The 70,502-nt window shown below is 40.1% G+C and overlaps 6 protein-coding genes across 13 annotated transcripts; 2 read left to right on the top strand and 4 right to left on the bottom strand.

Annotated features, from left to right (window-relative positions):
* Positions 1-4,754: 4,754 nt before the first annotated feature.
* Positions 4,755-6,722, top strand: LOC134883176 (leptin-like). The gene is made up of 3 exons (XM_063911401.1): positions 4,755-4,766; positions 5,306-5,505; positions 5,589-6,722. The coding sequence occupies exons 2-3, from the start codon at positions 5,356-5,358 to the stop codon at positions 5,913-5,915; spliced, it is 477 nt and encodes a 158-aa protein (XP_063767471.1). The 5' UTR covers positions 4,755-4,766; positions 5,306-5,355; the 3' UTR covers positions 5,916-6,722.
* On the bottom strand, positions 6,718-13,097 carry rbm28 (RNA binding motif protein 28). The gene is made up of 20 exons (XM_063911390.1): positions 12,726-13,097; positions 12,189-12,335; positions 11,989-12,095; positions 11,780-11,855; positions 11,581-11,673; positions 11,383-11,454; positions 11,112-11,211; positions 10,774-11,024; positions 10,606-10,672; positions 10,394-10,503; positions 10,225-10,298; positions 9,968-10,103; positions 9,708-9,772; positions 9,406-9,564; positions 9,047-9,196; positions 8,830-8,904; positions 8,595-8,724; positions 8,352-8,481; positions 7,949-8,063; positions 6,718-7,192 (listed from the first exon to the last, which is right to left on the bottom strand). Exons 1-20 carry the CDS (start codon positions 12,841-12,843, stop codon positions 7,052-7,054), a joined length of 2,316 nt encoding a protein of 771 aa, XP_063767460.1. The 5' UTR covers positions 12,844-13,097; the 3' UTR covers positions 6,718-7,051.
* Positions 13,098-14,731: 1,634 nt separating this feature from the next.
* On the bottom strand, positions 14,732-19,563 carry si:dkey-5i3.5 (uncharacterized protein LOC565091 homolog). The gene is made up of 4 exons (XM_063912550.1): positions 19,311-19,563; positions 17,607-17,888; positions 16,395-16,641; positions 14,732-16,231 (listed from the first exon to the last, which is right to left on the bottom strand). The coding sequence occupies exons 2-4, from the start codon at positions 17,865-17,867 to the stop codon at positions 15,870-15,872; spliced, it is 870 nt and encodes a 289-aa protein (XP_063768620.1). The 5' UTR covers positions 17,868-17,888; positions 19,311-19,563; the 3' UTR covers positions 14,732-15,869.
* A 3,277-nt stretch (positions 19,564-22,840) lies between these two features.
* On the top strand, positions 22,841-28,475 carry LOC134883486 (proline-rich transmembrane protein 4-like). Of its 2 annotated transcripts, XM_063911873.1 has the most exons (4): positions 22,841-23,129; positions 23,389-23,958; positions 24,079-24,294; positions 25,756-28,475. In XM_063911873.1, exons 2-4 carry the CDS (start codon positions 23,508-23,510, stop codon positions 27,825-27,827), a joined length of 2,739 nt encoding a protein of 912 aa, XP_063767943.1. In that variant the 5' UTR covers positions 22,841-23,129; positions 23,389-23,507; the 3' UTR covers positions 27,828-28,475. The 2 variants fall into 2 exon arrangements, with proteins under 2 accessions (XP_063767943.1, XP_063767936.1); XM_063911866.1 differs by having other exon boundaries at positions 23,389-24,294.
* A 417-nt stretch (positions 28,476-28,892) lies between these two features.
* On the bottom strand, positions 28,893-37,103 carry impdh1a (IMP (inosine 5'-monophosphate) dehydrogenase 1a). 4 transcript variants are annotated; one of them, XM_063873936.1, is made up of 16 exons: positions 35,534-37,101; positions 34,797-34,895; positions 34,155-34,203; positions 33,445-33,546; positions 33,206-33,280; positions 32,854-33,060; positions 32,628-32,715; positions 32,306-32,505; positions 31,985-32,075; positions 31,772-31,867; positions 31,531-31,674; positions 31,244-31,385; positions 31,001-31,144; positions 30,840-30,923; positions 30,594-30,610; positions 28,893-30,453 (listed from the first exon to the last, which is right to left on the bottom strand). In XM_063873936.1, the coding sequence occupies exons 1-16, from the start codon at positions 35,767-35,769 to the stop codon at positions 30,350-30,352; spliced, it is 1,878 nt and encodes a 625-aa protein (XP_063730006.1). In that variant the 5' UTR covers positions 35,770-37,101; the 3' UTR covers positions 28,893-30,349. The 4 variants fall into 4 exon arrangements, with proteins under 4 accessions (XP_063730006.1, XP_063730014.1, XP_063730022.1 ...); XM_063873944.1 differs by lacking the exon at positions 33,206-33,280 and having other exon boundaries at positions 35,534-37,103; XM_063873952.1 differs by lacking the exon at positions 30,594-30,610.
* A 173-nt stretch (positions 37,104-37,276) lies between these two features.
* Positions 37,277-43,139, bottom strand: LOC134882996 (ankyrin repeat and protein kinase domain-containing protein 1-like). 4 transcript variants are annotated; one of them, XM_063911097.1, is made up of 12 exons: positions 43,014-43,139; positions 42,593-42,774; positions 40,040-40,355; positions 39,867-39,952; positions 39,377-39,426; positions 39,007-39,162; positions 38,751-38,833; positions 38,528-38,624; positions 38,390-38,454; positions 38,001-38,040; positions 37,579-37,824; positions 37,277-37,494 (listed from the first exon to the last, which is right to left on the bottom strand). In XM_063911097.1, exons 2-12 carry the CDS (start codon positions 42,739-42,741, stop codon positions 37,481-37,483), a joined length of 1,302 nt encoding a protein of 433 aa, XP_063767167.1. In that variant the 5' UTR covers positions 42,742-42,774; positions 43,014-43,139; the 3' UTR covers positions 37,277-37,480. The 4 variants fall into 4 exon arrangements, with proteins under 4 accessions (XP_063767167.1, XP_063767160.1, XP_063767143.1 ...); XM_063911090.1 differs by having other exon boundaries at positions 38,561-38,624; positions 39,801-39,952; XM_063911073.1 differs by having other exon boundaries at positions 39,801-39,952.
* Between the last annotated feature and the right edge of the window lie 27,363 nt (positions 43,140-70,502).

Raw genomic sequence — 70,502 nt, forward strand, 5'->3', positions numbered from 1 at the left:
TTGTGTGTTATATAGCATGGCATATGTTAATAAAATACTGTATTTTGTTTTGTTAAAAAACTAATACAACCCAGTTTTAAAATGTGTATTCCTTTTTTTGACTATATAGGAGTCGAATACATATTTTTTTTAAATCTGGAAGCATGGATTGGTCCATGAAGTAAATGAGCATGTCTCTGCCTGACCTTTAGCTGCTTAATCATCAATGCATTGGTGAATCAAGTAAATTATGGGAACATGACTTGACCCAATAAACTATTTCTTCCCATGTGTCATTTCCCTTATAACTCATTTCTGCAACAATCAATCTTTCCTTTCTTCCATGACGTTCTTTTGTTGATAGAACGTAAGTACAATCAGTTGTAAGCGGATTGATTCACTATTTCTTTAAAACATTGATGCAAATGCTTGCAGTGAGACAGACCACAACAATTTATAAAAACAACCATCATCCTTTGATCCACCTTTCTGTCAGTATGAAAACCTTTTCCTTTAAACTCTTGTTTGTGTGTTTTCCGATCCCCTCACTGTGTGTCATAAACAGTGAGGGCTGGCCAGGTCTTGCGCCTTGTACCAGAGAAACCTCAAGCAAAGAATATACTTTCTAAAAAAAGAGTTCTGCAAGATTCCCCTCCAGTTCTTTCTATTGTTTAAATGTCTTTATTTGGGATAAAATAGTTAACAGACCTTTCAAATTCAAAGTGTTGTTGGGAAAAAAGTTGAAACATAATTCAGATAAACCCCCCTCTTTATTTTTATTTTCAGTCCCCTTCCACTGACCATCACAAGAGCTAGGACAATGTTAACGGTAAAAGCCCAAACCCCCAAATGAACTCTCCCTAACAATTTGCTAATAACAAAACAATAAAAAATAAAATAAAAACCCGTTCAAGTGAATATGCACAGCAGGGTTTTAATCAAATCTTTACTTTTTAATGAGTAAGCTTCTGTTTACCTCAGTGTCAAGGTCTGAGTTTTTGTATGTTTTTACACAAGTGTTTTTCCCCGTGCAGGACTTAATTGATTTCAGAACAAACAGAAGGTACAGTGCTACAAACTGCTAACCTGTAATGTTTCAATATACTTTCTATTCTCTCTGCAGTGGACATTTGGAAATAAATGATTAGTTGCAAAAAGTTCACAGTATTTCATAGCACAACGATGGTCTTGAATAAATACAACATTTATAGCATTCCTTCAAAATAGATAGAAGTTAAACAACAGTTGTAATGTAAGTTATCTCAGGTAATGGTCTCTACTCAATAAGTTTGGTACACTAGTTGTGTAATTATAAACATCTACTTCCACAGAAACAAAATCCTAAGACCGAAAGAACATATTTTCTCAGTGACTTTGCCAAAACTTTTACTCTGCCGGGAGATAATTGGCTAACACAGGAATTACTGTAAGTGTCTCCTGATGTTTTATTCAACATCCACACAAATGGTGGGAAATCTCATCAGCCAGATGAGCCCTTAAATATATTGGAACTTGCATAACAGGCCAGTAGTTGTAGTCTTCATGAATGTGTTTTAACTCATTTTAGTTTCCAAGTCCTTTGTAATGTGTTGCTTTTGGAAAATAAAACCAGCCTGTGGCTGGACTTCTTCATAGCTCCGACCTTGAAGCACCTTCTCAATAAAAAGCTGATTCAGGATCTTTTCAGACCAGTTTTATTGTGTTAACGTCACTGGGCACCTGGGGGTGAAAACATTACGTCTTGGGGAATTGCAGCACATGCCCTGGGTCTGAGTTACCATCATTCCTGTGAGTCATTCAGCCTGGTCCTGCTGAGTGGAATTCCTGGTTTCCATGCTACATCTGGACAAGTAATCTGATACTGTGTAAAGCCAATGACCATGGCCAGCCTACTGAGGGAGCAGGACAGTCACACTTTGTTAACCTTCACGTCTATATAATACTCTACGTCATTTACTGTTAAAGTGATTACAGCCCCACTCTTAACCTTAACGGGTGAATGCATACAGTGCATGCAGTATTTCTGTCTGCAATAGTTTGATTAAAGACGGGCACATAATTCTTCTGAGGATGTGACTCATATGCTCTCATAAATCATGTGACAAAAAGTGCTCATGAATTATTAATGCAGCCTTGCAGTATCCCTCTGTCATACTCCAGGAGGTGACTTCTAGTCCTGCAGGGATGCAGCGTGATTGATCCTCCACGATACCAGGGATGAGTGATATCCACAGATAATGCTCTCTCACAAAGCTGTTTGCTGCCCTTGTGGTTTCTAATAAAGCCACAAAATGTGTAACTTTTCGGTTCAAAACAAGATAAAGTGGGCTTATAACCGTTGCCTAACAACTGTGTCAGCCAAAGAGGAAATACACTGGACAAGTATTTTTATGAGCAATGTTTAGCAAAATTAACTGTTTAAGAAAATGTTTGGTACAACTTTGAGTTTAAATGGGGAACACAGATACAGAAGATCCATCTAGAATATAAAAAAGCCCCATTTTGTTCCCAGATAAGCAACCAAGAACTAATACTGTGCACTGCTGGGTAAAATGAAAATAATATTAAACGCAATTCATCGCCGAGTCAAGACTGACGCTCTACATCATGGTGAAATGTTTCCTATGAACTGATGTGTCACATATTGACGAATACAATCCTGTCTTTATGCTCATTTTAGCAACAGCAGCTTTCAATTATCCCAAATGTTTTGTGCATGCGATAAAACCTTGACAACAAGGAACAGCTTAAAAGAAACTTTAAAGTAAACAACAGAGGGGGGGGACATTTGAGCTATCCATCCAATGATATAATTTACCTCACTCTTGCACGTTTTACATCATCAATAATACACAGTTCCAAAAAATAAAATACAAAACTTTCATCCGTTTGCTTTCCTTCCCAGAAAAATGTGTCTTGGCCTTTATTTTGCAATGAAGTGTCGCAATGACCAGTTATTAATAGTTTTAATGGACCTCAACATGTGTGTTTGTGAATTGATCAGATGACACATAACAGTTAACAGGATTTACTGTAAGTTTCTTTTAGAGATAAGTCAAATGACCATTATGATTTTGTTCCCTGTGGATGCTGGCTTCCTTCACACGCAGGTTCTTGCCCTCTCTGACTTTAAGTTTCAGAGAAACAGAGACCTGCTCAGAACTGAGAGTCTCATCCTCCCAGAGGAGTAACACCAGACATCTGCTTCCAAAGATATCCACTATAAGTCTAAAAAGACTTGTCTCAAAAGGGGCATTACATTTGAGCTAATTTAGAAGAAATCAGTGGGGAAATATGTTCCTGCAATGTAACTGCAACATCTATAAAAACAGGAGGTTTACATTAGAAACATCTGGCATCTATATAGTCTAATACCCCATACGTATGCTATTTTTGTCCACTGGAACATTACATTTTGCAGAACTTCATTGAGTACAATCAAATAACATGTGTATGCGTATCAGTATGTTTTATTGTCTTTTGAGGAAACAAAACTCTATTCAAGCAATTTCGTGAGTCCCAAGGCTGAAAATATGTTTTCGTGCAGCAGATAATGGACGAATATCACTGATATTTCAGAATCCTTGGTAGTGTGCCTTAATACTGTGAGACAACTACTTTGTGCATATCGAAATGTATAATACAGTATAGCCTAATATAATATTATTTTAGTAATTAACATTCCCTTTTGGTAGTCTATTACATACAAAATATGTAATTTTGCTTAATACATTTGGAAACAATTTAATTGTGATTGTGCGATATTTTACTTTGCAAAATTGAGCTATTATTGGTGTTGTAAACACATAAACATGTTCTGTTGCCTCTATATTAATAAAAAATCCACAGTGTGCATAGATTATATGTGTGTAGAGAAATGACGCAGGTACTTAACTAGTAGTTTGAAGTCACAAAATGATCAGTATATAAGTACTATTTCAACTTTCTCTGATATTTGTTACCAAGTGAAACAAATAGAGTGCACTCTGTGTGCAGGGAAAACAGGATTAAAATAACTGTTTAAAACATTAACAATAAAAGAAATGATAAGGATATGAAAGATACATTTTTAACATTTAGATAAAATATATAACAATTCATTAATTAGGCCAGAAAATCTCAGTTTATGAGATACATGTTTTGTGATATTTAAATATGAATAAACATGAGATCACTTAGGAGAGAAAGCATGTCAATACCTATTATATCACCTGTTTTGTATTTACTGTTCTAGTTATTTATTCACTGCCACTGTACTTGGATGTGTATCATGCAGCATTAGGACATTTTAAGACCAGTGAAGATAATTCAGTAAAACATATGTTGCATTTTGATCAGTCAGTCTGCAAGGTTTGTCTGCAGTCAAAGAATTACAGAACATATATAATTATAGTGTATTGTTAAATGTTATTACAAGTCATCATATATTTAATTATAACTAGAAAAGTAGTCATTGTAAACTATGGGATATCAGTACAGTATAAGGTTTACTCAGGAACATAGGCACAGTGACTTTTGCACCTGATAAGTTTGATAAATTGGTTTATGTAAATGTTTACCCAGTGACTCAAATTTGTTAAAGCATAGTCTGCCAAAAAGTGAACTTCCTACTTGTGTCCCGTATCATGCAGTACCAGGGGGAGGCAGGGGTTTGACATGCAGAGAGATGTAAGTGAGGGGAAACCAGGGGTTTGACGAGAGGTGAGTAAGAGATGAGTCAACATCCCCCCACTATAAGATGTCCTGATGGAGCCTTACAGTGGTAAACGCTTAGACAGCCAGCAGAGGTAAGGTCAATACTCCTTTCCATCTCCTTCTCCATCTCCTTCCCCTCTCCTTTACTCCTGATTCAACTCTGCCATCTTTGTTTCGCTGTCTGTAATCACAGTCACACTTGATCATTCACCAGTTAATTTTTGTAACATTTTACAGCTTTGTAAGTATGTTTATGGCTGGATTTATTTGTAAAAGGTTCAGTTGAGGTATTGTTTATAGAAAAAAGTAATTATATTTGCATTAATTCTTGTGTGAGGTTTCTTCTTCACACAGCATGTAGTAGATGTTTAAAAAGTAGGAGATAGAGAATTATAATGCTTGCCAAAGTCAGTGATTGTGCCTGTTGTGTATTTTTTTTTTAATACTAAGAGGTATTCATGCTATTATCTTACATGTTGAGTAAATTACTCGGAGGTAAAGGTGTTTGATGATACAAGTTTGATGATAAAAGGGTGCCTGCTGTCTTAGTGAGACAACACAACAGTGACAGCAAGTGATGGAGAGATACACATTATTAGGAAAAATAACCTGTATCATCTTCTTCACCTAGGAACACCAGTGCTATTCCACTTTTGGTACATCCAGAAAAAATCTACAAATATGGACAACACTTTGGCCCTCCTGTTTTCTCTGCTGTTCATCTTTAGTGTGGGTACAGCTGCTCCTCTGCCAATGGACGTAGTAAATATGAAATCGAGAGTGAAAGTGATTTCTGAAACGTTGCTTAGCAGGCTGAAAAAAGGCTTCCAGGTAACATCTGTTTGCAATGACAACAAATCAAGCAAAGTCGGATGTGTTATTTTGACTGAATCGTGTTTTGCCTTTTGCTGCAGGATCCACCTGGTCTGACTCCTGCTGATGATCTGGATGGACTTTCCTCCACAGTGTACGTCTTGGAGGGTTATAGAAGCCTGATAAATGACTCCGTCAATGGGGCAAAACAGGTCAGGACTGACATCTCTTCACTGACAGGCCACCTCAGACTGTGGATGGAGGAGCAATGCAGTGAGCAGCAGCACAAAGGTGTAGAGTCACAGACGCTGAAACTGCTGCAGAGTCGACAGGGGTTCACCCTCAGTGTGAGCCTCGAGGCTGTCATGAGAGTGAAGGAGTTCCTCAATCTGCTGCTAAAACGACTGGATAATCTTGAATCTTGCTGAAAGATAAAAAAACACGGGCCAAATATATGTAAGTCGCCGGCCGCATTTTTGGGAAAAAATTGCCCACATCTGGCAAAGTTGAACTTTTGCAATGTGTTTTAAAGGAAATGTATTCTTGCACTTGTGTTTTTTAAAACATATGTATTTATTTATATACTTAAAATATGTTGTTTTGTATTCAAACTAGGATTTCTTATTTATCCACACATTTCAATGCAAACCGATCAATGCTTAGAAAAGATAAATACTTGCTGTGTTATGACACCACTGTTGTATCAACAAAGCGCTCTGTGAAAACGGTGGACCTTTGCAATAATTCATTCATGAAGCTGAATCAGGCTGGCTGTAGCAGAGGTAGTGTCACAAAGGTCAGTGATGTCATCCCTAAAATTGTTGTTTGTTTGAGAACTAAAAGCACAGGATGGGCAAAGGGCAACTTTCATTGAAATGCAATGTCATATAATATTATAGACTTGTTATTTAAATCTATAGAGGATGATTTTTGTCCAGACATTTTGTATTAAAACTGAATAAATATTTACAGAAAGTCGTTTTGGGGATATGCATGTTTGTCAGCGTGGTGCAATCAGAATGAATGTAACAAGGAATGTAGGCCAAGTAAATACACAAAGTGGTTTGTGGGTGTTTGGTCTCTACCTACTCTTGTATTCCAAGTATTCCAAGGAGGAGTTAGTATTAACAACAGGGACTGTTATTTTAAACAAACATGACTTGTATTTAAATGACTTGTGAATGTGACAAATAGGGATTTCATATAAAAAATAAAAGATGATAATAAAACACCAATTCAAGGATTTTTAATATTTTTTTCATAAAAAGCCAAGTATATGAAAATTAACCATTTGTAGATTACCAGTTGGTTTTCGAAGAACAGTCTGGTTTACAGAAATGCAGGAATAGACTGAATGAAGTTAAGTTATACAAAGATTTCACAGACTGGCATCATAAACTGTGAAATTTCACACAAAACTAAATTATGATAACCATTGTACTTATTTTAAAACATCAGTATGTTGAATGTAGAGGACCTCTCTTGTGTTAGCCTTAAACACTTAAGATTCAAAGACATTCTCCCTCTCACACACTCATTCAGACACAGACATACAGACACTGCATTAGCTATTAAACCACTTGTTTCTTCTGACGTTGGTGTTCCCGTCTCCGCTACCCATCAGTTTCTTCTTGTACTGCTCCACCAGGCTGTCAAAACGGTCCCCGTCCCTTCTCTTAAATTGCTTCTTTCCCATATTAGCCTTCTGAAAAAACACAAAATGACAGTAATTAAGAGACTACACAACAACAACAAAAATCAGTTAAATTATATTCAAAGACTAAATTACATTGAATTTTAGTTGGCGCTTTTATCCAAAGCAACTTACAAATGTGCAATAAACCAAAATGATTCAAACTAAAGACAATAAGAAAGGTGCTGACCAATTTACGTCAAACAAGCAATATCATTGCAAGTGCTGGTGCATAAGTAAAACTCTTAAGTTATTTGCCAAGGTATAAGCAAAACAGGAGGGTTCCAGTTTGCGATGGAAGATATGTAGACCCTCTGCTGTCCCGATATCGGGGGAGCTCGTTCCACACCATTAGGGAAAGTTTAATATTCTGCAGACAATTTGTTTTGTTAATTTTGACGGCAAAAAAACATGCCAAGCAATAAAATAATGAGTGTAGCTCGGCGGTCATAGACTGTCTTGGACATCAATGTCACACTCGGTTTGCTCCACCAAACAACTTCAGGTTTATTACACAATGTTTTGTTCCCTTTATAAGGGGGGTTAAAATACTAAAGAAGAGGTAAGTCGATGTTTAACCATTAATTGATTCCATTTAGTTTGGTCCTCGGTGTAAGAGCTTTTAAGAGGTTTAAATTAGAAGTGAACCAGCTACTGTTTCAGCATTTTGTGATGAAAGAGCACCTCAGTAGCAATTCTTTAAGTTAACATGTTTGTGATCCTGACCCGAGATTACAAACAGGAATATAACATTTATTATGTACAAACCTGGTTTCTGGGCTGTGTGGGCTTTTCGATCTGTTGTCTTTGACGATCTTTCCTGTTGGATCCGGGACGTGCTTTCTTGGGTGGTGGGGCCTGCGGCTTTCCTTTGTCACGCATCCTGCAAAGACAGCACAGTTCACAAACTGCAACCTTAGCATGAGGGTCACTGCTGAGTCATATTCACTCTCGACATTCCTCTACCCTTTTTAAAGGGTCGTTTGTTCTGGATCCTGAGAATACAAATAATGACTTTGTGGAAGCTACTGGGGATCCAATAAATGGCAAAATGGCCAAGAACAAGATATTTTTTACACCCTGGTATTGCTCTGTTCTAGATTTTTTATGCATATCCTGAAAACACAGTGCATTGTAAACAAGCGACCAGTAAAGGTAGTGAGAACTGTACCTGATCTTAGGCCCCCGATGGGATGGGAAGGCTAGAACCTTTTTTCGTTTCTTCCCATTTTGCAAATCCATATGTTCGACCTCCGGTTTGGTCTGGAAGCCCGAAAACTTTATGGCCTTTTCAAGAGGAGCTGATAAACAAAAAAGTGGAAGAGATAAAATCAAAAGTTTAGTTGAGTTTAATTGAGTGTTCAAAAGTCCTCTAAGTTAAAGGATAATAAATACAGAAATGAAATCAAGTTACATTTCTCGTCTCCCGTCTGTCCTGATGAGGACGCTGCTTTATTTCCGACATTACTGGCTCCTTTTCCATCTGCCGATGTCTGGGACTGAGGTTTCCCTCCTCCTTTTTGCAGCCGATTTTGTAAGAATTCCTGCAAAGTCATCGACTTGGGGTTATTTTGATATTCATAAAAATGAAATTGAACATTGATTCTTAGTTGTAACCATGACATGAAATTAATTAAAAACAAACGCACCTTGTTCCTTTGTTGACGTATTTCTTTTATTTTAAGTTTCCTTGTATCCTCCAGGGAGAACTCAACGATAGGTCTCTGCAGGATGACATCAAATTATAATCCGGTGTGCCAAATAAAATAATCACCACAGAGCTAAATAAATACAGTGGCGACAAAGCAAAAATGTAGCTCATAATAAAACCGATATTAGATATCAGCAAAGTCCTCAAAAACTCACCTTGTGTGAGCCGAAGAGGTCCGGGTTGTTGTTGAGGTAACGAATTGTGCTGAGAGCATGCTCATGCTCTTGAAACTGGACGAAGCCATAGCCTAACGATTGTCCCATCGCCTGACCTTTCTGTGGCTTCTTGTCATACATCACCCGACACTGAATGAGAAACAGAGGTAGACAGAGACAGCATGAACAAGAATGACAACACCACTCCCTAGTGGACACACAGCAGTAGTGTTTTAGACTATATGATGAACAACATTCATAAACACTACTTGCACAAAATGATGTCCAGGAAGGTTTTTAAAAGGCTGCAAACTAATGAAAACTGCTACAAAAATAATACTACCAGTAGCGTTTCTCACCTCTGTGATGCGTACTCCCTTGCTTCCTTTTACTGCTTGGAGGCAGAGAGCTTTGAGTTTTTTGTCGTCCACTGACTTGGGTAGGTTATGGACACACAGACGATTCTTTGAAACAAAGACATTTACGCTGCGAAGCTTGGTCTTCTTTATTTCTTCAAACTACGGAAAATAAACAACAGCAGAAATATCCTTCAATATAAAAGCAATCTGAGACATGATGAAGGGAAAATAAACTATTGTGCATAAGATAAATCATTCAGAAAGTAAAATGGTGTTAAATGGTTTATGGAAGATGAACTCACTCTGGTTCTTTTGGCCATGTCTGCTTCAGGGACACCCTCTGCAGCCTTGGTTCCAGCACGGATCACTGGGTATGGAATCAAACGAGAACATCAGAAAGTATAGGAACAGATTTAAAGGCAATTTCAAAAAGATGTGTGCCTATTTTTATACCTCACTAGGGACCATGCAGGGCTTTCTAAAATGGTGTTTATCTCACTAATAGAGGGAGACAACTGATAATGTGCAAAGGAAAAAAAAAAGCATGAAAGAGTGTACTCACATCCCTCTCTTGCCAGGTAGAGGTTTCTGGTGCCTGTTTCTACTTTCACTTTGTCCACTTTCAGCTTGGAAGCATCCTCTCTGGTCACCGCTGCAACAATCATCAGCTTTCTGCCATCCAAACGGATACCAGCGCTCTGCAAAAGGTAACCCAATGTTACAACAAGGCAGCAATTGCAACTCGCACAGAACTGGACAACAAATGTCTCCACAACATAAAAAAGGGAATAATTTAGTTAATAAATCAGAATGTATTACCTGAGCCTCCTCCTGTGCAGCAGCTATGCATTTGTCTGCAGCCTCTTTATTCTTAAACTGAGCAAATGCACAACCTGGAAGAAAAAGCAAAAGCAAAATAAGTCCATCAACCAGTTTTTTGCAAACAATAATGTTTTTATTTTATTTAATCGAAGCACTGGAAACTGACCTTTTGAATGTCCAGTGTCTGGGTGGAGAACAACCTTTATGTAATTAAGCTCTCCATACTTTAAAAGTACTTCCTCCAGACCCTCTTCCTCTGTGTCAAACGACAGATTCCTAACACAGCCAGAAGGAAGATAAACAAAGATGGCAGTAAATAATAAGCGAGGAAGAATTTGCAGCTATTATGGAAGAATGTTTAAGAGAGAACGTGCAAACCTGATGAATATTGTTCTGCCCTCTTTTACATCTGAAGGGAGAAGTTTCTTGGATTTTTTCTTTTTGGCTAGAGATAAAAGTACTAATGTCAAAACATCATTTTCATTGACATGTTTATTAACATTACATGAAAAAATATGGGATATAAGATAAGCAGATAATTGATACCTGATTCTTCCTCTTTATCATCATCATCATCCTCATCGTCCTCACTCTCATCTTGATCATCATCTGAATCAAGGCTACTCTTATCCTCATCATCATCCTCCTGGGACACATCATCATCTTCTTTCTCATCGTCCTTGTCGTCCTCGTCCTCCTCATCGTCCTCGTCGTCCTCCTCCTCCTCACTGTCTTGTTCCTCGCTATCATCTTCCTCTCCCGATTGGACATCCTCCACTTCAGGTTTGGTAGTGACTCTGAAAATGTTTAAAAGGAATAACCGGGTAAAGTAAACCAGTTTTAACCTGTTCACATTAACACAGCTTTACATGTGAGGTTCACACTTTTTCTTTGCAGGTGCTGCTTGTGGCTTTTCCTCTTCCTCGTCTTCACTGTCACTCTTTGAGTCTAACAGTTTTGCTGATGCCTCAGTATTTTTAGTTCCTATTAAGTAAAAAAAAAAAAACAGTGTTATGAATATGAATACACTTATTTTAATGTAGACATGTCTTCTAATGAATATAAGAAGAAACAAGGCGTTTTTCACTTTTTTCTGTGTTGTGCTAATTAAACTAGAGTGGTTTATCATTGCAGATTAGTGTTTTGAAATATTACCTGCAATTGAGGAAGACTGTGTGGCAATAAACTTGTCCTTCGGCACAGCCCAGTCAATTGCTACCTGCCGACCTGTGAATGAAACAATGACATTTAAAAACACAGTCACATGACAAGGACTAATTCATATTTTCCAAAATAATATGCCAAGAATGAAGAGTGTTTCTCCCACAACAGTAATTTGTCTTCCTCTCTTACCTTTTATTTCCTTCAGGTTCATAGCAGTTAGTGCTTTTGCTGCCTCAGACACATTTTTAAATTGGATAAATGCAAATCCTCGCATCTTTCCATCTGCAGAAAAACATCAAATAAGGAAACAATCAGCAAGTTTAAGGGGAGCACAATGATTTAACATATTGTTTGGATTATGTATTCATCAAATTAGAAATATTTTTACCTGGTTTGAGGGCAATTTTAGCCTCGCGGACTGTTCCAAACTTGGAAAATACTTCTTTGAGATCATCTTCCGAGCACTGCAACACAACAATTGTGACAGATCTAAGCAACTAGTGTCCTACCTTAACAACATGTATGTTACTGAAGTTCAGAAGATGGGTCAAATGGTGCTTGTCAGTTGCTCCATTCCACAACCATAGCATACAGTACCTTAAAACTCAGGTTCCTAATGATGAGTCTCGCTTTTAGGTGCGTTTTCCTTAAGCCTTTGGATTTCTCCTCGTTTTCTTTTGGAGCTGCAGCTGGCTCTTTAGGTGCTGGACGACAGACAGGAACAACTCATCAAGTAGCCTAAACAAGGCTTGAAAGCTTTCACAGTTGTTCGTATTTTGAGATGTCTTTTTACACACCTGTTTTCCTTTTGTCTTTTATTTTCTTCTTCGCCACCGATATAGAAAGCTTCTTTCCCTCGTAGTCTTTTACATCTTTTAAGGCTCGCTGTGCATCTTCCTCCATGGAAAATGTGACATAGCCAAATCCCCGACATTTTTCTGTGCCTGGTGTATAGTTAAAAGATAGGTTAAACTTAATAACATTTATCAGTATGTTTTAATAGAACTCTGACTATCTTGTTACGTTTCTTTATTTCTACAACCCCAAAAGTCAGTCCGTATAATCTATGGTAGATCAGATTTTTTTATATTTTGTGGAAATAAAACAGAACATTTCAAAATAACAACAAAGTGATATGTTGGGCCAATTACAGAGAACACCATTTGACAGTAGGATAGTACTTATATCAAGTGTGCAAGGAATAGCGTATTTAATAAATATAAATGTAAAAGGTACAGTATGAAACACATGATGGATGAACAACGTGTTTTGAAGGGAGATAGAGTTAATATTCAAGGATTCAGTACGCAAATAAATGACAGTACAAACATCACCTTTGTCTCTGACCACGAAGCACGATTTAACCGGACCAATTTCAGAGAATATTTCCTCCAGTCGTTCATTTGAAGCTGAAGCTGGCAGAGAACCAACGAATAAAGTCAGCGCTGGCATGGCTCTGCTGCCGAGCTAACGCTGGGGATTAGCAGGCTAACGTTAGCCTTTTTTGGCTCGGTAATAACACACAAATGTATCTCTTCTTTGTTAACAATCCCGTATCGGATGTTAATATCCAAACAGTCCACGTCACACGGATCTACGTGGTGAATAATGCTCCAAAAAATTCAAGCTTGAACAGCACTAATTTCCAGATCAAGTCGCATGTTTACATGTGTGGGCAGCCATCTTGGAAACTCAACGGAAATGATAATGAAATAGGCGCAGGCATTTACTTTAGAAAGCCCGCCGCCTATCGTCCCGGAGGTTTATGTATGTACACTGCTTTTTCAGTGGTTCTCAACCTTTAGGGGACAGTGCTATAAAGTAACTTAGTACATGGGTCATTCCAGAACTGGAGGACATTTCCTGTCCCACCTGTACAATTATAAATAATCCATGCCCAAAATGCTAAAACATGCACTTGTGTAAAATATACTTGTCCTTAGACAAAATGTGAAATCAGCTGTAGAAAAAGTGGTTTCAAAATATTATTTAAAATATCAAATAGCTGGAAAACACTCTCTAAAATGGCATTTTTCTCTTGTCCCTACTTTTTGGTGTCCAACTTGCATGTCTAATTTAACATTTAAAATAGGCTTTTTTCTAGCATTTGTTGCTATTTTTTTTTGTTTTGCAGTTTTGTCAATCATAAACCTATTTTAAATAACAGTCATTTTAAGCTGAAGGTATATCCCTAAATATGTGTGCAACCCTGTTACCCAAACCAATTAACCTTGGCAGGGGAAGTTAAAAAAAACTGCAGTTACATGACACAGAGGAAATAACATCATCAATCCATGTGCTACTGCCATGAGTAGGCCAAAGCTCAGTCCTCTCTTTTATTTTTCATATTTATCGTATTCTTTCAGTTCTAAATTCAAAGTTATCTTTCTTTAGGTAAATAACAAAGTTTGTCCTTGCCTTGAAAGTAGCATTTACATTCTCCAGCTAGCATGAATTCATAAATGATAAAGCTAAAATAAGCATTGATTTGCAACCTTGTTACTATAATTCAATCAATCATTAGTACATGACAGAGACAGGATTGAGCAATAGTAGTACAATTTATTATTTGTATATATAATTTTGCATAATCTACATGTTTTCAAATTCTCCCACATTATGAATGCCTTTTTTTGTTTTTTCAAAGTTCATTGCTATTGATTTTAAAGTTCTAGCCCCCATTGAGCGCTGTTGAAAACAACAAATAAAATATCTAATAGAAAGTGAACCATTGATACCTGAGCTGGCCAAATCATTTTTTGTGATGCTTTACTACCTGTTTTTATAAAATACATAGAAAAAAACATAGAAAATAAAGGATTCATTTTTTTAAAGTTTTGATGTCACTTCCTCCAATTCTTGAATGACCCACATTTACTCAAGAACGGTACTTTATTGAGAGACTTGACAGAATTGAAAGTACTTTACTTGATTATTTAATTTGTTTGCTGCTCTATACTTTTACCCCACTACAATTCAGAGGTAAATAGTGTACTTTTACTCCACTACATTGATTCAATATGTTTAGTTACTGTGCAGATTTGGATTAATAATGTGAAATTAAATAAGTCTTTAGTTAATCAATAATCATTATCAAAAATATAATTAATTTATCTGAAACAGCATAATGAGTACTTTAAGTTCATTTTAATGATAATACATTTGTACTTTTACTTGAGTAACATTTTGAATGCAGGACTTTTACTTGTTAAAGAGTACACTGGTAGTTCTACTTTTACTGTACCATTAACCCAACTACTGAAAAAGGTATGTGAGACACAAGTACAAAGATAAACAATACAATATACATAAGTTACATTGAATAGGAAACTGTTACATATTTCTTTAAGTAATTTTATTGCACACACAAGAAATATATAAAATGTTCAAGTTTTGAGACACAACGGTTTGCAACAGATGCTCATTATGGGTAAGTCGTAATCCCGGATGTATTATGGAGCTATCTGACATCTACACATATAGCACCATTGTTCATCAAGTAAAAAGGTTACAAGGGAGCTATATCTGCTCATTGAACAAGATATGCACAAAGTAAAACAACATATGATATACATGAATTAACATGAATTTTATTTTTCAAAAAATCTTTTAAAATGTTCCTTCCATGTTTAAAATCTTTGATACGCATTTACTTTATTTGTCAAACATTAAATAAGTCTAACTCATTACTTACTGCTTTGGTCATTTTTCTAGCGCCGCCATTTATACAGGTTTCCCGCTGCAGCTCATTATGGGTTAGTCATTATTCTAGATGTGTCACAGTGGGATCAGTCCCTTGACTGCCTGGTTTCTCAAAGTGGCATGACCGGTTTCAATTCCCTTTGTTCACTGTCCCAGAACCAGTGTGAGAAACTTTAAAAGGCAACCTACTCAAAGCAATAATTAGGTAGTTGACTACCTGAGATTAAAGCACTTCAACCAAGTATTTACTTTAGAGCACTTCCCTTTGACAGAGAAATAGGGTAAAGGGTAAAGGAGGTGTAACAGAGTTTCCCCCGACATGTGCAATCCTTCATGAATGTTTTTTACTGCACTGTTCAAGTCAAAGAATTATCACTTCAGGATACCAAGCAGGGTGCCTTTAAATATAAAGTAAAGGTCAAGTAAAGTGAAGTTGACTGCTGAAGTAGAATTTTTGCCTACGTAAATAACATTTCATGTTTGTTTTTCTTTTAACACTGTTCCACTGACCTTGGTTATAATGATGTTCGCTCTAAAAAGAGCTTTGAATTGGAAAAAGCAAATGAACAACATCATTTAACACATTTTCTTTAGAAATTGGGATCTGGGGACTCTAGTCAAAGCTTCTTAATATATGTGTCAATTTTCTTCACAAGGCCATTCTGATGTCGGCAATTGTAATATTAATTTGGTTTGGTACACATATTTTAAGTTCAACATAGTAAACAAGCAAAGTCGAGCTAAAATGACAATGTGTGGCCAAGATGCAAATGATGTTACATCTTGGCCTTTAGCTGGGTAAAGCCAAGTGAATGTAGGTACATGTCTATGGTGGTCAGATATTCCAGTTGGTGCCTCTTCAGGTGACCGGCATGTGTTGATCCCTCCCACTTCTTTGCTGTGGTGTCTATCCCACGCTTTCTCCATCGATCAATTATCTCCTCCATGGCTCGTGGGTCGCTCAATGGATCGTCCTCGCAAAAGAAGAACAGTGCAGGAGCGGTGATGGGGGTTTCCCAAAACGTATCAATGCTTCTGTTAAAGTAGTCCACTGTCTGGTGTTTGAACATGCTAAAGTATAGCATGCTTGCTTTTGTTACCAGTGTCTCCAAACGTGGAAATAAAGTCTTCCCAAGACCTGGGCAAAGAGGACAAGAAATAATGAATTATTTGCAGTAAACAGCATTATTCATAAGTGTATCCACATTTGATTTTGGATCCAGCCAGTGTTATTCGGCATAATGAGTAATTGTTTAAATTAAACAAGCTCATGTGTTAAATCATATCAATATTGAACTGACCTATGGCCATCCTCTCCACAGAGCCCACCACCAGACTATCGTAGACTTGGCCTTTTATCCTCTGTGTAAGTGCCTGATATTTCTGGATGTCCTGGGAGACATGTATCAGCAGCTGAGCAAATGTGTAGCCACCGATAGAGAAGGCATGGACAACCAGTGGGCGGGACATAAAGCGTTCACTCTCGAGCAACTCCAGCAACCTCTTCCCATGATCCAGACCCCAGCGAGGCCACAGGAACTCATGCACCTTAAGAGTAAAAGAATTAGAAAGAAATTAATGAGCTCAAATATGCCCTTTGATATTGAATGTTTGAATGTGGAAATGACATGCCATGTCTGACAGCTATTTTAGGAATAGCAAGAGATGCAGTCTCAGTGTTTGTTAAGGAATAGCAGTAGATGTTCACAGCACTCAACCACCTTTTCGAGCAAAGTTAACCCTTATTTTTTCTTGCTATATTCTATTTGTACAACACACATTAGTAATGCCACTTTTTTTAAGTGCGTTACCTGAATTGCCTACATACACACTTACTAGACTGCACCCTCTTTCTTACCTTCCTTTGTTGGCACATTGTTATGTATTTAGGGTAGCCAGCACAACAGAGGCCTGTACGACAAAGCAGGATTTGTGGTTAGCGCGGTAACTTCAGGGTTAACTCTGGGTTTTCGGTCCTACGACGCTGGTTCACTTCTTACCCGGGTAGATCTCCATGGTAACTTGTGCTGAACACCTAACCTGCTCTGGGGCTATGAATTCATATTATAGGATACAGGAATACAGTTTAAACGGCCGTCTACAGGAACGACGGACCGCAAACTCGCCGACTGTGTGAAAATGAAAATTAATAGCGCTCAAAGCCGGACAGAGAAACCCAGGGTTGACTTACCGAGTTGATAACCAGCGTCGTAGGACCAAATAGCGAGATCGCATTTGTTAGGTTTAGTTAAGCCAGACAACTCAAACTTATCCAGGGTATGTTGAACTGGCTTCGTCGTACAGGCCTCTGTACATCAGTTAAATGCTAGCATGAAGTAAGTCTTGGATATATAACATTCATTCAGTGTACATGAAGTTAGCTTAATTTAAAAATATAACAAATAGCTGAACATGCTTGTAGTACAAAGCTGTGACTGAGTTTAATTTCCACTTTACTGTGTATGAATGATTTTTTAGATCATTTTCCAAATCTGTCTGTAAATTGAACTTACCTCACTTTCCACAACAAGCACATCAAAGCCGGTACGGAAGTAGATTTCACAATATTTGGCCATAGCCTGAGGACGTGAGCCCATCCATGGCAGCATGAGCATAAGAGGTTTATGGTCTTCAGAGATTTTGTTCCGACATCCGGAGACTGGAGATGCTAATTCATTCACATAAAAAGTGACATTCTTACTGAGTTGGTGAGCAGTGATGCCTCGGCTCGAAACTGCTCTGCTCAACATAGCTGCTGTTGTCAGACTTCCCATTGCCAGAAATGTGACAAGCGTCTGCAAAATGAAAGAGGAAACGAGGGTACAAGAGTTAAATATAAAAATAACAAAATATCAAAAATGACTAATCTAACATTGCTTACACTACCAACCTTTAGAAAATAAAAGACATTTAAAAAAAAAATGCAAAATTTGCATATGCCTGGACTGAAGTGCAAAAATAATAAATCACAGTTATTGCACTGTACATTATGCTTTTCATTCCTTAGTAACATATTACTATGATCCATATTCTCAAATGCATAATGCTTTCAGGGAGGAAAGGAGCGTTTTTGGATTGTGGCTCTTGCAAAAATATTTTTTCGTCAATGTGGCTCCTGATTAGGACAAGGTTGAGTACCACTGATATAGAGTATCCTGACTGACTGCATCACGGCCTGGTATGGCTGTTGCACCGCCCTCAGCCGTAAGGCTCTACAGAGGGTGGTGAAACTGCACAGCACATCAACACCTCTACTCCCAGCGGCTCAGGATGTACATAGAATCCTGCATACTTGATCACTTTCATCATGCCAAGCATAATTTAGCTTATTGTGTTGATATTCTATTCACTAATTTATTTTATTATTTCTATTCTATTAGTATTTTATTGTGTCCTTTTACAATACGTTGCACTGTTGGAGGAGCTCGGGACCTAAGATTGTCATTGTCAAAACCACACTGTAGCGACTTTGCACATGATAATAAAAACCCTTGAACCTTGAACCTTGCTTAAAGCAGACTGCTGATTTGGTTGCCGACCTGAAACTTATTGTATTGTCCTAAAACATTGTGCAAATACCCCAGGTGTGTCTCTCAAAAAGAAATAAAAGTTACAGAAAATAACTAAAATTGTTTCTTTTCAAATATGTTGAAAATCACACATCGGTAATGTAAATGTTGTTATACATATGAAACATGAAATACGGTCGTTTAAATTTTGGCAAGTTAGTAAGGAGTCCTCTTTGAAAATAGCATTAGTTTATGTCATCTGGATGATCATTTTTGATGGTCCCTAAGTGAAACCCTGAGGATATCAACGAGGTATCAGATGTGAGCTAACCCCCAGGCTGCTTGCGGTCTGTGGAAAAGAGGAAGAAGCCGCCGCTGGATCCGGGGTGGATATGTCAAATATTCTACTTAATAACTCACTTTGCCGTAGAAACCCTGTTGCTAAGAGATAACGCTCCAACTCCAACGATAACTTCAATATCGTTAAGTAGACATTACATTGTTAATAATGTGTGACACACACGTTAGTCAATTTTACAGATTATCCTGCACGTTAATACACTTAACGTTAACACACGAGAGACAACTCACGCACGTGACGATAATTATGGAGATCTGATAAAACGTGGGTAAAAAAGCGTAACTTTACGCCAATTTTCAAACGGTTTGTAAACGATTAGCAACTAACTTGGTGGCCTTGTTACTAACCTGTTTTTAGTTTTGTGCCCTCGATGCTTCTGGTTATTGAGTGGATAGGGCTTTCCCAAAGCACATCATTGCCAGCGGTGAAAGGTCAGGTAAAGACAAATCCTGTCAGCAAAGTCAGTGTTTTTCCGTTTGAGTTATCCTCCCTCAGTCAATTTCAGCTCCCTCCTCTTCCTTCTTCATGCTTACTGGGTTGCCTGCAGTGAGCAGTTCAGCGAACTGTTGCCCTCCTTCGGTGATAACGTGTTAGGCAAACAAGCTCTGCTTAAAACGGACTGGGGATTTGGCTGCAGTTCAATCCCCATCGCTAACTCTATCTACGATGAGGGTTCCTAGATGTTTTGACTTGGAGTTTAAGAACTGAAACGGCATGTTCGGCCATGAGCCAAAAGCAAACACCCATTGCGTTTTATTTGTATAAGATACAAAAAGGATCCCGGGTTCACATTTTTGAAAATGTTTTTTGTCTGGTTTGTTTGATGTTCTCCATTTTTCTTCTTTCATAACCAGTGTCAAGTGACCTCTTGCGCAATGTTTCTCTTCGCCTTCCTTAAATACCGTGACTGTCCGAGGTGTTGGGGATTATACTGTGTAACATAAACTCAGGAATTTAGGCACGTCAGGCGTCAAAGACAGCGCCTCGGTTTATTACTGTCGAGTCCACTTCAAAATAACCTCTACACACTGCGCATGCCCACCCACTGAAACATTCCTTTTTTAAAATAATGTTTTATTTATAAAAAGTACATATTTACATTTTTACAATTTTTTGTTTTAATTGTACTTTCTTTTTTTTTCTCACAATTTTACATATCAACATGTATTTTCATTTCCCGCATGGGTCCTTTCATTCCCTTCAGACATTTCCAATAACAAATAATTACTCCTCCTCCACCAAAAAACAAACTTGTCATGCAAATTAATGAAATAAACAAAACATAATCAAAAATCAACAAAATAAAACATAACATTTTTCCAAAAGTAACCAATGTCTTTTTCTTTATTTGAAATGAGTCCCCTTTTTTCCCCCTCAGAGACACAACAAAATAAACATTCCATAATCATTTTTCAAATTTGCAAATCAGAAAGTCTTCTTCAATGAATAAAAAGGAGCTTCCATTAACAATGTCTTCCTCAAAAGAGTCTTTACCCATGTGGTTGTGGAGCATGTCTGAGACACTCCTAAAGTTCAACTGCTTACAATACTTATGGATCCTAAACCATTAAAATGCATTTTAGGTCTACCACACACAAAAAGCATAACCAGCAAATGTCTTTTTTATTCTATTTTATTTAATTTTTACCAGAGACATTTGGCAGGATACAGCATTTGTAAGCCATGTTGTCTTTTGAATATCTGTGCAAAATACTACTCACAAAATACTAAATAAGGGACATCAAAAGGTGGCTTGCCATAATTACTAGTTTTCTTGAAAAGTCTTTTGGACATAACCTTACAAATAATATGACTTATATAAAATGTCATTTTCCATTAGACATGTCATTGTAAGCAATGTAGTCAAGCGAAATTGATTTTAAAAGTTCCATATAGTTTCCTAGTAAAGCTATTCCATTGCTGTACAATGACGCCTCCTAATCCTCATTCGTCATTAATATTATTAACTACACACGTGTTTTTCCAACTATGACAGGTCAAGTGTTTTGTTGTCAAAAGCTCTTATACAGCTTTTGACAAAAAAGCTGTTTTTGTTTTCATGTCATCAAACCCAAAAGTAGTCCCTAAAACATCCATAGATATTGACATATCTAATATTTCATAGCTGTAGTGTAGACTATATTTGTAACTGTTTGTCATTTCTAGCAGAAATTCCTGATAGCACCTTAAATTGAAGTAATTGTAGTGTTGAGCAAGTTTCAGCTTCATATAAACGGTTTGTTAAAAAGTCTTTATTAATCAGCTATCAATGCAAAAAGGACACGCTTGATTTCTGGCTTTCCAGTGTGGCATTTTATTTACCTGGTATTCATGTGTATTTCCTCCCTTGACATTACAATCAAAGTCATTCAAGTGTATATGACTGTGTCTGTAATGTTGTCTGTTAATCCCTTAACCCTTTACGGGAACAAACTTGAAAAATGAATAATTTAAATTTGGTAAAAAATCTTTTGAAAAGGCTAAGTAAATCTTTTTATATCCCCCTTATCCTAAAAATGGCCATGGTTTGTTTTTATCCTCATCTTTGCTTGTGCAGCTTTGTTTTTGTTTCTTGTCCTGACTGTCCACATTACCAGCTGGAGCCCATCCCTGCTGACTTTGTGTTGTTGGAGTAGGATTTGTCTAAACACAGAAACCAGTTGCCCAAAGAATTAAGAAAGCAAGTGTGTGGCGGCAATAATTTCGCCATGTCCCTCTGTGAGCTCATATGTTTGGCTTGTCATTGTTCCTTTACAGTCACTTTAGTTACGGCTGGGTTGTCACCTTCCTGTGTCCTCATCAGACAGTGGGTTGATCACACCCCTCGGGAAGTTGCTATCTTCATCGCTGAGTGGCCCACACTGTCTTTCAATCTTTGTTCACATTAATCTCAATACCACTGTTATTAGCAATTTGATTTGTATCCTGCAAAAGGAAGCTTGTGCAGTGGCAAGATGAAATGTAAGAGACAGTAGGTAAACTGCTTTTTTATTTATTTATTTGCAGTCACAGCCAGAAATCTTGGCAGGCAGAATTTGACTTTTTGTCTTTGTGCTTTGTGTTAAATATATACTTGGCAGACTGGTTTGCTATGCAGTTTGATCCAAATGTATCTTTATTATTTGGATGGAAGAATAATCAATGTTCATTCACACAAACACTATTTCCTGATTTAGAAATTCATGTCTCCTGATAATTAAGCAAAGGCCTATGGAGAACCTTTCAAATCCTTACATCAGCCACACAGTCACGTAGTGTTAATATGGTTTGAACTCAGACAGTAAATGCATCCTAAGGTATGTGGATCAGTGTCTATTTTAGGACTGTCCTCGGGAATTGAATTAGGCCACGAGGCTACTGGATTTCCCCCATTGGGCAGAACAGCACACATAAAATAAAAGAGTAACATGGCACAACCAGAGAATGGTCATTCATGCCACGTAATGGCATGGCATCAAACTCACAAGCGTAATTGCAGACACAAGGGTAGCAAATCTGTGTCAAAAAGCGTATTGAGATGTTCTAATAAATGCACATAAGTAACCACTATCATTCATTATGCACGTATGCTATTCAAAGAGAATTTTGTTCTTCATATACTGATCATGACACAAACTGAGGAAAGCCTACTTTAATAGGAAGGGTACAGCATCAGTTGTAGATTAAACTCAATAGGATGTATTGATCCGTAGCACTGGTTCGCTCAGTGAAGGGTACTGCCTGCCGGATGGTTGACGATCGCGTTATGGCCCCTTTGACACATTTATTTCCTTCCCCCCCACCCCCTCCTCTTCACTCCTTTTTTCATACTGAATATCACATGCAGCCTGTAGCGTACCAGAGGGATGTGTGTGAGCGGTGTGATGAACAGAGACAGCAGTAAGAGATGATACTGAGTTTGGTGTGTATGATGCCTCAGATTTAGGAGAACGGGATTGTGCAAACAGGCTGTCAGATCAGTGCAGCAGCAGAGAGTGGGACAGCGGGGGTTGTCTCGGGGAGGTGGGGTCTGTCCTATGTGTTGACCGTCTGATGGAGAGAAGAGGGGCACAGCACAGTGAGTATGAAAGGACACAGAGTGCTACGCAGAGAGAGACTGCATGCATGCAGCAACATGGAGGAGCATATATGTTTAAAGAGGATGCAGCAGAGAGTGTATTGATGAGGTAAGAAAGCTGAACTGAGACCGGCTACAAGAAAGCAGTTGTGTACTGAATACCTTTTCATTTGCTGTTATTATGCATGAATCCTTTTAATGTAACATGTACAGTGTTTATCTCAGAAGACGTTATAGGAGAAGGGGTTATAGGTTTTTCATAACATTAAGAAATTCAGGCTCTTTATTGAGATATCCTATTCACCGTGTTTAATGTGTGGTCACACTTCTTGAGTCCTGAATGAGAGTGAACTTTCTTTCTCCCCCAGGTGTGTTAGGCATCAGATCTTCGGGTCCCGGGCTTAAAGATCTGACAAACATGTGACTGGCCAACATCCCTTGAAACCTTCATCATGTGACTTGGCGGTGGAGTTTGTAGACCCTCACCATGTTCTCTCTGTGGAATCTGTATATTCTCCTCCCCCTCTACTTGCCTCTCTGTTTCCATGTCATAGCATTTACGGGAGAAAATGTCAAGCAAAAACAACAGCCAGACTCTGATACAGCATTGCAGCATCTTACAGAGCTCCCACAGAAACATCACATTTTAGCAGCAAGGAATCCTAGTTCTAGGACTGAGAATGTCAACTTTCTGGGTCTACCTGCAAGTTTGCCTTTATTGTCATCTGAGGAGTTGGATAGACAAGGAGTGATTGGAGAATATGTTGATTTACAGGACAGCATAGAACAATCTAATTTGTATCCTAAAGAGAAGGGACATGCCATACCCAGTCCTACTGATACAGAAGATACCCCCTCCAAGGAGAGAACACAACCAGTAGGGTCATCATCAGAAGGCGTACCACTTCAAACATCAAAGTATCAGCCAGCTGAAATGAGTACTGGATCTACTTTGCATTTTACACTAACTGGGGAGAATCAGCCAACTTTCCCAGTTTTGAAGAATGAGAATATTGTCACCCAGTTACCGTTTCTTCTGTCTGGCTCACTTCCATCAGACCACAACTCCACAACAACAGTCTCTGGTGGACCTTGGCCTGGCCTTGGGCGCCCAACTCCAACAGTAGCCACATGGGGATGGACCACGGGCCCTGGTATCAGGCACAGAGAGACACAAGAGGGGATTGGCCCAGTGAGAGAGAGCAAAGATGGATTGACTGATATTACAGAACATATTTTACACAAAGGAGCAGTCCGAATAGAGGAAGATAAAGGTAAGAGTCATGTCTTGAATTAAATGTAATACATTTGGAGCATGCATCAATTACTGAACATGATTAAACAAACCCTTATAGCTTATCATGCATGGTAAGATTTATAGTGTTGTCCTCATTAAATACCTACAATAAAATCCACAAGACTCCAGGTCTGTGTGACTGCAGTGTTTCCAATATGCATTCTGCTTGCAGACACAATTGTTTTACATGCACAGAATGGTTTGCATCACTTCACTCCTCTAAATGTTCACTCTCCTGAAACATCCCTCCCTCACTGTCCTAAACTAAACCCTCTCTCCCCTCTCTTCCTCTCTCAATCCTTTTATCACAGGTTCTTCCACTCATTCTTCCCCTATCTTACTTATATAAAAACATATAATTCCTTTTGCAGCCGGTTTTTATTACCCACACTCAAAGGTTGCTAGATAAGTTGGTGCACACCTGCATTATTTACTGTACACACACAAATGATGGCACTCACTTGTCAAAGTAAATGATGTGTTGTGTCCACAAGCATAAGGGGATGAGGGCTTTGACAGAACTGTGTGAGCCATCTTCAAGTTGCCTACACATTTAAAACAAGATGCCTGACATACAGTTTGATGAGTACCGGTAAATGTATCAAACATTACTCCAAAATCCTGTGCTTAACTCTGCTTGTGTTGACACAATTACTTCACTTATATTGAAGGACCAGAAATAGGACACATTCTGGTGGCACCATACTGCTTACTTTGAATGATTTCCCCCTAGAGATAAAGTGCTTACATTATTTATTAGTTACACAATCACAGTTGCATTATATGAATTCAATGACTGCTTGTTCTTGAATAAAGTATGCAACAAATATGATAGCACCTTTTGACCGTGCTTAATAATAACCACACAGAATGAGAGCAGCAATGAGGTCAATACCAGCTAATCAACACACATCTCTCTGACACACACACACACACACACACACACACACACACACACACACACACACACACACACACACACACACACACACACACACACACACACACACACACACACACACACACACACACACACATTCACTACTTCCACATGCTCCCACTCTCTCTGTGACCCAGTTAGAGTTCTCGGTTACAAGCCTCTGCTTTATAATGGATTAACTTCCAACATGGCAGATTCTCCCTGCTCTTTTTTGGAAAATAAAGACAGTGGGTATAATTTACCTAGGCCTGCATCTATTGGTTAGTTTATAATGATGGTTTCATCTGTAAATGAATGTCACCATTATTAAAATGTCATCATCAGTCTGCTGAAGTTCTCCAGGTGATGTTTAACATGTTCAACATTTGATTTAAGTGTGTTAGTGTACTCTGTTCATTTGCCAACTAAGAACATCAGTTATGTGTGTATTTAAAATGTCTATCTTGTTGACAAAACAAATAGGTTGGTAATGTTTTATTTTATTATACTTCTTTACAGATGAACTCACAGAAGATAACCCACCTCTCTCAAAGACCAATGGCACAATTTGCAAACCTTCAAACCAGTCTTGGACTCCCACCTACCCTGAGGATTTTACCCCAAACGAGTCTGTGCGCCCCTCTCTGCCTCTCAGCCCTGTACTTTTTGTCCCTCTGTATTCGGACTGGAACTCTGCCCTTGCCACATGGGGATTTGCATGGGAAGCACATGTGTATGGACTGGGGTCTGTCTTTACCGTATTCTGCCTAATCTCTTTAGTTTGCCTGTTAGGCCTGCCCCTGCGGTGTCCACCGGGAAGCGCCTACTTCACCCTTCTCCACTTCTTCCTCCTAGCATTTGCAGGGATCCAAGCTTTCTGTTTGCTCTACGACGCCTACAATCACCAAGATCGTCTCCTCCCTCTGAGCTCTCTGCTTCTCTCGAATCTGCCCTTCCCTTGTTTGATTTTCGCCTTCTCTCTTGCTTTCCTTCTTCTTTCCTTCCGCTCCCGTTCACATCTATCACTCCCACTTGCTAACTCCACTTCGTTCACAGCCTTGCCCAAGCCTTGCCTGTTACTGTGTATGTCCCTGTTGTATTCTGGGGTCTCTCTAGGGTGTGTTGGCTTGCTTCAGTTCTTCCACAGCCTCCCTTTTGTGATCCTGCTATTCCCTCAGGGTTTGTTTGTATGTCTTACTATATTTCTCTCCGGCTCCTACCTCATCTTCTACTGCTTAATGCAATTGAACACCAAACACATCTACAGGCTAAATGACAACGGAGAGAGTGGAGGATCTCCTGAAGGGATGCGACCTGCGAGTTGCCCCTTTGCCAATGTGGAGGACTGGGGCAGGGCAGCCGGGGCTGGAGTAGGAGCTTCGTTGTGTTTGTTAGGATGTGGAGGCCTCCAGTTATATGGAATCCTGCATGCTCTTGGTTTAGGAGGGGTTGATGGCTATGGGTTTCAGCCCTGGCCTTGGTGGGGTTACCAGGTAGGCTGCAGACTCTGTGAGGTTGGGGTGTGTTTGGGCTTGTCTATCATTGGTTCACACCCTATATTCTGTCACAGTAATTCTTCCATCAAGACTATAACTCGTCCCCGTCCAGGGTCTTGGTCTCGCCTCTCCTGCAGCTCCCCTTCACGAGGGCTTACCCTGCCCTCTCAGGGACATGCAGATTCTCCTATCCTCTCCTCTCATGATTCTTGGTCCCAGGGTAAGCAGGAAAAGCTGGTAGTCTGTGATGTTACAACAAAAGGACAGTCAGAGGCACTACCTCTTTTCTCGATGCTGGATTCCTCTGGAAATGGGCTTGTCCCCAAGTCTAGGCAAACCCAGATCACCATACTCCCACTTCCTACACCCCCTACCCCACCGCACAAGGATAAAAATGCAGGTGAGTCCCAGCTATCGTCACTGGATAGCCTGGAACTGGAGACAGACACTACACTGGATCTGCGGCCCCCATCTCCCATAGACTTGTCCCGCAGCATTGACCAGGCTCTGTTCAGTGAATCCATATTCTCTCACAGTATCTTTGGTTTGCCAGGACTTTATCACACTTCTTCCAGCCTCTCTTTGAGCTCTCCTAGCCAAGATGCGTCAGATCAAGGGCCTAGCTCTGTGGAAAATGCGCTCTACCGAACCTCTTCCTGTGGTGATGCGGATCAAGAGAATGCCCTTTCCAGATCAATGCCTTCCCAAGCACAAAGCTCTTTTACATCTCACTGCAAACCAACAATATCACCAGAGCAATGGGACTGGAAAGAAAGTGTCTCAGGTTCAACCCAGGGTCTGTGCATCATTCCCAAGGATACCGGAAAACTGCGCTCACACTCCTGGGCCACCAGGGGTCAGAACTTTGCTCAGAGCAGCCTCCCACGAGCAATTCCCCACCTGTCTAACCACAGGCGCTACCGAACCCTGAGCTTAGCCTCCCAGGACAGTCATGGATCAGGACAACTGGCAGAGACTAAACACCTGAGTGAAAGCAAACAGCTTGAATGGGATATGGCTGTACAGGCAGAGTTTGTCAACGTGTGCAGACAAATTGATACTCTGAGTGTTTGCAGTGACACCATTGAATTATAAATGCCTAGTTGTGGTTTAAATGCATTTGACATTGTACAGAAAAAGCAGACCCTGATATTTTTAGATTAAGTAATACAATTGTAAATCATAAAAGTTATACAGATGGAAATATCTACCATGACTGAAAAGGGGAATGGACATTATTGATGTGGATATTATTATGTAGAGCTAATTTATTTTGTATACATACTGTACTGTTGATATTATATTCAAAATATGGTTTCAAAGGTTGTCTTCATCAGCTTGTGGTATTTTACCTGAAATGGTCCTTCCATTCACACATTCATGAATGTCAATCTATTGCTTAAGACTGCAAATGCTTTGCTTTCATCTAAAGCAGGAGTTTTAATATTTATAACTGCCATGTTGAGGTATTTTTTAAGGTAAGTTATCCTGCTAAGAGAAATTGAAAGGGTTACACAGGTAAAGGAAAGCTTTCTTTAATAGATATTGAACAGACAATATGGAAGATGAAAAAAGTTAGTGGTGCTCAGAGGAAATTTTACAAATATAAATACGCTTCTTTGATTTCTAACCCTAATGGTAGACAACTAAAAATATAATTGAGTGCCAGATGTTTTTGATGTTGAAAGCATAATATTTTGCCAACACATGATCTAGATATTTAATGAGTTGTGTACAGAGTGGGCAAACCAGCTAATCAACACACATCTCAACTTCTAGGAAGACATTTTAGCGTGTAGTTAATTCATAAAATTGGTTATCATATGTTTCAGCGTGGTGTAGTACATTTGGAAATCAAAGGCAAGTCATATGCAAGATGAATTTTTCGTCCATGTTATTCCTGCTTAACCAACAATGTCAGAATTAGCTTTGAAAAAGATAAATGTAAAAAAATAAAATAATCTGAGGTTATTTTTTATCTACAAGAGGGAGGCAAACTCTGGGCCCACAGTGACTGAGAAGCTTGAATTATAAAATCGAAGTAGTAACATTTTGAAAATAGTGTTATCTAGTGGTAACAAAATGTTTTACTTATTAGTAAAATAAGATAAATGTTGGAGTTTCTGGAGATATAAAAGAGAAAATAAAACAATATCAATATACTCTTGTCAGAATTATTTTTATTCACGCAACACTATTTACAGACATTTGAATTCAAAAGCCTTAAGAAGATCGAAAGAAGAAAATATACATTTCAAAAAGTCATATATATATTTAAAAGATTAGGAACAGTAAAATAATTTGGTCAACCAGTTCAATAGTTCAGTTATTTTACTGCATGTGATTAATAATTAGGTCCCGCTGTTAATCGTAGAGCAACATGTGTAATACCAAGGATGGTAAGTAGCCTACTGCCCAGAAAAAAAAATCACATTTAAAATGTATAAATGAACTTGGATTAACATTTGCTTTCAATTTTATCAAGAATCAAATCCAACTTGATTTCATGGCTCTGTTTCATTGACATTTAAAAGTTTAAAGACTGAGCTGGAAAAAAGGACAAATAACTACATATTTCATATTATATACACATATAAAGCTATACAATTAACCATGTCCTTTTTGCGAAAATGGAACTTTGGAATATCAAAACATGTAGAGCCAATGTGACAGACTCATTTGTATTGGAATTTCAAAAGTACAGTGATGTTTGAATTATAATCACACACAACTGTGTTTGAATAGTCTTCAGTCTTGTCAATCAGATATTGTAGTAATCAGTATTTTCTGAGCCAAATAAAGTGAACAAAGGAATATCTAGAGTTCGATAACACATTATCACTCCTTTAAAAGTGCTCCTTATTACAAATGTGTAAGTATGAATTAAGGCTGATGCTATGCTTGGGTCCCTTCTGAAACAGCAGCATTACATTTAGGTAGCTCATCGACTGGATGTGAGATTACATGCAAGGTATTTGCTAAAACAAAATATAACTGGTGTTGTGAGAAGCTAAAGAGAACAAAATGTTACTTCACATACTATAAATGTCCTTCAGGCTTAGAGAGCTTTATACACAAGGTGTCAGCAGAGAGCTGATAATGAAACTATAAAATATATTGGTTCTTTACTCTTTTAATCAAATAATATGCTGAAACATTACGCTAAAGACTATTTCTCCTTTTGAAAAAAAATAAAATCTAACTGCCTGATTCCCTGCAAAGATATCTTGTTATAAATACAAAATGTGCATGGAGGCATAGGGCTGCACCTCTGCAAGCCTTGTTGTACAATGCAGTTGGCAATTTGGAGGCCAACAAGACATTACGTCAGCAATGGTAAGCTTGTCCTAAAGTAGTTAATAACATCCGTTTGCTTGTTGAAAGGGATCAGCAGAACAGTTAATTACATTACCTCAACTAGACCTTGTCCCCAATGGTAGAAACAGAGATAAAGAGTTTAGTTTAGGACATTGGTGGTTGTAGAGTACAAAGATCTTCAAATTCAGCTTGAGGTGTTTTGTTTGGTTTTGTCTATCTCTGAAGGGGTCAACGAGGAGACAAACAGTGTCGGAGTGTGAATGGTGTACAGCAACCACAGCTTTGTGTTTGAAGCTTGATCACATGCGCCCGGTGCCTCTGCTCATAGCTGCCGGGATCGGGACATTTGGTCCTGTGCGAGTGTTTCCTCTTCCTCCACTCTCAGTAAAGTCGTTTCTCGTAACTAAGCGTAAATAAATAAAGAAAGAATGTAAGTGTTTACTATGTTGCCATAACATTTCAAAAATATCAAAGCAAACTTGGATGGTGATCAATGAATGAAAGAAGAAGATGAAAGTGTGATTATTACGTGGATGTACTTACATGGCACAAATGAATATCTAATGTGATAGCATTGGTCAGAAAAGAGGAAGAGAAAAGACACACTTAGACACACATTGTTAGTGCCTTTGATGTTATAATGTCAATGTTACATATTTAGAGAGGAAACCGATGATGACAGACTTAGCATAACTACCTCTGCCACAAATACATTTAGATAGTAGACTACAGAAAAGGTGCAGAGAAAGGGGGCAAAGTCAGAATATAGGGTTCAAAGGTCAGACTTACGAATGAAGGCCGTGGACTCCTCCTTCCATCTGAGCAGACATGGTTCTTTTTTCAAACTTCAGCTCTCCAGAGTACATCATGGACCTGGTTCAAAGACACACCGTTAAAAATCAGAATCCCTTTATACACCAAATAGCTTGCACAAACGCACACAGGCTTACCTTAAAATTGACAAACTCTTGGCTCCTATGTCCTGACAGCCATGTTGGATACCAGCAATGAGATAAGGAACAAACTTATGGATGGAGCCTTTATCTGTTACTGATCCTGAGACACCTTGAGCCACCTTCACCTTATCTCCCTCGCTGGATACACAATTCACATATAGAGAGAGATAAATGTATCACAATGACTTCCAATGACTGTACATTTTTCAAAGGACCCCTGTAACCCCGGTACCTCACCTGAAGTAGCGTTTCTGACTGTTATTTTTCTCCATGGCATCCAAGGAGCCCATTCCTCTGTACTTCTTCAGACGCACTCCGTCTGAAAAGAAATATTCTCCTGGAGCTTCAGTGGTTGCTGCCAGCAACGACCCCATCATCACTGAGGGCAAAAACATGAGTGCAACAAAAAGTTATGCTGACTGCAAAAGACAACAGTCAAGGCCAAAAAGACTACACTTTTATTCGAGAAAGAGTCAAATAATAACATATAAGACATATCAGAAAGCAGGAGAACGCTTTTCTACCTGTAGATGCTCCCAGAGCCAGAGCTTTCACCACATGTCCAACAGTTTGAATGCCTCCATCAGCAATAACTGGCACTCCAAAACGTCGAGCATACTCTGCAACCTTGTACACCGATGTTCCTTGGGGCCGCCCACATGCCATCACTGAGGAACAAGAGCAAAATTGTATGGTATAAACCTGTGTTACATGTAAGATAAAAATAAACTGGTCGTGTTGACTTGGCTGCATTTTTCATCATACCTTCCTGTGTGATACAGATGGAGCCACACCCCATTCCCACTCTCAGGGCGTCTACACCAGCATCAATGAGGTTTTTGGCCTGAGCAGCTGTCACCACTAGAGGGAGACAGACATATGGAAAAGAGCTTAACATAAGAGATATGGGCAAGAGAATATAAGGAGTTTTGGTTCCATAAATGCACAAAAAAGCACTGAGGCAAGTATAAAGCTTACCATTTCCTCCGACTACCTGTAGTTCAGGATATTTCAGTTTGATATAGTTTATCATGTTGATCTGATACACTGAGTTTCCTTGGGAGGAATCCTGTTATGCAAAGAAAGTTCAATAAGCGATCAAGCACCTATTGTATTTCAAATGTAAACAAAACATTGGAAATTTGAATAGTTAATATTCAATAGAAATATCAAGGACAAAAATGTCGACATGAATCCTATACCTGTATAAATAGGTTGAGAATTTGTCTGACTGTTATATTCTATGCAATCCAATCACAAAGTAACCCAAAGATTAATCATACTATAGTCCCAACCTACCAGAACGACCACATCTACTCCAGCCTGCATGAGGAGGTCCAGTCTGTAGTGGTCGTCCTCCCTTGTGCCAATTGCAGCTCCACACAGCAGCTGTTTGCGGGAGTCCTTAGAAGCCAGAGGATAATCTCTGTTCTTTTTCAAGTCGGTCCTTGCAATAATGGCAACGAGCTCATCACTGTCATTCACTATGGGGAGCTTTCCTAGCAGAGTCAGAGTGGGAAAAAATGAGTGATGGGGGTAAGAGAAATGTTCAAGTGTTCATCTGAATCCAAGAGAAAGTTACTTTTGCCTAATAGTAGCGTTGCATATTTCACATATTTACCTTTTTTGCTACGTTGCAGTATATCATTAGCCTCTTTCAGTGTGACTCCAGCAGGGGCAACAACTAAATCTTCTCTTTTTGTCATTGCCTGAAGCAAAAACACATTTTAATTATTCAAACAGTAAAGTACACATTTATCGCTAAACCACCCACTTCTTTGACATAATTGCTACATACTGTACGTATACTGTGTATACATATAACAAATGAACAGCTATACACATACTTCCTCCAGGGGTCTGTCATGGTCCTTCTCAGACAGGAAGTCTATGTCTCTGGAGGTGACGATGCCGACCAGCTTGCTGCCCATCTTGCCAGTCTCTGTAACAGGGATCCCAGAGAAACCATGGCGTGTCTTTGCCTCAAATACGTCCCCCACTGTGTGTCGAGGACTCATCACAACTGGGTCTGTGATGAAGCCTTGCTCAAATTTCTGGCAAGAACAAAATCACAAGTTTTGAGGGATTATAGGCCATTCAAGGTAAATTATTTTCCTCTTATTAGGAAAAAATGCTGCAGTGTCACAGATGACTATTTCAATTGTCACTTTATATCTTTGCCAACTTGGTCCATCTAACCTTGACTTTGCGCACCTCGTTGGCCTGGAACTCAGCAGTACAGTTATGATGAATTATACCAATCCCACCCATCAACTGAAAACAACCAATTAGAGACATGGGAGGAAAGAATGAATTGATGAAATAACACTGGAAAAGTATTTAAGGCCCTCTTGGTAGGGTCTGTGGTGCAGGATGATGCTAAGCTGAGTGTAAAATATTGTATGGCGTGTCTAAGGTGGTGCATGGTTTTTACTCACTGCCATGGCGATGGCCATGGATGACTCTGTGACTGTATCCATGGGAGATGAAATGAGAGGTGTCTTGAGTGTTATCTTTCTTGTCAATGCAGAGGTTAGATCCTGAAATTCAAGTGCATTTGGAAAAAGAAACATCAGCTTTGCTCAAAAAGATAAACATTTAAAATGACATGGCATACTATTGACCTGCATTGTTGTAGCTCCAGGACAATGCTACCCATTTGTTCACCAAAAGTTTTTTTTTTGGTATGCAGTGTATCAGCCTAAAAGCCAGTTTGGCAGATTAGAGGCCGCCTTGTTGAATCCACCTGCTGAGTGTTGGATGACGCATAGGTGTGTCTGTTTTTAACACCTGCTATCGAGCAATGACCCATGTGACCTAGGCATGACATTAATTTAAAGTCCCAGCAGAGCTTGCAAAGACGAAAACAAAGCAAGTGAAATAAACAACACTGAGCCGTAAGGAACATAACAAAGAGTTAGAGATCCATTACAGCAAACCTTTTCGGTTCTTGTGAATTATTGTCAGGAATATCACATACCAGCAAAAAATTCTAATTGAGACCAAGGATGTGGCCAAAAGGAAATATGAAAAAAAAATACATGTACTATGTGCATCACCTTTTAAACAAATCTAACAAAACAAACACATACTGTACGGGAACAGTTTGTGGCTTGAGTGATATGAGGGACAGGGTTGTGACACTTACCACCTCATCAGAAGTAAAGTCTATAAAACCAGGGAGGATCAAGAAGTCACTGAGAGGAAAGACAAAACAGACACATATGAATAACACAATTTGGAACTGAAAAAGTATGACATGAATACATTTGAATTATAAATCAATAGTTAATAGTACAATAACCTCCATAAACAACGATCATGTAGCTTTAGTTGTGAAGTATACAGAGCAAATTATATTCCTACAATGCATCAGTTTTTTAGAGGTTGCTGTGAGCAGACTTAATCTGTCAACCCTCTGAACTGTCCTGCATTTATCCTCTGCACACTGATAAACCCTGCATATAGCCTCCATTAGGGAAACCACAGCAACACCCATTAACACACTGATATGTGCACAAACACTCACCCACTGCTATTAATGTCTGAAAGCCATCCTTGAAAGTAGTATTACACATACTAATCCTCCATATAATACCTAGGCAGATGTGTCATCACTGATATTACTAAACATTTAATGGAAGGCATTGATTGCATAATTCTAATGTGTATTTCTGTATGTGCACATGCACGCATACCGTGTGTGCACATGCATGCATGTCAGTGTGTTATACCATGAAATGAAGTAGTAACATGTATCCGATGTTTGTTTTTGTTTAGCATTTCTTACTTGTATGTAAGTCCATCGCCGATTGCAAAGAGTTGTTGTGCTGTTAGTCCATCCTCAGGGACATAACCTGTGCCTCCACTGATCAAGTAGTCTGCCATGCTGGAGTATAAACACACACATGCAAACATGGTATAACTGAAATCTGCGAGTATCAAGTGTGAACATTTGTCTGTAAATACAGCACAATTCATAGATGACACAAACGTTACATTACATGACATGTCATTAAGCTGACACTTTTATCCTAAAGGACTAACTTACACTTCAATACTGTAGAACTGCAGTTCAGGGAATACATTTTGGATTACTTGTTGACTGTGGAGGCTGGATTGAACTATTGAACCATTCTGTTTGGTATACACACGTCTACTGTCGAGCCATATGTATCACGTATTTTCACATCTATACAAATCATTTTAAAATGTTTAGTGTGTATGCATGTATCCCTTGTGCGTAACATGTTGTTTTATCTTGTCTCTTTCTTGACCTCTGTGTCTTAAACAGAGGCCGTAGAGAGATTACAAATGTTGGACTGGAGACAAAAAGAAGTATCAAAAGGGATCTGTTCTTGTCTGTGAACACTCTTTCTATACACCTGTGATGGCATTGCAGGTAATGGGATTTGGTTTTCTGCCCAGGTTGCTGATAAACAGGCTTTTAAAAGCACTCAACCAATGCTGCTGGAAAGCGGAAATATCTCAGATCTTATAGTAAGAGCCATGTGGTGACAGACATACCTCTCTGGTTCATATCCAGCTTGGATGCGTGTGGCACTGTAGCGCTGGGCTGCAGTCTCATGCCCATGCCCATGTGGTGTTGGGGGGACATAGGCCCCGTAGGGAAGTGGTTGTTCCCCATCTCTGTTTGAGATGCGAGGTCGCGCTGGTTCCATGTCTCCAACGATCCTTCGGTAGTCTATTTGGTAAGTGTCTCTCTCCCCATCTCCAAACCGGTCATAACCATGACCCTCCATCTCTAAGAAATCCAGGGCTACGACCTCCACAGGGCCCCAACACCTCACACACAAACACACTCACGGCCTCTTAAACTCTTCTGACCTGTTTCATTTACACAACTTCACACCTTTACCAGCAAATTCAGTGTTTCAAGCAGGTCCCACACACAGCCAGATTCAAATGCTTGTTCAGTTTTAAGCACTGACAAACAGCTTTGAGTGCATGTTCACACAAATACCTTTCATGTACAGCTGAACTTTGGAGGAAGCTATTTTTGCCATTTGTTTTACATCCAGTATGGCCAGATTATCTCAATAATCCAAAAACTGCAGAAGAAGCAGCAACAAAAGTCCAGAGTTTGTTTTCCAGTTTCTCAGCTGTGGTCCCCGGAGTTTGAGGCCAGTAAGGCCCTCAGGCAGGAGCACAGAGTTTTTAGCTAACCTGTTGATTAAGTCTTAGCACACTGAATTTAGAAATCCGTGATCGTCCCCCAGCTGGAGGCATGAGCAGCCACTCGGGAGGAGAGTCAGTTCCTGCTCAGGTGGCAGAGACGTGTCCCTCTAGAGGCCCAGAGTGCACTGCTGCTTGATTATCTGTGAAGCTTCTCTCCACTCGGTTCTCCTGGTGCCTGCTGAGCTTAGCTCTGTTTCTGACAGTAGCAGACGTCACTCTCCTACAAAGAGGATTGGGAGCATTAATGCAGGATGGGGTGGGGTGAGATGGGTGTGTTGGGTGGAGTGAGGCAGGAGGACTGAGGAGGAGAAGAATGGGTCAAGATCACACTTGAACACACTTTCCCCACTGAGGATTAACATGCTGTAGAGGTGTGTTGTTCAGAGCTAGAGGAGAGAGAGCTGTGAATGAGACAAAGGTCAAATCCCAGAATACTTTTACGCTGCCAGTTTAGCTGCTTTGAGACAGAGGGGAGAGACAGATAGAGAGACAGGCAGACAGAAGTGTCCATCTGAGCATAAGGAAAACATCTACTAGTTGATTGTTTATACTTAAAGTTAGTTGGTTACAAATAGATTTATGGAAACTCACATGTTGAGAATACTGTCAATCATATCCAATATTATATTTTATCACCAGAAAAGAAGGTAAACAAGTGTAAGAAAAAGGATTCACAATAAACAAATTAAAGTAAAATGAAGGTAAATTAATGCATGAAAGGTGGTTTGATGTGTGAACGGTCTTCCTGTTTTTTCTCTTCCTCAGCTCAGCGTAACAACCAGTGTTCAGTGTGAACAACAAATCTATGCAAGGAACTGAAACCTGAGTAACTGTACTGGCCAGGATGCCCCCTTGATACCATCATCTGCAGGTGACTGACTGACTGCTTGTGACAGTTACTGGGAGATTGAACCAGAAAAGCCTCTTACAGTCTCTACCCCGCACCCCTCCCCCTTTTCTCTTTCTCTCTCTCACCCTATCTATCTCTCCCTCGTTCGCATAAAAGCAACTTCCCCTTTATAATATTAACAAAATGTTTGTCACTCATATTGAAGCCATAAGGAGACAGTATTTTGAATTAACATATGTTTATTAAGAACATTTTTGTTTTTCAAAGATCATTACATTTATGATATTTGATATGTTAAAGAATATAAAAGTTTTGTAAAATCTCAACAGTATAAATGTATAAAGAAAGATATGTACTTTAAAAAAAAGATTGGCATGCATTGGGAAGTACTCTGAACCTGCAGAGAATGTGCACAGCCAGATTCTTCAGAGATAACCACCTGTAAAGAAAGAGAAGTTAAAAACTATAATAACATGTTATTAAATAAACTCCAATGTTAATAATTTACTGAAGGAAGTCCTACCAAGGCTCTCCACTAGGTCGGGATGATGAGCTTTGAGGGCATCGTAGAAGGCTGCCTTGACCTTTTTCCCCCCTGAACGTAGAGTCCGACCAAAAAGCACTCTCATTTTCTGCTGACTTATTGTGTCCTTTCTTCCAATCTCGGATAAGGTTTCACGGTGGACCATGTCTCCAAGCTCATCAGTTATTGCCATTACCTCTGAAACGTCTTGAATCAACTTTGCCCGGTTGTCATCAACAAACTTTGCTGTTTAAAATATAGAAGTATAAAATAATGTACATCAAAAAGGCATAGTTAAATGCCTTTGTATGAAGGAAATGCTGTGAATCAATAAAATGCTCTATTGAGATTTGATGTTAATACAGGAAATGTTAACACATTTGTGTTTAATACATTTTTGGTGCACTGACAAAAATACTTACCTTTATCTTTAATACTCATTGTTTTAGTAGAATCACAGACCTGATGAAAAACAAAAAACTCTTTCAGACTTCAATGCAAAACATATCAAATCATTGATAAATGTGTTAAAAGTGTTGTTAACTAGTTTCAGAATCCCAATGTAAAACAATACGACTATTATCATGTGTGTGACCTTTATGACAGAATTATGTGTCTGATAATTGAAGCCCTTGAAATGTGATGTCCATTTCAATCCAAAAAATGCAAAAACTGAAACAAAATATAGTGCAAATTGGTGCACATTTCTTATTTGTTTGATTTTAAAATGTTTTTGTTCTATTGAGACTGAATGTTGAGTAATATGTATTCAACTTCTGATGAGGCAGGGGTCGAAGTGAATTTGGCATACCTGAGTGAAAGACTTTCGAGCTTCTGTGATCCTGCAATGGTCCAAAGTATCATTTTCAAACTGTTCTGAAAAAATGAAAGAATCATTATATTTTATTTTCAAAAGTTAGTAATAATTTATAACTTAGATTTAAACTACCTCGACAAACAAACAGTGTTGTTGACAATCTACCTGCTGTCTGTAGGGGAACATTGAATGCCCGATTTGTGTTTGATGTACCGCTGGTTGGTGACATCTAAAGTAAAACAGGGAAAACATATTATATCAGAGAAAAAAGACGAACCTGTTAAAAGTGTATCTAAGTTATAAATCAATTTATCTGCACTTATTCCTTTAATGAAATTAAATGTATGAGTTGTACCCGTCTTTTCAATACTTGACCCACGGCATCATGAATTCTTATCCTGTGCATTGACAGCAATTTCTCAGTGACGTCCAGGCACTCTAAAACAGAAGAACCCTTAGATTGTAAATATATATACAGTATATATATATATATATATATATATATATACAGTATATACTGTATATAAAAGGTATCTAATGTGAAGCTCATTTAGTTCAGGTTGAAAAATCTCAAACTTACTGACTTATTGACAACAAAAAGAAATACTTACGTAAAAAGGTAGGCCTTTTGTCAGGACTGCCATCCCAGCACCGATTCATGAGGGAAACCAGTTCGTCCAGCCCGGCTTCCCCTTTCTGCTCAAATTTCTCACAGAGAGGTCTGTCCCCTGCAGGGATCTTCCATGCCACTCGTTCGTAATTAGCCGCTGCAGTACATGTGATAAAATGAAAACATGCATGAAAAAAAAGTAACACAACTGTCAGTCGTAAATGTATACCCTATTCGAGTGAAACCATATTTATGAGCAAATATATGAGATAAACAGTGATTTAATTTAATAAATGATTGGTAAACTATATGCCAAAAAACGAAAACAGCAGGGTGGACAATGATAGGACAACAAAATAAACTACACTTACTTTGATAAGGCTCTTTACCAGTAACAATGGACCAGAGCAGGATACCATAGCTGATCAAGAGAAAGAAAGAGTTTTCATAACACGGTAATCCTGATTAAGAGATACTTCACCCCAAACACTACTCAGTTTTTTAAAAATAGTATATTTAAAAGATTGCATGTTAAATTACACTTGGATTACTGGCCAAGTAGTGTGAGTGAGAGTTACTTTACAGATGTTTTAAAATAGTTTTGCTGTTTTTATTTGCAGACCTAATTACTCCAATCCATCAAAAATATTCTCCTTTTTTGGAATCTTCATTCATCATTCATGATTTCCAATTAAGACAGGGTAAGTATTAGATATACAAATGATGGGTTTTGGTGTAAAGTACTCTTTTAAGGTGTATTACCATAGTAGGCAGTATTCTTTGTTCATTTCTAACCTGTATACATCAAAAGAACGAACAGGTTCATATGATGCGGATTTAAAAGCTTCTGGGGGCATATACTTGTATGAGCCTCCAATCTGCCCTGGTGTTTCCATGTTGCTTTTCGAAGCGCTGGCAGAAACTCTGGTCAGACCAAAGTCTGCTATCTACAGAGAAAAAAGGGAAACATAATATTAAACACATTATTAAATCTCCTTTTGTCTAATGTAAACATAAGAGGTTAGGCACTTTACCTTGGCGTTAAGGTGATAATTCAGCAGTACATTACTTGGCTTAAGGTCTTGGTGCATGAGTTTTTCACGATGGATGAAGTTCATGCCTTGAGCCACTTGATGGGCCAAGCGTAAAACCAGGGGCCACGGTGGAGGGCCACCGAGATCCTTCTGCAGGGACTGAACAGATCCGCCTTCCATGAACTCCATCACTATTCCCTGTTGTGTGCAAGGTCGTTTACCAGGCTGACAGCCGTGATAACTTCCAATAAGCCTCACCACAAACTCACAGGAAGCCAAATCCATAAACTTGGCCTCGTCACGCAGTATCATGGCGCTGGAAAAAAATAGCAAAAGTAGGGGATTGTTTAAAAGAGATATGGGAAAGCTGTAAAAACGTTTTGAACTTCTATTAACCCTTAGATGCACGAGTGACTGGACCCTACACCCTTCCATAAGTGGGTCAAAAATGACCCATATTAGAATCAATGTGTTTTTATGCCATTTTTGTCAATTTGGTTAAGAATAATCACTTGTATAATATTTAGTGTTATATTCAGGACCACACAAGAATGATTTCATGTTTGAAATATCTTTATTTTTCACTTTTAAACATTTTTGAAAAAGAAAATTACCCAGAACAGCAACAGAAAAATGTCAACATCCATTGTGTGTGTGTGTGTGTGTGTGTGTGTGTGTGTGTGTGTGTGTGTGTGTGTGTGTGTGTGTGTGTGTGTGTGTGTGTGTGTGTGTGTGTGTGTGTGTGTCTGTGTCTGTGTCTGTGTCTGTGTCTGTGTCTGTGTTTGTGTGTATGTATGTGTGTAACTGTCCAGTCATTGACAGTTCCTCTCTCTTTTCCCTGCTTTGCCTTCTTGTCTCATCACTGTATGCAGTTTGTTTCTGGCTGTGATCATTGCACACAGGTACATTGCATTTCCCACACCTATTGTTGACTTTGCGATCTTTGTTACTTGGGCAGATCTGACACCTCTTTCTCTTTGGTTGGCCCTGTCTGCTTCTTTTCTGTGGCTGGGTTGTGGCTTTTGTCATCCCACACCTTTCCATTGCTTCAATAATCGGGGTTTGCAGTTGGGGGCAGCCTTCCAGTCGACTCCTCATGTGTGGTGTGACAAGCTCCTTTGACAGCTCTTTGAGGAAGAGCCGTCGTGCATTGGTGATGCCGCTCTTGAATTCTGGGTGCTGGTCCTCTTATCATCGAAGCGCAAGGTACGGCAAATGTCTTCAAATCTTCCAACAGCCATAGTAGCCTTGTACATGGATTATGTAGAGGACTCCCAAACAGCTCATTGACTGATACATCCCAGTTCTTCTCACTTCCTGCAAGCAGGGTCAATCCAATGAAGGCCATGAATTCATCTTTGGTGACATTTTTCCATTCTTTTCCTCTAGCTGTTGCTACTCTCCGTCCTTCCAAGTTTGTGCACTTCATCACCTCTTGTATTATATCATCAGTGATAAAGAGCTCCCATGCATCTTTCAGTGAGACAGGTAAGCCCTTGTGCAGGCCCTGACCGACTTCTGAGGATATTGTGGCTCTGTGTTCTGCCCTGGGTGGGAGGTAACTCGCTCCAGTAAGAGCCCTTCCGACTCATTCTGTTGGACATGATTTGGACACTTTCTTCTTCAGAAGACACAGAAGAGGAATCTTCTGAGTCAGATTGATCCTGTTCAGTTGGATTTCCAGGTGGGCGACTGCCACTGCCACCTGGACAATAGTCTGGGTCCTCATCATCAGAAATTTCAGACTCGGAGTCCAACCCCGTTACTGCCTCTCCATCATCCAGCATCTGTAGGACCATTTCAGCTGTGTATCTAGCAGCCATGACACCTTGGATGAGGAAACATAAGAGTAATGTTTTCAATAGATCAATATGTAGCTATATAAATGAATACACTCACACACACACACACACACACACACACACACACACACACACACACACACACACACACACACACACACACACACACACACGCACACACGCACACACGCACACACGCACACACAATACATATAGTAATGTTAGCTATCTTAGTTAGCTAGCTAGTGTTAGCTAGTTATAAAGTAGGCTAATTTGTTGATACATAATAATAACAACAGTCATGAAAGACACACACACAATATTATATGAGGATAATACTTACACGTATCAGCTCTTGCTGTGTAAAATAATCTTCCTGAGGGGTGACACTTCTGATATAGTCTGTGTGGTCCACAGTTAATGTATTCCTGACAGCCACAGTTGATGAGAATCAAAGGTTCCCATTGGATTCCATAGAAAATGCATGCGGGTCATTTTTGACCCACTTATGGAAGCTTGGGGTAGTAATAAAAAAACTACAATTTCTTAAAATGTATAAAAGGTAAGTTAAAAATGTAAATGGCATTATATCAAATACATGTTTTTTGAGGAATACCTGGAATATTAAATGATAACAATTTTTCATTACGAAGATATTTCAAGAAAACAACCTCACCGGGTCATCTTTGACCCACTTATGCATCTAAGGGTTAAGAATGTGCACAACTTTTTTAGGTAGTTGTTTACTTACCTAACTCCATCATGGAGTATCTTAATAGCCACATCAATTCGCAAGTCTTTGTGCCTGGCCTTGAAGACTCGGCCGAATCCCCCCGAGCCGACTAGCTCCCATTTCTCCAAGCATTCGTCACCAACAGTCCTGCAGCTGTGCAGCGCCATCTCCTGATGAACTACGATAGAGCCACCTTAAATCTATTCCAAAACATGGAAATAATTTCTCAAACAAAAGTTGCTAAACCCCAATAAAGTGGCTTAATGACTGCTCGGATATGTGTCTTTATACAGATGCTGTAGTTACTGCTTACATTGTACTCGTCCTTTTACTCACTGACAGTTTCGGTTTGTAAAGACACTGACAAACATTTTCCACAAACATTTCCCTTGTTTTTTTCTTTTCTTGTATCTCTATTTTAAAGCTGGATTTTACCTACCATCTATATCCCTCATGTGTTTCCACCAACAGATTCAAAAGTTAGTAAATACTCGAGCCGTGGCAAAACAACAAAATGTCCCTTTTCATTTCCGAACTGGCAAAAGGGAGGTGCTTATACTGAAGAAAAGGAAGTAGGCAGGACCACACATTTCCTGTATGTGGTATCAAAACAAATCTAATGGAGAAAAGGCTAATTTGAATACTTTTAACCACAACTTTTGATTGCTATTTTATTGCAGATATGTGATGATATAAAAAACTATTAATAAGACTCAAATACTATACAACAGTATTAAACCTTTATTCACCACTGATTTGTATTTGGTTAAATGAAACCGGAATATTGTTTTACTTTGTTGTTATTTTATAGTTGCTGTAATATACACTTGGCAAATCTGGCATACTCTCATCTATAACATATAACATTATTAGGAGGGATGCATTGTGACTGCATTGTTTACACTTTTCTGTACATGTGAGCCTCAATATATGTGAAAATAAACAAGTTATAACAAATCACTCATATACTGTAGAAACAAGCAAATATAATTCATTTATTGCTATTAGTTTTTTTTCCATTAACCTGCATATATAATACTGTGAACCCACCCATCATAGTTATATTTTTGTAAAATGTAAAGCTGAGCTGATGCCAATGCACTGAGCCTTGACCCTTCTTTTCAGCTACAGCCCTATCTCATTACTTCTCTGTATCTCTCCATCGTGTACACTCTCTCATGCACACAAGAAAAAAGCCATGCTGCTCAGACTGTTTTCAGTCTGAATAATTAATGCCAAACAATTGCTTTAAAAAGATAAATTTCAGTCAAGAGTACAGGTGTTTGTGAACATGACAGCTTCCATGACTATATCATACCTGTACAATCACAAATGCAAACCCTGTTCATTAAGAGAGCTTAATGTATTTGCTTACATCCCATGCTGCCTTGCTGTTTTAGCTGGCATCGATAGGCGCGGTCTGCTCTCGCTCTCTGCATTTCCATCACTCTCTCCCCTCCCTCTTCTCCACCCACCCTCATTTACGCTCAGCACAGCGTGGACCTCTCTCACTAGTGGCTTCTCTCTCCACTACATCTCTCCTCCCGGCTGCCTTTTACCTCATCCTCTGTCCTTCTGAAACTGTCTATTATACTCTCCTTTATTTTCTTCCCTCTCTGCTCTTGTCGCATGCTGATGATATGTGAGGCAGGGGATCAACCTAAAGGAGAGCTCTCTACGCTGGATCCCTTAGTGGAGAGGTGAGGTGAGCGTCTGTCTTTCCCACCACAGTGGAGGAGGGCTTTAGGTAGAGGAGCATCACTGATGCAGGTTAAATCCTGTGGACCAGTGGCAGGACAGCCCCAGGTTAGACAGAATAGACGCAAAGACCCACATGCACGCCTGGATGTGCTTTGTGTTGTGAGGACAGTAGACTGCAAAAGGGAAGACAGGAGCCAGCAACAGAGGGAAAGGAGCATTTAGAAAGAGGTGCCGGAGGTGGGTGTGGGGTCTGGGGGGAGTGTTTTAAAAGTGAGAAGAGGAGTGGGGGGGTCTTCTCTGTTCTCAGATCAAAGAACTGGAGGGAGATTTGCTTTTCGCTCAGTCTGAAGAGTCGCAGAGAGACTGGGGAGTCACGGGCTCTCCAGGGACTTCATTACAATTTGAGAGCAGAGGCTGTCTGCAGCACTGACAGACAGAGGGAGGTGGGTAAGGAAACAGAGTAGGAGGGCCAGTCACAGGACTTCATCTGGACAAAGGTGAGCTGATTCCTGAGGGAAGAGGAAGAGGACGACGAAGAGAGTCCTTCAAGAAAATTTTCTTTTCACAAGAATCCATAGGAGCATCCCATTATGGCTGTCCAACTCATGCCTGAATCAGCTGTGTGCTTGCTCATGGTAAGTCTCAGAGGGGTAACGTATTGCACTACGTACTGCTGTCTACTGTATGTCTTTGTTTCTTTCTTTCTCTCCTGCGGCTTTCTCTCATCACTCTCTCCTGGTGGAACAAAAGCTCAAACAGACACTAATGCAGGAGGTGAGATGTCATCTCATTAAATGGGATGTTGCTTGTTTGCTCCTCCCCTTTACTACCTACTGCAAACCTTAAATCTTCTAAAAACTTCCCAGTGATGCTCTAAAGCCGCTTCCCGTTGTAAAGAAATGTCTGGCTTTTGCATCCTATTCAGAAAGCTTTTGTCTAACTCCTCCACGTGTTCAACTACTGCAGTGGTGAAGTGTAGGAGAAATCCCTCACAGACTGCTGCAGGCATTTGGATGCCGTGCTGAACATAGTGTGTAAGTTCAGAGACAGATGTCACATAATATACCTTGTGTGAAAAAGACATGTGTTTGTCTCTGCAGTGCATGCAAATAAGTTGCTAAAGGGGGTGTGCTCTGTATGAAAATAGTGTGCAATCATTTCCAATCTTCAGGACTGAATAAATGCAACTACACACGCACACACGCACGCACGCACGCGCACGCACACACACACACACACACACACACACACACACACACACACACACACACACACACATACAAACACACAAACACACACAAATGTTTTTCTGCAGCCCATGGCAGAGGATTTGTAGGATCTTGTTAGTGTAGACACCAGTACCTCTATGACATGAAACAGATTGGCTTGGCCTGGCCTGGTTTAGGTCTGGGGATAGAGAGTGTTGAAATAGAAATACATGCATAAATCCATTGAACGCCTCTTAGCCCTCTGTCCAGCCGCATAGTGGAACAATGGCAGTGTGGCTTTGCTGCCTTTATAGAATACAGATAAGGCATGGACCCCTCTTAGGATAAGCTTTAATGAATTGAGTGTACACCCTGCATGCAGGCAGAGTTTGTATAAGAGAGCATGTTCTGCTCATTCTCATTCTATAGTGTTGGCATCCTGCAGTCCCAGGGGGAGTCACGCATCGCCGCACTACCTGCTATCTCCACCTGTCATGGCTGTCTGTTACTATGGCAATAGGCCATGCACCCCACTTGGCAGTGGTAGAAAGAGAAGGGTGGGAGAAGAGCGCATGACATGATAATGGACAGGGCAAAGGGAGGAATGAGAAAAACGAACTGTGAGTGATGAGTGCAGGAAAAGAAGGAGGAGTGAGGAGTGTATGTACAGTGTATTTTCACTGTTACAATTGTCCCTTCCAAAATAGACCCACCCTTAAAGGGATTTTTTTGACCTTGTATGGTGTGGAGACAAGCATAAGTTTGGTTGTGCTATGTTAGCCTTGGCATGGAGGGCTTTCCCTTGCAAGAGCTCTTACTGTCACAGTTGACAACCCAAGGTGTTACCGCTGACTTTCGTTCTGTAACGTCAGCTCAGAATAACATGTTTATTGCCACAACTTTTTACCGTCACCTTTAGAAATTTAGTATAATAGACACTGTTACAAATTTCCCACCATTTATAGCTCATTAGCAATGAATGTAACACTTAATCACTGGATCTATTTGTGCTTTCTTTGGCAAAGATGCATTTATCTCTTCTGGGCTTACCAAGGCTATGGAATATCAGAACTTGAATTGGGTCTGTGTTGAATTTTCCTTTAGACACAAGCTGAACAAGATTGACATTAAATAACTCATTTAAGAGCTTGGTGATTTTTCTCACCAAATCCATGGCATTTGTATTCACGCTGGCAATTTCACAGCTTGAAATTATATTAATTATTAATGGAAATTGTGGATTGTGTGTGTGTGTGTGTGTGTGTGTGTGTGTGTGTGTGTGTGTGTGTTTGTGTGTGAGTGTGCTTGTGTGTTTGTGTGTACTTGTGGGTTAGCCAAGATTAATATTGATCATGCCTCCTGCATCTGTGTGTATTAATATTTCAGGTGAATAAGTAATTATCTCTAGCAGTAATTACAGGAGCTGCTTTAATAACATTAATTTCCAGTGACAGCAAAACAGATAACCCATCAAACATTCCCATAATTTTCTTTAGATTTTAGATTTTCAATAGATAGATAGATAGATAGATGGATAGATAGATAGATAGATAGATAGATAGATAGATAGATAGATAGATAGATAGATAGATAGATAGATAGATAGATAGATAGATAGATAGATAGATAGATAGATAGATAGATAGATAGATAGATAGATAGATAGATAGATAGATAGATAGATAGATAGATAGATAGACAGACAGACAGACAGACAGACAGACAGGACAGACAGACAGACAGACAGACAGACAGATAGATAGATAGATAGATAGATAGATAGATAGATAGATAGATAGATAGATAGATAGATAGATAGATAGATAGATAGATAGATAGATAGATAGATAGATAGATAGATAGATAGATAGATAGATAGATAGATAGATAGATAGATTGATAGATAGATAGATAGATAGATAGATAGATAGATAGATAGATAGATAGATAGATAGATAGATAGATAGATAGATAGATAGATAGATAGATAGATAGATAGATAGATAGATAGATAGATAGATAGATAGATAGATAGATAGATAGATAGATAGATAGATAGATAGATATTGGTAATCAAATAAATAAAGGCAGTAAATTAGGTTTTAGTTCTCCTTTGGGCTTTATACGTCTGGAACTAATATGATTGGCCCAGACTTACACTAGCTCAGCCATAAATCCAAATGGTTTCAGGTCTGTTATAGAAGAATGGGCCAAAGTGGGGAGCCTATAAGAATCATGGCTAGGATCCTTATATCCTTATCAATGGGTTAGATCAATAAAATATTATGACTGGAATGAGAAATCGACAAATGAGTCTTAGGGGAACCATAATATATTTTTTTAATGCACTTCATCTTTAAAGATTAATTCAAAATGGGTACCTTTTCATGCCAGTTATATCGTAATGGACCGACATAGCATCTCCATCTCTGTCTGCTTGCTCTGATGGGTTTAGTTTTAGCAAAGGAGGAGATAATCAATAAGAGGTCTGCCTCCAGCTAAGACACACAGAGACATGCTGTCATATGATATTGGACAAACTGGATGTTATCATTTGACCTCAATGGGATGTGTTATTTTAAAGCTTTCTGTTGAGATCTCTATCACAGGGGTTTTACATGTCTCACAACTTTATCCTTCACCTAAACTTAAACATTTGGCTATACAGCACAATACTGACATTTATTATTTTGTTTGACTCCTATGTGCTTTTGATTGGAGGATTCTTTTTCTACTTTAAATCAGAACTGGAGCATGCTATGCTGCATGCTAATCACTGAGCCGATTAGCTCTGCTCTGATTGGCTCAAAAGAAGGGAGATATCTGCAAGATGGATATACCTTAGGGGTGCCCTGATAGATAGAATTAAAATAGGGGGTAAATAACAGTTGATTAAATGCTGAATCCAACAACATCTTGAAGGCTTCAGTCACAGGGTTTAGTTTTTTTGATGCAGCTTATTCAGGATTTATCATAAATTGAACACATGCTGATAAAGTGTCACGTAGAATCATAATTAGAGACGGAGATGAGTCTGTCAAAATGGGAACGGTTTATCTCAATGTTATGCTCTTGCTCATAATGTTTTAGATTTGTGAATCTCTTGTTCTGTCTGAGTGGCTGTCTTTTCCCATATGCAGGGCCAGTTAATCAATATGCATTTTGCTATCTGTTACACTGTAACTGGGGCATGCAGCTGAGAGAAAGCAGGGCAAGTTGGTATCTTGACACACACAGAAGCTAAGTGGATTATTTTCATAATGCTGGAGGGATCTGCTCTGCATATAGTGAGGGAGCAGCAGCTCCCAGCTTCACTATTCTTCAGAGATATCAGTGTACATGTTCCTGCATGAAAATGCTCTGGTCCGGTGGATGATATCATTACACATTGGCTCAAATCTGTGGCTTGAACTTTTCCTGTTGGGACATCATGCTGATAATGGAGGTGTTATTATTAATACTTTGGCAAACATCCAAGTATACAAACCAATAGCCATTTAGATAGAGAGGCAACCCAAAAACAAAGACCTTACGTTGTCCTTCATGTCTGCATCCATTTTCTCTTCATTACTACCCCTCATTCAATTATCCTGCCACTGACGATGGAGGCCAGATGACTCAGTGTGATCAAGCTATAGGATTCATTCAGCAGTAATGAAATCATTGCTCGATGACGTAATGTATTGACTATTTTTGTGTAGTGACTTAATTGCATTGTGCATTAGCTTATGTCAAAATGAAACGAGTTATTATAAGTGATTGGATTTTTTTTACAGCAATATAAATACAAGTTATTGTGGTTTCCTTCTTGATCTAAAGAACACTACAAAAGAGCAGCCGGTGTGCACATGGAAAAGGGATAAACAGTATGGGGGAGGGTTAGAAGAATGACATCATACTGAGATAATTGATTACTGCTCTGTAACAAAAGCAGAGGGGGAGAAGCAGATAACATTTTGTGTACATGTGTGTGTCTGTATGTTACTTTGGAAATAATTCTTAAGGACAGAGTAATCCAGTTCTTCACATCTCGCAATCATCTGTTACATAGAAGCGCTACAGTATGAGTGTTGTTTCACTTCTAAATCTAGGCACAATGCACACTCAAAAAGTGGCAACCTTTTGAAGTGCCTTCAACCTGAATTCTTCCAAATGGGGCAATACTACGGGTTGAAAAAATAAGTCTGATTGTATGCAAGTAAATGTGAAAATTACCCTACCTCACACGTTATTTATTATTTATTTTTAGTTTATGAAACTTACATTTTGGTCCCATAAGAATGTCTTGTTCAGCATTTGGTTGCTTAGCTTTTCTTTATACTTCTGGTATAAAAAAAAAAAACGAGGTTGCTACCATCTAAATGCAAGACACTATGCTTCAAAACAATAGACTACAAACCAATTGGTTATATCACGTTGCTACTTCTTATGCAGTGAGTCCATGGTCTACAAAAAAACCAAAAACGTACACAGAAACAGACACACCGTTTTGGATGCCAGAAATGGAAGTCACCTCAAGGTTTTCCCGCTGAACCAGTTTATACCAGATTCCTCTTATTGGTGATTATAGGCTATGAATGATTTGGCCCACGCACAGATGGTGTTTAATTGTTATTGTTTGTTTTACTGATGTTTTTATCCTACTGCATACAGATCTTGTTCTTCTTTATACCCTCCACTTCCCCTTTTGCATATTCATGCTAGTTTCTCTATAATAAAAAATAAAATCTGTATAATTTTCCAGTTAATCTTTTTTTTTCTTTTTCTCAAGCTGCAGTCTGACTGCAGAACAGTCATGCTTGAGTGATGTTGGAGCTGGTTCTGCTGATGTCAGCTAACCAACGGTCTGTAGTTGCTGCAGGGGGACATAGGCGCCGATTTATGTTTCTGCCGGTGGGTGCTCTAAAAAGTTTAAAGCCCGACCCTCGACAATCTCCGTGTGTGCGGTTAAATCTCCGTGGGTGCTCGGCAATCTCCGTGGGTGCTCGGGCCCCGAAGCACCCACGGTATCGGCGCCTATGCAGGGGGAAATAAACACCTTTACTTAAAAACAGAGAAAATGAAAGCCAGTTACACATCGTATACCTCACAATGGTAGTTGTGTGATCGATAAGCTGTTTCTCTTATCAGACAATAAACTGTACAATTTTCTGTAATTAACTTGGATTGCTGTATGATTGATATGCATATTGAAAAGTTGGTGTGTTTTCAGAGGGTTTATGCCTCCGGTAATCAAGTCTGAAAAATCATTTTATTCTTAAACTGTTTAAATAAACTTGGATGTAGGAAGAAGGAAACCTTGTGATCGATAACGATTTGAAATATTTTAGAAAAAAGAGCAACTAAGGAGTTTTCCTTATCAAAATGTTGCCTATTTCTGAATGATTTACCTCTTTTGAATTAGAACTGGACATAATCTTGTGCTTTGTTGTACAGTTCTTGTTTCCCCCCAACAACAACAACAACAAATCTAAATCATTTTCATTTTCCAATCTGCCTGTAATGCATGCTTGATTGACGTAAGGAGATGGTTCTCATGCTGTAGGCTACCTTGTTTTTACATGGCCAAGTGAAATGACCTCAAAAGTAATTGGCTTGGTCAATGCATCAGACACTTCAGGTCATATATTAAGCAGTCTTTAATCCAAAAACACCAGTTATCTTTGCACATTTCGTATACTCACACTGCGGGGCTGTGGACGCCTCATAAAGTTGTTACTGAAGTTGTTATGGCTAACATGTTAGCTAACATCGAGCAGAAATGGAGCGAAATTATCACCACACAGGAGCGCTGTTTCTGCCCATCTGAAACATGTAAGTCTGTCATTTATTCCCCCTTTAGCTTCAGTTTGGTCCCTTACAACCCCTGAGAAAAAAGAGCAATTGTTTTTAGCATGCTAGCTGCTTGGCTTTCCACACCAGATAACGTTAGCAAGCAGCTAGCAAGCTAAGATTCAAGTCTGCATTTTGCTGCAGCCTGATCGCTAAAATTGTTGATTTATTCAAGCTATAGCAGTGGTGTAAAGTAATTAAGTTAATTTACTCAAGTACAGTACTTAAGTAAAATGTTGAGGTTCTTGTACTTTACTTGAGTATTTCCATTTTTTTGCTGTTTGTACTTCTAACCCTCTACTAATCCAGAGGTAAATCATGTCTTTAATACCTGGACTAGAATTCACTACCTACCCAGCAGTATACAGAGTAATTCAAATTTGCTGCAGCTTTACCAGCATACACATATATTATTCTATATTCAATCTGCATAATGAGTACTTTTACTTTTGGTACTTGAAAACTTTTCTACTTTTACTTGAGTCAGATACACAAGACAAAAGCATTTAATAAATGCAAGTACAGACTTTTATTCTAGGGCAGTGAGTTTCAAAAAGCAAAAGAAAACCTTTAGAAGGCTAAAGAGATGGTAATGGTCCCTGGGGGGTTGCTTTCCTAGCAATGACTACTAAGACAGTAGCCTACACAAAGTTATTTGATGTAATGTTTATTTACTCAGGTGATCATTACATAATTAGTTGCTTCAAGATTGAATATCAAACTAGTTGCTGATTCCACGAAGCCTTGGCCTGAGCTCAGGTTTGATATTGATTAATGCTTTGACTCTCTTGTGTGCGGCTTTGAAAGTTGTCCATGATCACAGTATTGATTGACCTGTCCAAGATCAAAGAAGTATGATCAAGAAATGTTGCTTTAGGCTGGATCTGGCTGTTACCTTTGTTCATTACAGATGTAACAACATGACTTTATTTTTGATTTACTAAGTTATTAAGCATTTCCCTTTTCAAGAGTGTAGGGAATTTAAATGAGAGAAAAAAAGAGTAAACGAGAGTGAACAGTTCCCACCTCTCATCACATGCTTAAATGTATAAGGGTTGGTGTGTGTGTGTGTGTGTGTGTGTGTGTGTGTGTGTGTGTGTGTGTGTGTGTGTGTGTGTGTGTGTGTGTGTGTGTTTGTGTGCATGCGTGGCCAGAGGAAGGTCTCAGGTGTGAATATGTGAAGTGTTTGCAGTGTGTGTGTGTGTGTGTGTGTGTGTGTGTGTGTGTGTGTGTGTGTGTGTGTGTGTGTGTGTGTGTGTGTGTGTGTGTGTGTGTGTGTGCGCAGTGTATCCCTTCCTGCATGTTAATGTATGCGGCAGGCTCTGAGTGGAGTGTGACGGTGTTCTTTGTGCAGCCAGTTTATCAACTGAGCTTATCTTCCGAAGGGTGTGGTGAGGAGGAGGTTAATAACAGGAATAAATGCCCAGGACGTGACCCAGCATGTGTACTCCGGCAGATGCTCATCAAAGTCTGCCAGTGACTCCCTGTGCTGTTTCTCTGCCTTCATCCTGATGTTTTTTTTAAGGCTCTCCATCTTTCTCTGGGTACCTCTGCAGCTGCATTGACATGTGCTGAAACTGCTTAAAAGAAACTAGGCTCCCTAATTATGCGTTTTTTTGTGTAATTTGTGCACTAATGTGGGCTGAGATTTGCATTCACTGTACTACGATCCTGGCCATTTCATTGATTGAACAGCAGCACGAGAAATACCCGCATCTTTCTTCTTGTTCTCGCCAAAGCACTCCTACATTTACACACTACCCAAGTACTCACACCTGACCATAGGCTATATGGTGCAATCAGTCAATCAATGCTTCCAGAACAAACAGATAGAAATGTTCCAGCGGCGGCTTCAGGAGATGCCTATCTTTCTTTAGTTGTCTGGCAGGATATTGCACACGGCAAAGCCCACATACAGCATGACATTAATCTGGCGGCTGTTCCCTTTACAAGGTCGGGACTGCTCTTTAAAAAAAAAAAAAACCTTTCAAAGTAGATAAATGAGGGTTGTGGCTTCAGAACACACCATTTCCAGTCAAATCGATCATGTCTGAATCTGAAAGCAAGCCTCTATAGTATAGGTGCATTTACCAGCAGAGGTCAGATGGAGTATTCTGTCTACTGATGTTTGTGTCTGCTTGTGGATATCATCTCTTGCCTTCAGAATTTCTTATCCTACTATTAGTAGTACATTTTGCAAGTGGCTGTTTGGATGTGCATTTTAGTTTTTCTGCTTATCTGCTGCATGCTTTGTATCTAATGGATACATACATTATTTTCCAGGGTGATGGCCGTGTCACATTTACAAGGTGCCACCTGTCATGTGTGCCTGGTTTAGGGGAGGGACGGCAGGGTGGCAGGGGAGGCATGGAGTAGCAGGGGCACCAGGCGGTCTGATTGGCTTGCCATCTGTCTCTGCCATGGAGCAGATGTCGCAGTAGAAAGACCAATCTCATTTTGCTTCCAAGTGCACTTTCTATCTGTGTGTGTGTGTGTGTGTGTCTTTTGCTGTAAATGTATGCATGTGTAAGTGTGTGTGTATAATTTTGTCTGCTCTACAGTGTGCACGCTCCTGACGTTTCACACTCTGGTTGACACAGGTCCCAGTGGGGCTGATTGTCTTCCATACAGAGTGAGTTGACACGGAGCAGGTCCTTGTCATAATGAAGAGCTGTCTTGTTAGCAGCAATAACAGGACAGACAGCCAGGGAGACATGAGCAGGCGATTTCCTTATATACGCAATATTAAAGCTTAACGAAACAAACAGTAATAGAACATGTAATTGTTCATAAACAAAATGAAAAGAGAAAAAAGGGCTTTAAGGTTTTAAGGGTTTTAATCTCTTACCTTTCCCTTCACCCTCTCTTGAACCAGGGTCCCACTGCCCACCAGGATTAGCTGAGAGTCTCTTACAAATGCCTGTTATAATTGGCAAAGGCACACAATGCAAAATGTTCAAAATACAACACACAAACCCATGAGATAATTATTTGCATAAATTTAGCTGATTGCTCTTTTTTTCAGTCAGCCAATGTTGTTTTTGAATCACAAAAAAACCCTTCATGCTAGAAAAGTAGGAAGGACCAGAGCACATACAGTAGATGAATGTACACAATCTGCTGTGTAAAAAAATAGCTTGATAGATTGAACGTAGCTTATATCCCATGTTGTTGTTCTCCTAAAACAAGGTGTTGGTCTGTTTCTGCAGTTCTTAAAATAAATTGTGGGAGGGGAGAATGATTTAATCTTATAATTTAAATAAATATGTGCATAAACAATGAAACCAGACAAGAGGAGCAAGCACCAACGTCCTGTCGCAACAGGAAACCGCACGGTTTCTGGAAAGTGTTTAATGTGGGGCTAAACATGGAGCAACAACTATTGTTTAGTCTGTTCTTGCTTGATTTCAAGGTTAGCAGTGAAATATAAACAGTACTTTAGTTTTTGAATTATTTTTCTTCAATTGATCTAGTTTATGTAACGAGGATTTTAGTCTAAAGCTAGGTTCATGAACCAGCACCACACTGGTTCCAGCTCAGAGCAGCACCCTCTCTATTCTTTCTCACTCTCAGAGACAAAAGTGTGACCTTGGCTGTCCGAGTAACCGCTCTGTTAATGCAAGGCTTTTTGAGAAGCTCTTTAAAAAAAACGAGTCCATCAAGTTACTTAAAATATTTAAAATTTTTTGAATATGGAATTCAACAGAAACTGGAATGGCTGCCATACATGTAGAGATAAAGATTTAAGAACAATTTGGAGTGGTCTCTTAGTATTTTCCGGAGCTGTGTATTATTTGTTGGATTACAAATCTGAAAAACACTAAAGAAGAAGGAGAATATTTTTGCATTTCAAATTCTTCAACAATTAGGCGATTATCATGATACATTCTTTAATAATCTCCTATATACATACAGCACAGTGTATATATATATATATATATACAGAACAATTGCAAAACTAGCCCGGTGACTACTTTAGTCTTGTGTGTTTATATTGAGGAGGGCAAGAGTTGGATGTATATACATTTAGAGAGCATTTGTTGTTTTAAATGTGGAAGATGTAACTATTAAAACACGAAAGCAAAGCTGTGAGAGGATTTAAACAAGTAGTGGGGATATTACCACCACCACACACATTTTACAGATGATTCACCACGGAGCGATGGCATAAAGAGAAGGCTGATGAAAGAGCAGGACACATGCAGGAAACGGTGTATTGTTGTTTCTGTTGTCAGCCTCTAGAGGGAGTTGAAGCCCTTAGAAATAAAGACCTCCATAGGGAAAGAGTAAATGAAGCCTTCTTTGTACATTTCATGATACTCCAGGCTTTTCTCAGGGGTTATAGAATCTGTGCGTGCCTGTGTGTGTTATTGTGTTATGTATTATCCTGTTGAATGGCATTTGTTCAGGTGGTCGGAGCACAGTAGCTTAGTTAAAACAAGGAACCCCTGCAGTCCGGAACAGGCCGGGGAGCAGGAAGGTCAACAGCGGATGCTTCTCTCAGCATGTTACTGTAAATGGCATCTCCCCATGAGTCTGTTCAAACACACACACACACACACACACACACACACACACACACACTCAAATCCACACACAAAAGCAGTTTCCGGGCTGTCACTTTTAAATAAAGTCTGTTTTTTGACATTGTTAATGCAGCTGGTTTGCTAATAGGCCAACAACTGATTGGTGACTGATTTCAGAGCTGTTGATTTTAAGCTTTACACGACCTTAGCCACACTAATCCCCTCTGCAATGCATAATATATTACCCTGCAGACACACACCAGCCAGCAGCCCATAGAAATATTGCTTCAAAGCCATTTCTCATCTTAGCATATGCACCAATTTTTACCAGATGCTGTGTTTAATTGGAATGAAATAAGTGTTAATTACATCGTCCAGGTCATTGTTACAGCCACAGTGCATCAACTGTATGAATTAGAGCATTTATTCACTCTTTTTGATCTTGCTTTAATCTTTATCTATGCTAAAGGAAGTGGACATGTAAGCATTTTTATGGCATGATGACCTGAAGTAGCTACCCCCATGTGACCACAGTCTCATGGTTCTGACCACAGTTTCAGTTGAGCCATCAGGAGTTCTTTGCCTTTAAGGTCATCCAAGCAGGAGCTAATGACAGAGAGCATTTCACCCTTCTGCTTTCATCAAATCTTCTTCGAGCCAGTCCAGAGCTGCAACCTTTAAACATTATGAATCAAAAGGTTACTTCTCCAGCTTCTAAGCGACTGCAGCTGCTGAAAATTGCTCTCATAAGCCAGGTTTCCATCCAATTGTACTGCAAATTTAAACCAAATCAAGAGGATACCTGCAAAAGAAAATGTGAGTGAATGCTTGTTTCCAACCACTTATCTTATCCAATTATTAAAATGGATTTGAATTGCCTGTTACCCATCATCAGGTGGTATGAGAACGCTTATAAAACTGGATGGATTTATGGTAATTCTTTCCATTTCATGTATAAATGTGAGGAAGGTTACATCAGATATGTGTGGAGTGATAAGGATACTTTTTTTCATCCCTTCAGCGGAGCAGTTAGTCAATTTTATCATATATGGCATCATTAGTTTGTACATTTAGTTTCCCTTTCAATTAATCGCATTATGCTTTTGTTAACATATTTTCAACCTTATTAAAACTTAAAAACTCTAAACCTTATATCTATGTTTCAAGGTTTTTCTAACTTTCCACTCGCAGTTTACAATGCACATGTAAAAATCTGACACTATAATGCCAAACCTTTCCTACCATCCCTTTTCTTGCTCTTCAATAAAACAGTTGCAATAAATGGAAATATATCTATCCCAATTACAGCTTAAAAACCAAAAATCACATTTTGTTATGTCAGCAGCATATTGTAGATTATTTATTACGGGTGATTCCAATATAAAGTAATCTATTCTGATCCCCTGTAAACATCGCAGGGTTGACTGTGCTAGAGTGACATTTCTTCAAGCAGTACTGGTTGTGAGATAATTCACATTCCATTCCATGCCTCGATGGTATCAGCACAAACCAGTTAATAACATTTACCATCAGCTTTGTCTTTCATCCAGCTTCTTTATCACATCCTGAAACAGAAGAGTAATTTCAGTCCACGAAGAATCATCAGCATCTGAATGGCATGCTAATGGATCACGTAAGCGCTACGGACTCTCGGACAAGGATTCAATTATAGTCAGATCAAAGATACAAGACAGCAAAGAGATGAATAAATAAAAATCTGTTTTTCTGTATTAATATTCCTGTAATGGGAATCCAGATCCCATTATTATGGAAATAGCAGATTGAACTCAGTATTTCCATTAACTTGTCCTGTTATTGCTTTTGCCATGCATGTATTTTTTTGTGAAAGAGCACATTTTGCAAACAGTCTGCTTACTGTTAGTTCTAGGAATAGCCTCATACACTCTGTCGTATTTCATTTGGACTGAAGAAAAGTTGCATGTTGTGTTGGAGGTTCAGCAGCAGAGGGCAGTGCGTGAATGTGGTTGGCTAATGTCTGGTGAATGCGAAAGTGTGTGTCTGACTATGATCTGCATATCAGTTTACACGTGTCAGAAATAAAGAAAAATATCAGATTTGTGTCGTAGCCTGCCGTCAACATCAGTATGCTAAACATGCAAATGCTCCGTTTGCACTGAGCTTCTCATGAACCATCACATGAGCAATGACCCATGATGGAAGAAGATGATCTGTGATATGGGATGTAAAGATCGTGTCACCATGAAGACATCAAAAACTGAAATTCAACCCTCTCGAACCACGCTGTCACTCTGTGTGTGTGTGTGTGTGTGTGTGTCTCTCGCTCTCTCTGCAAGGCTCGCTGTGCTGTCTGCAGAGAATGCAGGTTGCCCCTGACAACAGTTGCTAGGAGACCACTCTGGAGTGACTTCATAAGCATCGGGCACGCTTACGCCGTGGCTCCCGATGAATAAAACCAATTCGCCTGTTCCTTCAAACGCAAATGTGCTTTGAACAGGGGCAGGGGGGGGGGGGAGACGACGACTCCATCAATGTACACAGACTGTATGCAGTGGGCAGAGAGTGGTCTCATGTTATTGCTGAGCTGTTTTTCTCAGCTGCTTTGAGATGTGTTCTTGTGGGAGAAGTGTTATTGTAGTCAATATGATGGCCGTGTTTTTGTGGAATCTGAAAAAACCCACATTTTTTAATCAGTCGGAACACAAACGCTTGTTCTTTGGTGGATAGAAGCTATGGAAATGAGATTGATTAAATATTCTCTCCCTCTCTTTCTCTGTCGCTGCTGTTCTCTCTTGCCCACTCTCTCTCTCAATCCCTTATGTCCTTCTCATGCAAAAAACCCTGCTCACATTACCCTCTCCCATCCATCTTTCTCACCCTCTAATTCTCTGTCTCTCTGCAGTGGAGAGATAAGATGTTGCTCCCTCTGAGCTGTGGTGAGGTGTGAGGGAAGAGGGGCCCTCCTCTCTGCCTTTAACTACCTCCAGCCCTGCAGGCCAATGAGAGCAGCCACACATAACAAATGTGTATCTCTGTGCATATTGGTGGAGGGCATGTTTGTGTGTGTGTGTGTGTGTGTGTGTGTGTGTGTATGTGTGTGTGTGTGTGTGTGTGTGTGTGTGTGTGTGTGTGTGTGTGTGTGTGTGTGTGTGTGTGTGTGTGTGTGTGTGTGTGTGTGTGTGTGTGTGTGTGTGTGTGTGCGCGCGCACGGCCATATCACAATGTGCATGTGCAGCATGTTTCCTGGGATTGCTGTTTTAATGAACTCTAGATTGGATGTCAGACAAATTCCCTCTGGCAACAATCAGCCCCGCTCTCTCAAACATGGCCAGGACCCCTGGCTCTGGGAATGGGCCGAAGTAGTTTCACACTCCAATATATCATAGTAAATCTCAGCCTTGGCCATGAGTCCCGACACCAAACAGCAGTAACCAATGGCGTTCAAATCTTGTTGAAAGCTCTTGGATCAGGGACAAACCTTTCTCAGGTCTCGGATGTTTAGTATGTGTGTGAGCTTTTTTCAAATATCATGGCCTATCACTGCTGGAGTAATTCCTGGATTAACCCATGTACTGTACAGCCGCTTACCTTTAAGCCTCCACCAGGAAGGAGGATTTTAAATATTTAATGATGATAATATGGCTAATTGATTTAGAGAGTAATTAACACTTTTATTGGCTTACTACTGTAATCCCAGAGATACATACACATATATCTGCCAATATTGACTCAGCCAACTGCTCTCTTGCCTCAATAAACAACTTAATCTGGCAGCTAAAATAAAAAATTGCAGTTAAAGAAGAAAGTGTTGATATTGACTAAAATGGAAATTAAGTATGCTCTGCAAAACCAGCCTCCTGATCTATGTTTTTACATTTGATTTAATATTCCATTCACTGCACTATTATGTATAAAATATCCTGCTTTATATGTTGTTAATTTACATGTCTGACAGTTTATAGGTTATTTATCTTTATAGTCAACTGTATATACTGTGTATATATATAAATAATGCCGGTTTATTTTTATTTCTTCTTTGAGATGTTCATACTTTAGAGTTGTATATTTCTTATTTTTTATTTATTTTCTATTATGTGCAATTACTTGTTTTGTTTATGCTGCTGCAACACATTTCCCAGTCTAGGATTAATAAAGTAATTATTATTTTATCATCCACAATGAAGGATAGGTGCTGGCGACTGATGTTTTCGCCCAAACCTGTAAGGGTCCAGTCTGTCTTGTTTTCCATCAGACCACCCGCAGTATTGACGGTGACATCACACAGGCACACATTTAGTCCTTCCAACTCCCTCCCGAGTCGATGCGATTGGTCTGCGTAGAGAGGAAGTCTCAGTGCGACGTGTGAGAGTCGGCAGCAGTTTTCTCTCCGGTGGCATTGATTTAGCTGTAATGCTGTGACAGGGTTGCACATTGACTTATGGGTCCCTCTGTTACCAGCCAGACTCCTGGGCACACACGGTGAATAACGATGAAAATGACTTGAATCTTTTTCTGCCCCTTCCCGTCCTCCTGTCTCGCTCCCTCTGTTGTGCTCTCCCATGGTGCCGCCATCCTGTTTTTCTTAATTTGGTCACCTGGGTTGGTGGACCAGGTAAGTTTTTATACCAAACACAAAAGAAGATTTTCTCTGGATGAAATTCAACTATTGAAATCCAATATCAAAAAGGTAATAAACATACTAAACAAATACTGTCTGGCTAGGTTAACAGCATTGGAATGGCCACAATGGCAGACATCGGGAAGTTGGGAGAGGCTCTGAAAGACAGAAGTGAACCTCAAATGCTCCGGTTCTTACCGTGATGTGGTTTACGGTAATTGATTATAAATGGAATTAATTGCTCTGTTTTCCCGTGAAGTGACAATCTGTTAGTAGCGGCTAATTACCTCTGCCCATTGGACGCCTGCATTTCGCAGTGTAATTGCCGCTCTCAGTAGCAACACAAACAGCCAGATTTTTTTTTACATTTGTCAGCTATGTGGCTCTTGGATATTTGCTCAGTGCAAAGGCTCTTGTAAATACTGTTTTGTAAAGTTTGCAGCAAGAATTAAGTACTGCAAAATAGATTCAAAACAGTATAAGCGAATTTGAACCACAAGACATTACAACAACAAAGCGTCACTCTCTGACCCAGGTGTGTCACTTCACATCTCTGTGATGGGAAAACTCACTAGGGATTCATTTTGGGGCCCAGCTGAGGTGACAGGCAGCAGTGAGGATGAGGACAGGGAGAAGGGGGATGGGGAGACAGGAAGGGTGCAGGGATGGGTGTAAGGGCAGTGTGCCGTATAGTGCAGTGTGCAGTATTGTCCTGTGATTGTAATGGTTATCACCCCCTATATCCCACCCAGCCATTCTCTCCTTTTATGTATGGCTGTGTGCAGGTTTAATGGCGGCTGGGAAGAAATGGGGGCAGGGACGAGGTGTGCTTGGCGGGTTTGGTGTATGTGCATTTGGGATTCACTGACAGGTTAACATTCACTGTCAGCAGTAATGCGTGATGGGGATATATGGGGCTGTATGTCACTGTGGCCTGCCAGATGCATTCTCGTAGAGCCTGGTGCGAGGGGGAAAGAGCCCACTTTCAACCTCGCTCCATCCTAAAACAATATTTCTACCCTGGCAAAAATACGGTTCTGCCAAAAAAAATGATCTTTCCCATAAATACATAAAGAGCAAAGCTAAAGTAGCAATATATATTCCGCCAACATTTGGGAAAAATAAAATTAACCAAAAGTAGAATTAAATTTAGCATTGTTTGGCAAAATATGAAGAAAAAAAAAAAGACATCCTGGGAATTGTGATGGTTAAAGGGGCTGGGGGTTTATTTATAAGGCTACGTTTAGGAGTCTACCTTGGGTGTATTACTGCTCTGAGGTCAGGGGTCAGCAGAATAACGAGATTTCAGCTCTTCCCAATTCCCTCCTCATAGAGACCTCTGTGGCACTTATCCAATTTTAACGTCATCAATAAGTGTGCAGAAGAGAGTTAGGGGCTGATATAGTGTGTGTCTTTGCCAGTGTGTGTGTCTATTCATCTGTGTCTGTTTTGTGTCCTTGGTGTGTGTGTGTGTGTGGGTGTGTGTGAGCATGTGCTCAGATACAATCATATGGTCTGATGGCAATGTTACGTGTGAAGTGGTAAATTGGTTGATGTGAAGTGGACCAAGGAATGTTCTCCTGTGGGAAATGTCCTGTTTAAATATGCTTTACAAATGAAATACATAACTAGAAGTCCTTTTCACTGGATTTCATTTTGATTAGATGTTTAATTATCTCAATGATTATAAATATTGCATGATCCCATTGCATCTTCTCTGATCCTGAACAGTGTTTCTGTTAATAAAGATTCATTGTTCAAATTGTGTGATCATGCTGTTCAATTAAAATCAAAATGGCAAGCACCCATGATTCAAACACAGGAAAGAAAAGGGTAATTGCAGCGGCCAAAATCATATAAAAATTAACAGGTAATTAACTTAAAGTAAAACGGCCGCTGAGGCACCAGTTAGCGAATTGTACGCAGAGCAAGGATGCAAGACCAGACAAGAATCTCCGTTTAGTCCATTTATTGCCATGATCAATATACAATGAACACAATTTCCTATTGATTCCCTTTCTATTCCTTTCCTGTGGCTTTCCTTTCTTGCCTGAATAACCCTGGTAAAAAAACATCTGCCTACTGGTGCCCTATTCCCACCATCACCTGTCTCCAGTATATACAATTACTCCCGGTGTCCAAACGTGCCTTCAAAACAAAAGCCTGCAAACCACTAAAATAATGTTTGACTATAATATATATATCAAAATATAGCTCCAACAGTTATAACATAATATTACTTACTTTTCAAGACACTGACATTCTATTTCTACAAAATTGATCATCTTGCCTTTGCTGCATTAGAACACACACACACACACACACACACACCCCCCACACACACACACACACACACACCCCACACACACACACACACACACATCCACAGTGGCCACCTGCAGGTTGAAACTTATTGATCTCGTCCACACGTTGTCCCGCTGAGATGTCTGAGTCGTCCAGGCCAGGCCGATCAATGCTTTTATGCGACAGCAGTTTCCAGTCCATCTGCTTCTTTATTGCTGCGATGGTTACGTGGTGGCGTTACAGTCGCCGTGCGTTTCCAGCTTTCCAGTGCGTCAGCACCGATCAATCAGCCGATTATTGACCACCAGCTGTGGGGATTCAAATTTATGTTAACACACACACTTTAACACCAAGTCATCACCCGACCCATTTTTGTGTGTTGTTGCAAAAAAAGAAGCAGATGTTTCCCGAGGACTGAATGTAAATTGGTTGATTTACAAAAGTGAAGGTCATCACTGTTTCAGGGAGAGAGTACATTAGTGGTTATGTGGTACAAGCCAGAGAGGGTCGGACCGTACTGTGCTCAAAGCAGGGCTGGGTGACCAAATACCTCAATAATAATCATATTTTAAGGTTGGCTATTCAAGCTTGGATCAAATATTTGCAAAAAACTGCAGCCTTTACCAGGGAAAGACAACACTAATGCCACATTACGATATTACCATGATTTATAACGATATCTACGCTAATAATCACAATATTGTCCCCCAATCCTCACTTAAGATCTGATTGGGGATCCTGAACAGCAATCTATGTAGTGGTTAATTTGGTCAATGCTTTTTTTGTCTTATCTGGGTCAATACAGAGAAACCAGGCTAAAAATAATTGAGAGAAGAAGGCAGAGAGAGGCAGAGAGAGCACTTCACATGGTGTCAGGCAGTCCAGAGGCTCGCTGCAGGCAGGAGGCTGTCACCTGCACGCCCCCCCGCGTCTTCACTCTTCATAGTTAGATGCCACCGCTGCCACGAGAGAAAAAAAAACCGGCACAGGAATGCACCCATTTTATTTATTTCAGTTTTAATGGTCTCACTGCTTCTCCTTGCTCCCAACTTGGCTGACATTGTTGCCATGGCAACGGTAAGATGCAGACTTGTAGCAGAGGTGATGCTTTGTCAGTGGTTTTTTTCAAGTGAAAACCATTAACACACACATAACATCAATACATGGCACACACACACACACATAAAGTTTCACTCAGTCTTCTCACCTCATTAATGTGAGCTCCATTACATGAAACATTACATAATGGACGAACAGAAGAATAACTAGGCGTCAAAAAGCAAATCTATCAATCTGCAAATTCCAAATGACCTGTGACAAGTTGTGAACGTATGTATTGGTGCAGCGTGGGCATGTGTGTAAAGGAGGGAAAAGGTTTTTGTATGTGTGTGTGAGAGAGAGGGTGACTCATGCCTTGTCTATTAAGAGAATAGAGGGTGATCAGGTTGCTAGGCGATTAAGAGCCACTATTGTCTGGAGGGACAATAGTGGCCCCCAGAGTGCCCTCTCCTCTCTCGTTCTGCATCTCTTTCTCACACAATAAATGTACATTTTGCCTGACCCCCCGGCTCGGGGCTTGGGCGGGAACAAGGAGTTGACAGGGAGTAGGAGGACGGAAAAAGAAGCATTACGGGAAGCTGAGAGGGTGAGGAGAGAGAGGAGGAGAGGAGAGGGAGAGGAGTGGAGAGAGAGCACTAGTAGGAGAGCTGTAGCATGAGAAAAAAGGACCTGCAATCATTTGCCACATTGAAGGGAACAAATGTAGCTGGAGGCAGTGAGGGAGAGTGAGAGAGGAGGGGACAGGCAGGGAGAGAGGGAGTAACGACAAGCCAAGGAGGGAGAGACCTTCCATGGACATTGCTTATTCACACCACACAGCTTCATAGGGCAACATCACACACCAACTGACAGGTCGGCGAAAGGAGGGAACGCACCAGGACTTTGGCAGTGCCGTGTCTCCTCCTGCTCATCACTGTGTGGGTGTCACCGACACACACACACACACACACACACACACACACACACACACACACACACACACACAGACTCTCTCTGGCTGGGGAGGGAGCCGCCTGTTAGAGGAGATGTTCGCTCTGAGGATGAGACAGCGTTTCTAACAGGATTCTATTTGCGGACTTGGATAATACACTGACACAGCGGAGGGGACCAGAGCCCACCAGAACCAACACAATCAGCAATGGAGGGACTGCTGTCTCCAATGAGGACGCGGGTAGGTTACCAAGGGGATGACAGAGCATCCCAACTACTGTTTCCTCCACAGGAATCCATCACCAGAGTGGCATATAGGGAGACAGCGTGACTGAAATGAATCAGTCCGTGCCTCCGTGCTGATACTAAAACTGGAGCTGAGAAGTTTCCGAGCTGCTGGCGTTGCTAAGGGCGATCGGGAGAATGCAGGGGAGCTGTGGGAGACACATGAGGTCTCAGATAGTGTATGAAGATGTTTAATTATTGCAGAACAAATAGTAGCAGTTTTATTTGTGTGTATTTGTGTGTCCGTGCACAGATTAACAAGGGGCTGCTCCGAAAGAATGACTCAGTGTTTCAGAGTGGTGCCTATCTCCCTTCAGTACAAACCACTGTGCTTTTGATTTAGGAGAGGAGTGGATGTGCAAGGGAGGAACTGGGCTCAGTTTGTTCAGTGAATTGGGTAAAATCCTGAAAGTGGCAATTCACTATTGTTCTGGTTATACATGCCCTTCTGTGTTCGACATTTGCGGCTGTGTCGAACATGGGAGCTTTTAGGTCGGTGTCTCACTGTGCGAGCATCTGTCTGACAGTGACTGTCTGTGCCGTACAGAAAAGGCTCATGAAGGAAGAATTATGTGTGTCTGTGTTACTGTCATAACACACTTCTCTGTATCCTTGTGCCTGTATGTGACTTTCAGCACAACTGTGTGGACAGTAATGGTCCCTGAGAGCCCCCCCCCCCCCCCAACAGTACAGATTTGAGATGAAAACCTGTTTGTTCCAGCTGGGATTTTATGTTTGAGATAATATAGTGAGAGTAAGTGTGTGTGAGAGAGGGAGGAGCCCTGTGATATTGAAGCTGTGATAATGTTATGAATATTTATAAAGGCATGATTGCATTTTTGGAAGGAGAGGAAGGAGTTTTTTTTTACCTTTTCTTACAGCTACAACTATTTCCAGATCCACTGTGTAAGAGCTTTCCTCCCTTAATTTATACTCTTTGACTATTCCTTATCCTCCCCTCTGATGCCTCCCTCACCTTCTGCCTGTTCATCCCCAATAGAACAGAGATGATTGAGCAACCTGACTCTTATTCATTCAACCGTCCCTCCCCCCCTTATTTTATCACTACAGACCTATACAACCAAAAATAAAACCTTGATACATCCTCCACCAGCTATAGATGGGCGCTTTTATTTTTATAGTTGTTTGGAGCATATTTTTTAGGGTTATCTGAAATCCATGTAGTGACTCCCCCGCAAGCCTGGAGCAGTGAGTGCTGAAAGGGTTAAGTCACGGGTATGACCTGATGGTGTTGTCACACATGAGTACCCACACCTCTCCTCCCTCACCTTTACAACTCGCCCTCCTTCTCCTCATTGCTCTTTTTCCTTTTCCCTTGTGCAGGATGAGCCACATTGAGCCAAGAGCGTCTCTTTCTCGCTTCTCTGTCCTGTTTGTCGGCCCACCTGTCTCTCTGTCTGTCTGTCGGCCCCTCGCCGCGTCTCTGGCAGTTAAAACGGGCATCGTAATTGGTATTTGCAGATCGGCCCATGATCTTATCCAAAGAGGAGTGTTAGCGGCCTGTTTGGAGATAGACTTGGCTTCAAAGCTGTGGCGTGGAATCAAGCCTGCTATATCTGTGTGTCTGCCATCCAGGCCAGATTTGCCCAAGAGCTGTGGGATTCACTTCTAATGACTAAATGACTTTTGCATTTATCTTCATCAGACACATTGAGCTTCACACGCCCACAGTCGATGTGTGGATGTCAGTTTTGGCATCACTTTAGTAGATTTATGTGAATGAATCACAGGATAATGAGCAGGAGTTTTTTAAAGTTTACGCTGCATAATCTACCGTCATTGTGCCTTTTCTCATCCTCAGGTATTAAAGAAGAAATCAAGGGGAAATAAATTATATGTATTTGCGAATAGTTTTCATCCCATGTTTCAGTTTACCTGTTAAAAAGCAGCAGAAATGAGAAGCAAAGAGGGGGACAATGTAGAAACACATTGTAAGGGCTGCTTCTCAGTGGAGCAGTGTACTCACAGCCAACTAAACCATCAGCAGTCTTCAGTATGTCTGAGAGAAATTGCTTCAAAGTTTGTTTCATACAAAAGTGGTGGCAATACCCCGTTAAAAGCATTTATGGTAGTGATTTTTCCCTCCTTTTAAACCAAAACCCTAGTACGCATTTTCCTCTTGTCAAAAGACCAAAAAATGTAGTCTTTGAAGGACAGAATGCTTCGAGATCTTGCTTCAGGGATAAACAAAAGGTGACCTCAGCCCCAAGATAAACGACAGGGAATAGCAAAAGCCTGTATTAACTGCTCTACTCCTAATCCACTGCTCACTAAAATGGGAAATTTTGTGCTGAGATGGCTGTGTGGGCTATCTAGAGCACCATAGAAGATTTGTATTCATATCTCCTCTTCAAGCTGCCTTTCCTCTACCTCACTCCAGCAAGTTTTCTATTTTCCCCTCGCTCTCTCTACCGCTCTTCCTCGCTGTGTCTCTCCTTAGGATGACAGTAATGGGCAGTGAAGCTGGAACATGAAATAAAATCAGAATCAGCGAGCTGTGTGTCTGTGTTGCCTTTGTTTAGTTACAAACAATGGAAAAGCAGGTCAGCACAACACACTGAGGATGAAGAATATAGTGAGCAAAGTAATCCTAACGGAATCTGAAAGAAGTCGTCCATTTGTTATCTTCAGCTTCCTTAAACTTCAGGCGGATTCCTCATTACCGTATAGTCTCTCTTCATGGCAGTCTTTTTGATGGGATGTTATAGCTTGGTATTCAGGACATTACCGATTCACATTACTGCACAAGATTTCCACATCTCTTCTCATATCTTTTCCACTTCTTATCTTTCTGAGGCAAAGATGAGAGAAAGTACAGATTCAGAAAGGCATAAATAAACCCAACAACACTTTCACATATCTACAAGTGGAAGATCAAGTTTCCTGTTGGTATCCCCAGTTGTATGTAATATATGCATATAGGTCAGTAGAACAAGGAGCTCTAGCTTCATTGAAATATTCCTCTGGAGGACCTGTGTGTATCGTACATCTACACAAATCAGTTAGTGTGTGTGTGTGTCTACTCCTCTCACTTGTTAGTGGATCAATAGGAAGTAGTTATCAAGAGATTAACCCTGTCAGGGCTCCATCAATGTAATCAGAGAGACTCCTCTGCTCTCGCACTTCGGTCGTTTATCTGCTAAACCGCTAATTTTGTCTCGAGCACAGTGTCACTGCCTCTCTCGTTTCTAGCCTCTGTTCTCGTCGGGTCAAAAGTGTGAACATGCGTCTGTGTGTCCAGCTGCCCATGACAGATGGAGCCATTACTGAAATGGGCAAGGGCTTGGACATACATGAACACTCTTCCCACAAACACATATTTATTCCATTAAGGAACACACACACACACACACATACACACACACACACACACACACACACACACACACACACACACACACACACACACACACACACACACACACACACACACACACACACTAGAGTATCACATGCAAACCTTGATAAGTCATTTTTCCCTCCCCCCCTAAACTCCTCATGCCCTGAGTACCGCATGTTTATTTTGCCCCCTCCGCCTCTGCCCCCCTTCGCTCCTTATCCCAACTCCATCCATACACCTGGTTCATTAGCGGGCAGGCGGCTGTCAGGATGGTTAAGGTCAGGGTGGCATGGAGAGGACGAAGCAGCCAAAAGGCAAGTGACCAGACTTGCATCCCTGAGGCCCGCCGCCTCGCTGCTCGGATGAAAATAATTAGGGGAGAAAGGCAGTACTATTCGGGTTTTGATTTGCAGCACAAGGTGGGGTTGCCTTTGGCAAAACAAATCTGAGACACACACACACACACACACACACACACACACACACACACACACACGTACACACACGCACACACACACACACACACACACACACACACACACACACACACACACACGCACACACACGCACACACGCACACACACACACACACACACACACACACACACACACACACACACACACACACACACACACATTCAATACACAGCAGGTTGACTAGCAACATTTAAAGGCCAAAGTAAGCAGCAAAGGGGGGGATGTCTGGTGGCTGGAACCACTTGAGGCACAGGCAAACACACACACACAGGCAAACACACTCACACACACACACACACACACACACACACCCCCACACCATCTCCAATCTGTCATTTCAGCCTACCCATTGCAGTCAGGGACAGTGCAACAAAATATTTTATGTTGAACATGTAGTCCCTATCAAATTGTGAATTAAAATAATTTTGTTTAGTTTACAAAAATCTATGCATTCGTGACACAGAGGGAGGCAGATAAAGATCAAGAGAGGCTTTATGGAACACAGGATCAGTGGAATGCCATGTAGAAAGAGAGATCCTCCTATAACAACGTCTGAAGCTTTTCCCCCTTCCGCTTATTGGAGATGTGGCGCTGCCTGTCAGCTGTGTGTGTGTGTGTGTGTGTGTGTGTGTGTGTGTGTGTGTGTGTGTGTGTGTGTGTGTGTGTGTGTGTGTGTGTGTGTGTGTGTGTGTGTGTGTGTGTGTGTGTGTGTGTGTGTGTGTGTGTGTGTGTGTGTGTGTCTACGCCTGCGATCCTGCCCTGCTGTGTCAAGCATGTCAAACTCTTGTCCCCCTGAAGAGGCCCGAATGATGAGATCAATCAGAGCGCAATTGAGCAACCAGAGAAGCAAACAAGTGATGCACTTAATGATAGGTGTTGTCATGGAAACACTGGGTACAGATTTTCTACTTCATTGGCCGCTATCAGTCTACAGGCATTTTTCAAAATGATTTCCAAGAAAGGCAACTGAAAGATGGGAGGGAAAATTAGTCAAGTGTCCAAAAAGATAGTTAGAAGACACAGCAGTATCGTAATGAGGAATTCACTGTTACACCATGCTGCGATTAACTGTTTGTGTGTTAAAAAACCCATGCACTTTATATTAAAGAGCCTATAGCGGTCTAATTATGTATATTGACTCTATCTGTGTAATTGCATAGAATGGGTAGTCCCAAGAGAGGGCTTTCCCTTTGCTGCTTTTAGCCTTTGGAGAATCAGAATAGCAATTACACTTTCCTATATTTGAATGAAATTACACACACACACACACACACACACACACACACACAAACACACACACACACAAACTTCGATGAAAGAGCAGAGGATTGGTAGTGTCACCCCTGCGACAAAGGGTGACCCTGCATTAAACAGGTACCATACATCACCCTATCAGTAAATCGACATAGCGCAGACAATTTTACACATACACATATACAGGTACATCCACTCACACAGGAAACAGGGGTTTCTTTTCCCCCTCACCCTACTATTCTTTTATCTCCTCCAGTCGCATGCACTCAAGCATGTCCTCTACTCTTTATTGGGCCATTTTCACCTCAACCCCAACAGAGAGCCATCGTTTCTAGCTCGCTTTTCCCCTCTTTCAAGCCATCTGACCTCCATCTGTGTACCTGGTCCCATGGGC

This window comes from Eleginops maclovinus, chromosome 2 (genome assembly GCF_036324505.1).
Source record: "Eleginops maclovinus isolate JMC-PN-2008 ecotype Puerto Natales chromosome 2, JC_Emac_rtc_rv5, whole genome shotgun sequence".
Classification (NCBI taxonomy): Eukaryota; Metazoa; Chordata; class Actinopteri; order Perciformes; family Eleginopidae; genus Eleginops; species Eleginops maclovinus.

Bases quoted from the DNA above. Each gene is read 5' to 3' on its own strand.
- impdh1a (XM_063873936.1), bottom strand. From the start codon at position 35,769: ATGGAGGGTCATGGTTATGACCGGTTTGGAGATGGGGAGAGAGACACT. The intron at 33,547-34,154 runs GTAAGTGTCACA...CTTGAATTTCAG, and splicing joins ACTTTACTTCTGATGAGGTG to GATCTAACCTCTGCATTGAC. The intron at 31,386-31,530 runs GTAGAAAAGCGT...TTTTGCCCTCAG, and splicing joins GGCTCTGGGAGCATCTACAG to TGATGATGGGGTCGTTGCTG.
- rbm28 (XM_063911390.1), bottom strand. From the start codon at position 12,843: ATGCCAGCGCTGACTTTATTCGTTGGTTCTCTGCCAGCTTCAGCTTCA. The intron at 12,096-12,188 runs GTGTGTAAAAAG...TCTGTCGTCCAG, and splicing joins AAAAGACAAAAGGAAAACAG to CACCTAAAGAGCCAGCTGCA. The intron at 9,773-9,967 runs GTGAGTACACTC...TTCCATACCCAG, and splicing joins CTACCTGGCAAGAGAGGGAT to TGATCCGTGCTGGAACCAAG.
- si:dkey-5i3.5 (XM_063912550.1), bottom strand. From the start codon at position 17,867: ATGGGAAGTCTGACAACAGCAGCTATGTTGAGCAGAGCAGTTTCGAGC. The intron at 16,642-17,606 runs GTAAGTTCAATT...TTTACTCTTAAG, and splicing joins TGCTTGTTGTGGAAAGTGAG to GTGCATGAGTTCCTGTGGCC. The intron at 16,232-16,394 runs GTCAGTTCAATA...CTCTTTGCCCAG, and splicing joins TGTGGAGAGGATGGCCATAG to GTCTTGGGAAGACTTTATTT.
- LOC134883176 (XM_063911401.1), top strand. From the start codon at position 5,356: ATGGACAACACTTTGGCCCTCCTGTTTTCTCTGCTGTTCATCTTTAGT. The intron at 5,506-5,588 runs GTAACATCTGTT...CTTTTGCTGCAG, and splicing joins GGCTGAAAAAAGGCTTCCAG to GATCCACCTGGTCTGACTCC.
- LOC134882996 (XM_063911073.1), bottom strand. From the start codon at position 42,741: ATGGCGCTGCACAGCTGCAGGACTGTTGGTGACGAATGCTTGGAGAAA. The intron at 39,953-40,039 runs GTAAAGTGCCTA...TTTTCTCTGTAG, and splicing joins ATTATCACCTTAACGCCAAG to ATAGCAGACTTTGGTCTGAC. The intron at 39,427-39,800 runs GTTAGAAATGAA...TCTCTTGATCAG, and splicing joins CGTTCTTTTGATGTATACAG to CTATGGTATCCTGCTCTGGT.
- LOC134883486 (XM_063911866.1), top strand. From the start codon at position 23,508: ATGTTCTCTCTGTGGAATCTGTATATTCTCCTCCCCCTCTACTTGCCT. The intron at 24,295-25,755 runs GTAAGAGTCATG...ACTTCTTTACAG, and splicing joins CCGAATAGAGGAAGATAAAG to ATGAACTCACAGAAGATAAC.